This window comes from Leptopilina boulardi, unplaced genomic scaffold (assembly GCF_019393585.1).
Source record: "Leptopilina boulardi isolate dan_hultmark-lab unplaced genomic scaffold, ZJU_Lbou_2.1 LbouV2_183, whole genome shotgun sequence".
NCBI lineage: Eukaryota > Metazoa > Arthropoda > Insecta > Hymenoptera > Figitidae > Leptopilina > Leptopilina boulardi.
This window is the reverse complement of record NW_026137733.1, coordinates 224,956-297,044: the sequence shown is the minus strand read 5'-3', so window position 1 is coordinate 297,044 and position 72,089 is coordinate 224,956. Positions and strand designations below refer to the sequence as shown.

The 72,089-nt window shown below is 27.9% G+C and overlaps 1 protein-coding gene across 1 annotated transcript; it reads left to right on the top strand.

Annotated features, from left to right (window-relative positions):
• Positions 1 to 45,548: 45,548 nt before the first annotated feature.
• LOC127277841 (ATP-dependent DNA helicase pif1-like) lies at positions 45,549 to 68,679 on the top strand. Its single transcript, XM_051299232.1, has 5 exons — positions 45,549 to 45,646; positions 45,729 to 45,886; positions 51,928 to 52,152; positions 65,116 to 65,220; positions 67,973 to 68,679. Exons 1-5 carry the CDS (start codon positions 45,549 to 45,551, stop codon positions 68,677 to 68,679), a joined length of 1,293 nt encoding a protein of 430 aa, XP_051155189.1.
• Positions 68,680 to 72,089: the final 3,410 nt, after the last annotated feature.

The window sequence follows — 72,089 nt, the reverse complement described above, 5'->3', positions numbered from 1 at the left end:
TAATTTCTTCTTTAGGTACTACAACTTGTCCATGACAAATAGTAATTTTAATGTTACTGTTTTCAAAAATAGAATTGATTATTTGTATTAACTTTCCTCTAGGTAATTCATCGGTAAAGTCTCCATGCCTAGATATTCTTATTTCTTCTGTTTTTTCGTGGTAAAGAAGACTTTTTAAATTACGTATTCCTGCAATGATATCTTCTTTTATTAAAGGATCAAAATGATTTTCTTTTATTATTCAGGTGTAAATTTTGTATTTTCCTCGTGGCGTTACAAATATTTGTCCTTTAATAGGATTTTTAGATTTCATTACTTCGGGATCTATTATTCCTATATCTATTAAAAGTCTACTTATAGGTGAAATGAATTCGCAATCTGCTGACAAGAAATGAATATAATTACTTCGATTATATGTTAGGTTTTCTCTGCTGCTCGTTATATTAGAATTTCTTGTTTTTATTTTGGAATAATTTATAGGTATTTCTGGAGGAATACTTGATAATGATGTGTTAATTTTCGATTTATTAAATGTTTTCTTTGTATCTTCCTTTTCTTCTACTTCTATAATTTCCTCCTCAGAATCTGTTTCTTTATTTGAATTATAATAAGGTGTAGATACTGCCGTAGGGTTGTTGAATTGCATGGGTGTGTTTATTTCCTGTAAATATGGTTTGAAAGTTACTTTTCTTTTTTTAAACTTTCTTTTTCTTCGTTTCAGTGGCGTTTGAAAGTACATCTCTTCTATTATATCTTCATTATTAATTGAATCTTCATATTCTGAGTCATAAATTTCTAATTCTTCTTGATTCATGTCGTCCTTTTCTGAGTCAGAATTTTGGAGTACTTCTTGTTTATTGTCCTGGCATATGGATTCACCTTTAGCATAATCCCAATAGAAATCTAATTTTTCTGAAAATTCAGCATGATCTCCTGTAATATATTCATTAGCTGCTTTGTGTATAGCTTCATCATCATCTCCATCGGAATTAGTTCGCCAATTTCTGGGTGATAAGGAGGTATTTGATAACCAATCTTTATGCTGTGCTAAAGAATCATTAAATCGTGATATCGATTGTTCTAAATTTTTTGCAATTTTGGTTTTAGTTAATTGTAATACATTTCTTTCTTCTTCTTCAGAACTTTCTTCAGTTATATTTATTGGTGGGTCTATGTTAGTTATGAGCTCCGTTTCTTGCTGTAGAATCAAATCATTTTTAATAGGTAATTCTGGAGGTGCACTTTTTGCTCCAGGGGGAAGTTTTAATGCAGCTGGTGGAAGTTTTAAACTAGGAAGTGTACTTCTACTAGCCTTTTGAATAGGGGGATTAATGTTTTCAAAATCCACGTCCTCGGAATTCTCACTTTCCGTTGGTTTTTCTATTATTTTTGTTCTGGTTTGTGTTGCCCTTCTTGTTGATACTCTTGTGGCAATTGTGCTTAGGTCTAAAGTTTTTGGAGGTTTTAATATCGATTTTGGCTTAAATGTTTTTAATTCCTTTTCACTTTTACTTCCTGTAGCAACAGATGTTGGAGGTGGTTTTATTTTTGAATTTTGTCCAGCTTTGCTTCTTGTGACAATAGATGTTGGAGGTGGTTTTATTTTTGGTTTTGGATTTATTGTTTGTTTGTTCATTAATATTTTGAATTGTGTATGTTCGGTTTCAAGTGGTTTTTCTTCTTTTGTGTAGACATTTCTAGATAAGGCATCTGCGTTAGTGTTTAATTTAGCTGATTTATGTTTAAATTCGTATAAATAGTCTCGCAATTTTAATCTCCACCTTATTAATCTTTGTCCTGGGTCTTTAATGGTGTCTATCCATCTTAAAGGTTCATGATCGCTGACCAAAGTGAATTTCTTTCCATATATATACGGTCTAAAATAATGCACAGCATATAGAACTGCTAGACATTCCTTTTCTGTTGTCGAGTAATTTATTTTAGGTGCAGTTAATACTCGAGAGAGATAGGCAATAGATAGATCAAATCCATTTTTTTCTTGACTTAATACAGCTCCTATAGCGAAATCTGAAGCGTCTGTTGTCAATGTGAAAGGCTTATCGTAATCAGGATATTGTAAAATGGGTGCCTTACACAATGCTGCTCTTAATTCTTTAAAGCTGTTATCTTGTTCTTTGTTCCATTCGAATTTTACATCCTTTTTTAATAAATTAGAAAGAGGTTTTGCCTTTCCTGAAAAGTCTTTTATGAATCTCCTGTAGTATCCTGCTAATCCTAAAAATTGTTTCACATTTCTTGGTGTTTTTGGTATTGGAAAATTTGCTACAGCTTCAATTGTTTTTGGATTAGGTTTTACTCCTTCATTACTGATTATGTGTCCTAAATAAGCAACTTCTTTGAATAAAAACTCACATTTTTCTGGTTGTAAAGATAAATTTGCATCCTTTAATCTTTGCAATAATCTTCGAATCTTCTTACCATGTTCTTCCAAGTCTTTAGCAAAAATCACAATATCATCTAAGTAAACAAATAGTTCTACACCCTGTAAACCTAATAATACTTGGTCCATTAGTCTCTGGAATGTTGCTGGTGAATTCTTTAGTCCCATGGGCATTCTGATATATTCGTAATGTCCATGCGTTGTGGAAAATGCCGTTTTCGACCTATCTTTTGGATCTAACTCAATTTGATGAAATCCGCTAGCTAAATCAAAAACTGAAAAGTATTGGGCATTGCCCAAATTTTCGACTATTGAAATAATGCTGGGTAGCGGATAAAAGTCCGCCACAGTCTTCTCATTTAGAGCTCTGAAGTCTATTACTATCCGCCATTTTTTTCCAGTTCCATCTATTTTCTTCGGTACTATTAACAATGGTGAGTTATATGGAGAGTTTGAAGGTCCTATAGCACCTTCTGTTATCATTCTATCGATTACTTTATCAATTTCTTCTTTCTGCGATGGTGAAAATCTATATTGTTTAGTGTGTATTGGTATTTCATCATTAGTGTGTATTTTGTGTTGCACTAAATGTGTAGGTGTTAACTGTTCACCAGGAAGATGAAAACTTTCTGGAAACTCATTTATGATTTCTATTACGTGTTGTTTTTCTTCGTCATTTAGGTGTTCTAGCCTTAAATTTTCAATTACAGCTGAAGCTGTAATAGTTGTAATTGTTACTATTGCTTCACCTATTAATAATCCATCTGTAGTTTTTACTAATGGCAGGTATCCTTGTTTTAAATTAGTATTTAAAACCTTAACAGGTATTATCTGTTTAGTTCTGGCTTTGATTATTAAATTTGGGGTTTTCATGATTTTATTATTAATTAAATTTTCTCTTGCTAGGGATGATTCTGTATCGGTAAATAATATTGCTTTTATAGGATTAGAAGCTGTTACAAGTGTATTGTGCCAGAAGGATATTTCTACCTTTTCTTGTCGAAGATATTCCCTTCCTAATATACCATCTGATTCTATAGGAAAATCGGAAGGTACTACTTGAAAAGTAATTAATTTGGAATCTATTTCTATTTTTACGGTTCCTAAAGTAGATGTCTTTATAGGAGTTATTCCAGTTATTTGTATTGCTTCATCTTGTTTGACTTCTAAATCTGGTTGTAGTACACATAATTTAATTAAATTTACATCTGCTCCAGTATCTACTAATAAAAGTGCTGTTGTTTCCAAGAAACTAGGGGAATTTATGGTGATTACTGGGGATTCTCGATTATTTTTGGCATGCAAGATTGTTCCATTTTTCTCAAAATTCTCACGCTTGTAGGACGCTCCTTTTGTTCCACACTCGTCGTCGCGTCCGTTCGTCGAGGGATGTTGGAGTTTAAATGATCCTTTTCAGAAAGTTTAGGAGATTGTGCACAAGGGGGCGTTCTATTCTCTTCGTATGGTTTACGTTGTGCATTTGTGGTGATGAAGAATGAGGGAAATAAGGATAAGGATTATAAGGAACATATGCATTTGGAGGATAATGATTTGGGTGTTGAAAGTATGGTTGTTGATGACTGGTAGATGGTTGGTATGGATTTTTCAATATACCAAAAGGAATAGGAGATTGAGCATGATGTCTCAATGCTTCATTTGCATGAGCAAATCGTACTCTAGGACTAGGGCTTCGTTCTCTGGAACCATAATCACTTGATTGAGAATTTCGTGAATAATGATATGCATTATATTCCGCTTTATGATACTGATGTCGGGTTTCAAATTCCAAAGCAAATTTTAATGCTTCTTCAATGGTTGTAGGATTTCTAGCTTCTATAATACTAGGCATACCATCTGGTAAACCTCGGGTGAATGCTTCTAATGCACATTCAACTAAGGGTTCCATCATAGTATTTGATCTTTGGACACCATATTTATCTTGAAGAGCAGCCTTAGCTCCTGCCATCAAAAGCAATATTTTGTCATAAAACTCACTAACGTTATCATTTCGGCCCATACGAATTGTAGATATTTCTTGTAGATACCATGTATATGACTTGCGATGAGCAAATCTTTGTTTTAAATGTTGGACTATTTCGTCTATGGTATTAAAATTCTTACCTTGTATACTATCTGTAGCTACACCTTTTAATCTGACAAGAATTGCCTTTAAGTATTGTTTTTCACAATTAATAGGAATATTAGACTCACTATTTATTATATCTTCTATAAAATCTCTTATAGGAATATTTTTACCATCATAAAAAGGAATATTCATTATGCCCTGTTGCAACGCAAAACACTCAGCCATTGATGTAATCATGGCATCGTTTAAAGTCCTATCAATATTACCGGATAAATTACTTGTTTGTGGTCTATCTGTAGCCATGATTTTAAGTTTACTAAAAACGGGAGGAATAATTAAAATATTTCGTTAATTATATCAAATGAAAATGGTAACCCTAAAATTCCAGCAATATTAGCATTACTCTCGCTATTAATAGTTTGGAATTCTAAAACTGTGTAATTGATGCAAACTTTTGCTTCTCCGTTAGTGTTGACTGTACTATCTCTTAGGGAATATTTAATTATGCGATTTATTCCTAAAAAGGGAATTAATTCACTTTCTTTAATTAAATTGATTGGTAAAGATGAATCAAGTATGAATAAACACTCTTGATCCTTAAAGAAATATGATTCCAAAAGAATTTTTGGATATAATTGATTATATTTTTCAATAAAATGAAAGTATGAGTTCATAGGGGAATACGGATAATGGTGGCTTGGAACCGTATAGCCGTATTGCTACTAGGGAGTTTAGTGTTATCGCAATATTGTTTGTCTGGCACAGCTCGTCTTGTACTACTTACGAACCAACGCAATTGGCGCTAGACAGTAGTGCGAGAGTATAAAATCAAACTTTCGCGCCTGTTTACAACTGCGACCTCTTATGCTAGTATATTCGCCTGATATCTTTTCTCAAGAGGGCTTTATTTAAACCTAAATTTCTCCTAAATTTTGGGAATCTAAAATTTTTGTTTTTTTGTTCTATTGATTAGTTGTATTAAAGAGAATGATTCTATGAAATTTGAATTTTTGTTATTATCAATGTCGAAAATTATATTGACTAATATTGTATATTATATATAGTTTTATGTAAAGTTATAACCGAAATTCACTAGGATCTGTGTTAAGAAAAGATAATCCAAGAACACCTGTCAATTCGGTTTGTTGATTGTTAATGTAGGTGTGATATTGATATTACAAATAAATCAAAAAATTGAGACTTCTTTTCAATTGTTTGTGTAAATCAAGGGCTTAGACAGAATTCGCCGAATATGGCGTAAAACGTCGAGTACAAAGTCAAAATTCGCCGGACGGCGTAAAATTGACCCTGCTAAGACCTTAAAATTCCAAACAATGATATTATCAAAATTTATTGATATGAAAACCTCGCCGAACGGTGTAGATCTCCAATTTTCAAAGCTATAGTTCGCCGAACGGCGTAAAGATAGCTTACTCAATAATATTTTGAATGATTTTATGAATTTTATTTATTTTATGATGTGTTTATAAGGGTGATATAATTGATTTTGAATAAATTTGAACCCTTAAAAATTTTGAAATTTGTTCTAAATAAGGATGCCGAATTATTTGAGAATTTTTATAAAATTGTTTTTGCAACAAAAGTGACAATCCCACCGCTGCCACCAAATCAGCTGTTACGTTCCGAACTAGGCGTGGTTTTTAAATAAAAATGAATTTTATTCACTTGAAGGTAATAAGGCTGATTAATCAGGTTGGTAAAGTCTGATATTTAATTTTATGTAGGATCGTGATCACTTGTCAAAACTACGGGTTTTGCGCTACAATAACAAGTCAAATATTCCCTTTTATAACATTTATTGATTAAATAATAATTATATAGTAATAATGATACAAGTTTACAATTCTTTTACTTACTTTTAGCAATGAAGTCGGATAAATCGATGATTATAGCTTAGTCGTTATAATTGGTTTTGATTTGATTTGAAATAGTTCGTTTTGGTCGCACTTGTGTAACTTTAACGACTTAGTTTGTTTTATAACTATTTAAAGAATTGCAATATTCTTTATTGTTATTTCTCGTCACTCGCACCTTTGACAGGAATGAATTTTATAGCAGGTGTAAGAGAAGCAACATATACTAAATTGACAAATTTAGAAAAAGAGATAATGCAGGATTTCTTTAGTATTTATAGTTATAAATACGAGTTATTTCTATTAAATTATTGATTCTAAGTGTTAATTTGCTTCTCTTGCACCTATTGGCTATCAAGAAAGAACTATGTTCTAAGTGAAAAGTCAAATTAACTGGCACCTATAGGCTATCAGGAAAGAATACAATAATTATGGCGAAATTAAACTGAAGGGTCGCTCTACGATGTTAGAGATTGCACCGGAACTTTTGACAAGCTTTATGGAAAAAGCTCTTGTTTATATACTAGTCGATTATGCTAATTAGTGGGAGAAATGTCATATTATTGAGGAGGGGTGATCTATAAATAGAATTACTTTCCTTATATGGTAATGGTCTACATCGCATGTATGACATTGAATCTTCTTCTTTCTGAATTCTCTCTTTTATATGCTGATAATGGGTTTTTGAAGATCATATTACACTTGGATCTTCACAACCTTCGCATTCTTCACGCGTATAAACAAACAAGCTCGAACTTGCTACACATTTTGCTTACATATATCCTATTTTTAGCTTTTCAACTTTCTGAACTTATATGGTGAAAACGAATGTCATATCTCTTTTGAGATCAATTTCGTTTCCACACTCTATCCTATCAATATATACATAAATAAATACATTAAAATAAGACATATAGTTTAAGTATTATAAAATTATCATAGAATTATATAAAATGTCTTATTTTAATGATAATTTTAAGGAAAATTAGGGAAAATTGTTACCGGGATGTAAGACAATTTTACATCAACAGTTTTTTAAGCATTTAAAAGTTTTTCGAATAATCTCATGACTTCTTAAGTCATTATTAATAAAAAATACTGCCAATATAAAGAATAAGCGTTCCTAGTGTAAAATTATAGGAAGATTCTAGGTAGCGTTTGAGAAAATATTCCTGGTTGATTATAGAAGTATGTGTTTGGTATATTCCACAGGAGTATTTCTGGAATATTCCATAAGAATATTCATGCCAGGTTCTAAAAAAAATTTTCAATGTCCCAAAGGAATATTCCTGGAATATTCCTGAGGTAAGACATTTTCACGTTCCATTCACATTCCAGGAATATTCGAGAGAAATATTCCAAATGTTCTAATGGAATATTCCTGTAATGTGAATGGAATATTCCGTGCTATTTGGGTAGGATTTATGGAAATTTTTTTAATTTTCCCGCCAACTATCGCTCATTGTTTAAAATTTTGGGGGGGTCCGAAGGTTGTAATATTTATTTTCATATAAATTGTTTAAAAAGAAACAACTTTTTCATATAAAATTTTTGAAAATAACCTGGTCTTTTGTATAAACAATTACGGCGCACTCACCCCTATTGGCTGCCTGCCTGCGTAGGCAGGCAGCCGATCGCTCACGCCTCGGTTTTTCCGGCTGCCTGCTGTTACGAGCCAAGTTGTATATTTAATTGCGCAAGCGCAATTTCACTCGTTATTTGTGGATTCAGCTTTAGTGTTGATCATTAAGATGAACCGGGACAGTTTAAATAATAACACAATTAATTTCCGTTAAACGGAGAGAAAATCCTCTTGAAGACGAACAATAATAATTATATAACGAATTAGTTAATTATAATTAACTAATTCGTTATATAATTATTATTGTTATCGAAACAATTAATAATTATTAATTGTTTCGATTACCAGATTAAAACCCAAGTTTTTATTAATTATAAAAGAGACAATTTACAAGGTTGACTTGGAGCGAACTCGACAAGTCGAAGGCAAGATAAGATCTGTCGTTATAGTACAAGTCTAGCGAAGATGCGCTCAGCTCTGAGTCCTTTGCAGCTTCTTTGCGCATGCTCCTTAGCTTTTCCTAGTCTATGCTGTATCTAGCATCACTGCACTGCACTACGCTTTTACCTACTATACACTTATTATTCTACTTATTATAAAGTATCATACTCGTACATAGTATTTACAATAATATACACACGCGTAATTGGTATCATACATGTACAGTAATTAGTCTTTATTATATAATAATTAATTAACAATATTATAAGTTGTTATTACTTGATAATAAATAAGAGTGTCTATTGCAATTATTAATTTATTAATAATTGTAATAATTATTTATTATCTTATTATTATGTAATTAGCATATACACGCATACTTATATAGTTTTACAATAATTCACATGCATACATATGATTACGTATTTTCATAGAGAAGATGAGGATTTTAATTTTATAATTTTAATATAAAATCTAATTGTAACATAAAGTATTTCCTTACAATTAATTTATCTTTTGTTTGACCAGTACGTGACTTTCCTCGACTCAGCGAGTCTACGTCTGTATCTGGTCAACATGTGTTGGTGTCCTGTAGAGAAAGGATCCACAACTTTTTCAAGTGGATTTTTTATGATCTTTAAGGGTTTATATTTCATAGCTGGGATTAAAGGAAAGTTGGAATCATATTTCCTTTTTCTATTTTACTTAATTTATGGCTTTCCGAGAAGTGTTTATATTGTTGGATTTGAAAATAAGATTTGAAAATAAGATTTGAAAATAAGATTTGAAAATAAGATTTGAAAATACTTAAAGCGTGACGGTATTATTTTACAATTGGTTCTGCCTTTTTTATAATTTCCTCAAGAGCTAAATTTATTCGAGAATAAATTTAAAAGTATATGAATTAAATTAGTTATTTATTTAATATTTGGATATTTATATTTTTGCGCGTAGATATCTCGTTGTATCGAGATATCGAAAGTTTATTCGAGCGAGATTATAGTCGCTCGTTACACTGCCGAGCGGAAAATAGGCGGGAAATTTAAATCTAATAAAAATTGTTTTAAATAAATTAATTAATTTAAAAATGGATAAATAATGCGACAGTATTATTATTTTAAAATGAAATTACTTAATATTATGGGATAAAGTGTGTGACGTTGTAAAATTTACAATTTTACAATTCACAAAAATTTCCCAACAATAAATAATTTAGAAATCCCTTAATCCAATAACACAGCCCCACAAAAAAAAAAGTGTCATGTACTTTTGACCGGAATACCCTAACCCTATGTATTTTGACGCGCTGAACACGAATCCGAAGTCCGTTTTGCTCCATCACGTCAGGATTTTTTTCTAACCTCAAAAAACATGTCGGATTTTGTGAAGTAGGCGATTTTTTTAAAAATTGATGTATTAACTTCAAACTTGGTATCTGGGGGTTTTTTGTGTCGCTGATTACGAATCTGAAGTTAGATTTTCAAAATCCAAAATGGCGGATCCAATATGGCGGACGAATTTTGAAAAAATTTTAAGATTTACTTCAAACTTGGTATCTAGGGGTTTTTTGGGTCGCTGATTACGAATCTGATGTCAGATTTCCGAAATTCGACATGTTTGATTCAATATTAAGGAATTATTTTTAAAAAATTGTCAGATTATTATGAAATTTGGTATCTACAGGTTTTCTAAGTTGCTGACAAGTAACACTAGGGAAGTGCCATACGACGATTTTTCTGAAACTTGGCAGTTTTGTAGTTTTTTAAAAACAATTTGACATGTATGTTTTGTTTTTCCCCAAAAGCTGATTTATGGGGGGAACTACCCCTTGAATTTTTTTTTGGTAGGGGGACATTATTTTACAAAATTTTTTAAAAATTAATGTGCAATAGTGTATCTGGGGGTTTTTTGAGTCGCTGATTACGAATATGATGTCAGTTTTCAAAAATTGATAATGGCGTATCTAATATGTCCGATAGAAGTCCATGTTGGATATGCCATTTTGAATTTTTGAAATCTGACATCATATTCGTAATCAGCGACCCAAAATACCCCCAAATACCAAGTTTGAAGTAAATCTTAAAATTTTTTCAAAATTCGTCCGCCATATTGGATCCGCCATTTTGAATTTTGAAAATCTAACTTCAGATTCGTAATCAGCGACACAAAAAACCCCTAGATACCAAGTTTGAAGTTAATACATCAATTTTTAAAAAAATCGCCTACTTCTCAAAATCCGACATGTTTTTTGAGGTTAGAAAAAAATCCTGACGTGATGGAGCAAAACGGACTTCGGATTCGTGTTCAGCGCGTCAAAATACATAGGGTTAGGGTATTCCGGTCAAAAGTACATGACACTTTTTTTTTTTGTGGGGCTGTGTAATTAGAAATTATTGCTGTCATTATTGCTCAATGATTTCACTAATAATTTGAGATATGGAAAATTATTATTTTTTTAAATTTAAGATTAATTATTGTTGTCCCATTTTTCTATTTCATGTAAAATTATTGCGAGTCAACAATATGAAGAATTCTGGATTTTGAAAATTATTGAAGATTTATTCCTTTGAATTTTATTGTCATCTAAATTTGGATATTTTGCTGTTCACTCGACCTGTATATTTTGGATTTTTATTCTTTTGACGTACCCTTGAATTTGGATTATTTTGAGATGCCACTTAATTTTATTGTATTTGCTACTCTGAAAATTATTGACTGACTTCGTTTCCTGGAGAAATACTCAAGATTTTCCGATTCTTGGAAGGCTTTATCAGACAAAAGAGAACTTCTGTTCGAAACTTCTATTGCTTCATTATAGATGAGCCCTATAATTTCCACGTTCCTGTATTAAGGCCAAATCCAAGTCGTGTCAGCTGTTCCATTGAAACTTCAGAGGAACAGCTGACTTGACTTGGACCTGGCCTTAATGTCAGTTTGTGATTGAAAGGTATTCAGCTGTCCTATTCGTGTAAGTGGCACTTAGTCTTTTGGAATTGCAACATTTAATATTCATCACGGTCAACTTTATATGGAGAAGGACTTGATAATTTATCATCTGATGTCTATTTTTAATTCAAGAATTCATTCAAGAATTAATCATTTTTATTGAAGAATAATCCAAAATGTCAACTTTATTCAAGAAATTATTATTTATTTATCAAGAATCAATTTTATGAACATTTGAATTTCCTTTCCGTTTCTTCTGGCCAATCAGCGTCGAGAGAACTAAAAAAAAAAAAGATTTCCGGACTATTTCTCAACCAATCGGAAATTAGGTCACGCGTCTCGCGTATCTAGTGTTATTACGTGACTTTCATTTTTTTTGGGTTGGCAGCGAATTTCCTTGGAGATAAATAAACAACGCCATTTTTATTCATTCTTTCTGGTGATATCATTGATTAAAGGCGTATATTTTTTTATCTCGGTTAATTATTTGCTATAAAAATCGATTAAAAAACCAAAATATCATTAAATTGAGTTCTCAAAACTAATATTAATTTGAAGAATCTGGAATCTCGAAAGAAAAATATTGGATTTAAAGCTTTTCCTTGGGAATTCGAATGCCAAAAATTTTGATTTCGACTGATTTTATTACATCGATTATTTTCTGGTAAAATTTATTTCTATTTTTACGAAGGATATCTCAATTTAATTTCTGATTTTCTTGGTTTCTAGCACTGAATAATATTTCTTTTGATTTAACTTAAATATTTTTCAAAATTTAATTGACCTCATTCTTATACTTAATCTTTTGCCTTGATTTTAATTTGTCTAAATTCTAATTATTTTGTTGAGATATCATTCGCCCCTTTATTTTGTGGTTGTCAAAATTGTATTAATTCCTACTTTTCCTTCATTTCCATACATCTCGAATAGGAAAGAATCCTTATTCTTTTTATTAAGAATAAGTATAGAAATGATTATAAATCAAAAATAATATTTCTGATTTAATTGAATATGTCAAAATTGTAATTCTCTATTGTTTTGACAGCTTACCTAAAAATATCCGTTAATTTCAAAAATTGTTTAGAATCCTCTTTCAACTAATTTAACCTCAAAAATCTATAATCATTTGAAATATATAGAGTCTTTTAAATATTAATTTGTGATTAACCTAAAACAATTAAAATAAAATCGTTATTTTTGTTTAGTTTAATTCTGAATTTTACTGAATCTATTTTTTTTTAAATCTTTCCAAATAAATATTTATTTTTGGGAGAAGCAACAACGAACTTCCCCCTCTGCCATTTTCCATAGTTTGGGTCTGCAGCTAGCTAAGCAACGCCGGAAGATTTATTTGACACCTCGAGTTTTTCCCTTTTTTTTTGCTTTTCATAATTCGTGATTTTTGTGTAGTTGAAATAAACACAAAAATTAATTGGTATTTAGCCTGACGGCCTCGTATATCAATAATTAGTTTATTTCAACTAGATTTATTATTTTGACATTTGCTTATATTATTTAACTTTGTCAAGAATGATTTTGAGTCAATTCCCCTTTTGAGTCTATTTGTTTTTCGTGTCCCAAGAAAGGACTGGCGCCCAATAAAAATTAACTCATCTTCCGTAGGTAACCTTTATTTATTTGCTTATTTACTTAAGTTAATTTTTGAGTCCCCAATAAAAATCAAGGTTACAAGTGAAATGTAAAATAATAATTGTGTAGTTGGGTATTCTAACCACTAATAGTGCTCTCGACCACGTGTTGCTGGTCAACGGTCAACGAACCACGTGTTCCGCTGCAGGAGGTAATTTATAATATATTTTTGTTATTGTTAGAAACAATTTGAACTTTTTTTTAGTAATTTACTGTTGTTTCCTTTTTTAAAAATTTATTTCATTTTGCTTCCTCGTGGAGGAAGCTTTGTAGTCCTTTCGTTTATAAAACTTTTCAAAGTGTCGGAAACAAATTTTTTTCTTTATAGAAACATGTTATATGAGATCCTGATTAATTGTCCGGATGTATGTATGTGTGTGTGGATCCCTGTTTTGTTTAGAAGATAACTTTAACAGGTTTTAATGGATTTAGACAAAATTTGGTATGCTTATTTATCAAATTAATATCTCAAATCTGACCAAAGGATTTTAAAAAATACCCCCAAAAAAAAATTTTATCGTCTTTTTTTCCAAAAAATTTTTTTTAATCGAAAAAATTTTTAAATAGAAAAATTTAAGGTTATATATAATAAAATCGTATTCCTTACGTCAAGACGAATCGATCGATATATATAAAGTATACATTTGAGATAAGTTTAAAAAATTAATGAAAGTTAAAAAATAAAAAATTCACATTTTGGCTAAAAAATTTGGTGATTTTTTAAATTGAAGTTTATATATGAAATAATTGTATTCCTTACGTCAAGACAAATCGATCGATATATATAAAGTATACATTTGAGGTAAATTTAAAGAATTAATGAAAGTTAAAAAATCAAAATTTCACATTTTGGCAATAAAATTTTGCTTTCTCCACGAGGAAGCAAATTTTTTTGCTGATCGTAAAGAGGAAGAAAAATGTTCATGTAATGAACATCTGAATTTACAACATGTTTGATTTTTTTTAAGATTAAGATATAAGCAGGATATACAATACAACGGGGTAAGTTTAATAATTCAAAAAGAATGTAAAAATTAAATAAAAATTTAATACACACAAAAAAAGCCAGTGTAATTTTACTTTGTCGGACGTTGGAAAAAATTTGACCACTCGTTGGACGCAGTAAAAAAAATGCCATAAAGTTAGAAATTTATAAACCGAAAAGCTAAATGTCAACATAACCTAAAAGTTGTATTTTATATTTTATAAATTTTTCGCTTATTTTGTTTCTTTAAGTTAAATAAATATACTTTTCTTTTAAAAAAAAACCTTTTTATGATATTAAAATACAAAATTAACACTCAATTGCTAGTAATTAAGTGATATATAAACAAATTATAAGTATTGGAAAAACTTATAAAGTCACTTTTTTCCAACGTCCAACGTAGTAAAATTAGTGGCATTTTGCTGTGTAGAAATAAGTTTATTTATATTTATTAATAAGGTTCATGATTTCCAGGTTCTGTCAGCTCTGTTTTGCGGCGAATGCCAGGGTCCACTCACCATCGAGGAGATACAGGATCACAACTGTTTCCTTGGAACGGAAGAGGGAGAAATTTTTTTAGTGGGAAACGTTGTCCATTTAAATGTATCACCTACCGTAAGATATATTTTTTTTTAATATTATCAATTACAATACACTTTTTAGTTTTAAATACAATTTTAAACCAATTTTTGACATCGTGATGTCAAAATATCGGTTAAAATTTTTTTTTTAATACAACAATAAACATAATTGAATTTAGAAAATAATCGAAATTTAATTATGTTAAGTCTAATAATAATCAGACGGAAAAGAAAGCAAATATTATCATCGAGTTGGATGACAGTGAAGTTGCTACTCAAAGCAATAACAATTTAATCCAACTAATTGAACTTGTAAGAAACGAACGATGTTTATGGGACCTTAGAGTACCCATAAGAGCGAGATCACCTGGCACTGTTGCTGCAGCATGTGTCAAAATTGCAGATTTTTTTAAAGGAATGTAACATGATTTTCTTTAATTAATGTTTAAAAATAATTTTTAATATTAACAATAAACTCCATATTTCTTCAGTTAACTAAACTTTTCAAAAATCTCATGCAAAAATTTATACAATTAAAATTTACTATATTTTTGTAAATCAAACGTTAAAATCTTGTTTTTTAAAACTGTTTGTATTCTTTAATTTCCTTTTTTTTAATTTAAAAAACTACTTTTTACAACAATTTTAAGCCTGTTGTGGTTGTAGAAAAACAATTTTTTAAATATTTTTTGAATTTCTTAAAATTTTCGAAATTTTGAATTGAAACCTATTTTTTATAATATAATAATTTATTAAGATTCTGTCTTTCGGCCCAGAAGTGGTCTTGTCATTTTTTGAAAAGGAAAGTTGTTAATTTATCAAAATGGAATTTTTTGCATCGGATTATGTAACTTTTTTTTTATTTTAGTTGATCCAGTCAGAAAATAAAAAAATAAAAAATACGACGATTCCCGTCGTAATTAGTACATTTATCCTATTAAGAAGAATTCTTTACAAATTGTATTATTTTAAAAAACTTAAAGTAAATTCTTAATAAACGATATGATTTAAATCATTTTTTAATTCAAAATTCCCTAAAATTAAAATTACTGTATCAAATTTTGATAATAATTTTTATCATTTTAAATTTAATACACTTTCTATTAAAAATCTCTGAAAGTTTAATTATTTTTAAAATTTGTTTAAAATTCTTCGAAAAATGATTTTGTTTTAATAACATTTTAATTAAATTGTTCGAAAATTTCACTGGTTAACACATTTTCCGAAATTCTAAGGTTGAATAATTTGAATAAGTCAGACTTCTTTAAATATACCTTTTAATTATTCTTTAATAACTTTCTTAAAACTGAATTGATATCCCACGTGGACAGACTTCTAGGAAATTCCCAGGATTACTTTTCTAGGAATCTTTCCACGTGGAATGATAAAAATTTATATAATTTGAATTATTTCTTCATTTGAACCTAATTTATTACTATTGTTTTTAGAAAAGAAACGTAAAGTGCAGAAGCAAGACCCAATTGATGAGGCGATACTCAAGTTGGCATCGGAAAGTAACACCCCTATTCAAAAAAAGGAGCTTACTCCTATGGAGCAGTGGGGCCTCTGGCTGCGGAAGGAGATTGACGAGTTCACAAAAAAAAACACACGACTAGAAATTCAAAGTTATATTACAAATTACATAGCCCAAAAGAGGCGCGAAGCAGACGGTTAAGAAGGTCTCCATATAAGTTCTTTTAATTAGTTTAATTCTTTCTTTTTCATTATTACTAAAATTTAATTACTTATAATATAGTTTCTTTTGAAGACCATGCAATTTTCTATTTTAATATTATATTATTTATTAATATAAATATTTTTTTCTATTCTGTTTTAATTAATGTCAAAGACTGATTAAAAATATAAGAATGTATAATGTATTCCACGCCAAAGTGAAAGTCCATCTGCAATTGCATTTCCAATTTTTTTTCATTTAGTACTAATTGAGACTAGCTTTCATGAAGTTTTTCAAATTTTTTTAGCTAGCCGTTTTCAAGTTATGGAATTTGGAAAATTGGAGAATTTTCGAGACTTTTAATTTTGGAATGCTCATAACTTTCTTAAAAATGCATCAATTTTAAAAGTTTTTTTTCCAAAATGTGAGTTTTTAAACGTAAGTTTTCAAAAAAAAAAAATTGATTTTTTTTCAAATATTACTATTAAATTATGAAGTTTTAAGGTCATGTTATTAAGTGGTCACGTGACTTACATTGAAAAAATCAATAATCGTATTTCGTAAGATATCTCATAAATTTGAAAGAATTTTTTAATAATATTTTAGGTGATGAATGAGGACATATTAATTTACCTTTTTCTGGTATTTATTATATATATATATAAGAAATTTTTTTTTTTATTATTGTTGCTTAAACTTTTAAAAGTGACATTTTTCTTGAACAAAAAGGAATTTTGTAAAAATATTTTGGGACATGAAAAAGGTAATAAAAATACATCATGTTCTGATTTTTATTGTTTATTACGTTTAAAAAAATTTTAATTAATATTTATTATTGAAGATGCGGTGGTAAAATGGCGATGGTAACTTATCGATATTTGAGATGTTTAGTTTTCGTAAGATATATCCTGAACGATAAAAGGTTTAGGAAAAATATTTTAGGGTATGATAGAGAACAATTTAATACATCGTTTCCTGGTTTGTCCTTATTATTTTATTAAAAAAAAAATTTATAATAATTTCCATAAAATCATCATATTGAGGAAGATTAGAGCAGCGCCTCTTGCGTGATATTGAACAAGCAAACTTCTGTATTGTGAAAACAAATGGAAAGTTTGACAGGAAACAATGATTGAAAATTATGTTTCGTGAATTATGAATACTAGTCATATTTTACTATTTTATTACGTTTGTAAACGTTGTGCTTTTCCATTGTTTTTAAAAGTTGTGTTATTAAAAACATTTTTGTGGATTTTTTGAATATAGAAAATGAATTTATTTATCTACTATCGCGTCGTTCTTCTCACTCGTTGAATATTATCGAACATTTTCGATGTGGGTAGTGATATTTATTGTGAAAAATATTTGAATTAAGATTTAATTTATTAATTAGTCTATTTACTTTCTTAAAAATATCATTAGATTGTTTAAAATGTTAAAATAGAGAGATAAGCAGAGATTCATAACCTAAAAATTCGTCATTCCTCTGCTTACTCATAATAAAAACAATTTAATAAATATAAATTGACCGCCTTTTTTTAACATAATAATCCTATATGAACATTATAGCAGGGCTTTCTCATTTTATGGAAAATTATTTGCTAATAAAATAAAATTAAAAAAATGTTGAAATTGTCCATTCTCAAATCCTTCATTGTCGCTTTGTTTACAAACTGTCAAAATTATGAAAAATAATTTTTGACAATTCTTATAAGAGACTTTTTTATTACTGCAAGTATTTTAAAATCTAAAAAGGTTTTAGAAAATTATATTTTAGATTTTTTAAAAATAGGTTATATGGGCTTATTTTTATATAGAATGCATATATAATTGAAGTTTTAAACAAATTTTCAGATGTGTTATTAACTTATACTTATATTTTTTTGTCATTTTTTTAAAAATTCGAAAATACGTTTTTTAACCAAAAATTTGTTTACACTGTCAATATAATTATTTTTGTAAAAAAAAATGATTTCTCGCATTAAAACGAATAATTTAACCTATATAAAGTCTATATTTTGCTTAAAATCTATAAATTATGTCAGTTTTTAATTTTTGAAAAAAAATTTTTCTTTTTTTTAAATAACTTTTTTTTTATGAAAATTTGTCATACATTTTGTCAGAATTGTATTCCAAGCATCACAAAAAATCGATTGATGTATATGAAATTAATATGTTACCAATATTTATAAAATTGTTCAGTATTTTTATTTTTAACAATAAATTGAAATTTTGAATTTTTTTCAAACTAATAATATATGTGTTTATCATAATGAGGAAGCTAAATTATCATGACTTGAACAAATTTTTAACTTGTTAATCGTTTACAACTGACAAAAAAGGGGTATGTAAGGATAATAGGCATTCGGAAAAATAATTAATAATTTTATTATATCAGTATTATATTTTATTTAAATACTTTTTTAAGTTATGAACTTTTTTAATAACTATGAATATAATATAACAAAATATACGTTATTGATTTAAATAGTACATTTGAAAAGAAGTTTGATTATTTTAACCTGAAATAATGCTAAATTTCTACTTTCGAGTTACAGTAACCAGAAAAAGTATTGAGGATTTATTAACATTTTTTCTGGTTAGAGTAATCAAATTTTTTTTCAAATGTAATTGCAAAGGTACTTACACACCTTGGCTGCATGCTCAGGGAGCAGTTAGCATAAGAGTCTAACTCTCTTTCTTACACTCACTGTTGCCACGATGCTAAAGTACGCAACGTTTATGATAAACGATTTTTAAAGAAATAATTTTTCAGAATGAAAAATTTTATAAATTTTTACCTAAAAAATATTTCTGGTAGTGTTTATAAATCAACGAATTATAAAAAATATTTATTTAAATAAAATATTTTATAATATTCGGTGGTTAATAAAAATTAATTTCTAAACGTTGATCATAAAGGTTGCGTAATTTATCATCGTACTGATACCCACGCAGGCAGTCAAAGTGTGCAAGAGCCTTAAAAATAAACTTTACATTATTAAAAATGAAAATAAAATAATTTTTTTTATGTGTCTAAAATTAAGTATAATATTTATTTCTCTTTCCTCGTTCTCTCTCACTTTCTCTGTCACGTTCTCGTTCCTTTTCTCTCTTCCTTTCTTTCTCTCTTTCTCTTTCGCGATCTGTTTCAAGGTCCCTTAAATCCAGTTTAAGTTTTTTTATTTCCCTTTCCATCTCATTCATCCTATTTTCCAATTTCCGTATCACCTGAAATAAATGTATTAAATATTATTTTTAAAATTTTTACAATTATTATTATTATTATTCCTATTATTATTACTAATATATTTATTATAAAAATTAAGTGATTTTAGCCTATTAACATCATCTCAAAATAAAATTTTTTTTTTAAAACAAATAAAACTATATAAGAGGCATTCTTTGTCAACGCGGACACCCCTCTCGCCCAAATTCTTTTCATTTTAAATTCATGTTTAATGGCTTAAATTTTAGTTAAAGGAATATACTTTTGAAATCTGAGTGGCATATATCCAAAAACAAAATATAGGATCCAATATAAAGGTTATTCTTTAAATTTACCAATAAAAAGTTACTCTAATTCATTTTGAACAATCCAGAAAGTAATGTTTGAGGCCTTTTTAGCCCTTTGTATTTGGAAATATGCCACTCAGATTTCAAAAATATATTCCTTTAACTAAATTTTAAGCCATTAAACATGAATTTAAAATGAAAAGAATTTGGGCGAGAGGGGGGTGTCCGCGTTGACAAAGAGTGCCTCATAAATAAAAATTATTTTATTTAATTTTAAAAGATTCAGTTGTACGATTTTCAGAAAAATTATTTTGCCCAAAAATGTGTTATTAAATATTAATTCTGTTCGTTGAATTTAATTAAAAATATTTTTTCAAAAGTATTTTAATAAACAAATAAAAATTTTTTTTTCATATTTTTTAAATATACAATTATTTAACAAAAACATAAAATCATAATTGAATCGTGAATTTCGAAAAGGGCTCAACTCTGAAAACCGCAAGAGTCTCAGAATATTTTTTTTGAAAATTTTACACCTAGATCTTTCGAATTTGGGTGAAATAAATTTTCAATAAATATTTAGTTTTGTAAAATCTACTTTATAGTTTGAGGTTATGATAATGGGTTGAACCTCCATAATTTTAAAAAATCATGATAAAATTTTTTTTTGACATTAAGAAGTACATAAAATATTCCCTGAAAAATCCACTTCCAATTTTTATATTACGGAATTCTTAAAACGCCGAATTTTTATTTGTCTGAAATTGCTAATGGCCGAACAAACAACAGAAAGATTTAGGTGCGATTTTTAAAATCAACCAATCAAATAATCGTGATTATTGGATTTTAAAAATCGCGCCAAATTTTTTCTGTCGATTGTTTTTTTTGGACATTTGCAATTTCGGACAATTAAAAATTCAGCGCTTAAGAATTCTACCAAATAAAAATTCGGTGCCTAAAAATTCTTTAAAAAAGAAATTCTGACAAATGTTAATTCGAAAAATGAATATTCGTGTAAAAATAGTTATATTTAATAAAATTGTAGAAAATTCTAACTTAAAAATTTTTATGGAATAATCATGCACCTCAACTTTCCCTCTCATGAGCAACTTACGTTGTTAAAATTCCTGTTGGGGTTCGAGACTGGAGATGACTGCTGAAGAGGTTGCTGCTGTTGCTGACCTTGTTGCAGACGCAATTGCTGTAGTTGCTGCTGTACTAAATTTGTTGATTCGTAATTTTGAAATGGTTGAAAGTGATTTTGAAGCGAAGGTGGTTGAAGCAAAGGTAGTTGATATTGAGGTTGTTGAAGCGAAGATGGTTGAAATAGAGGTGCTTGAAACTGAGATGGTTGAAGGTATTGCGGTTGGTGCTGAGATAGTTGGTGCTGAGGTGGTTGGTGCTGAGGTGGTTGGAGTTGAAGTGGTTGGAGTTGAAGTGGTTGGAGTTGAAGTGGTTGGAGTTGAAGTGGTTGGAGTTGAAGTGGTTGGAGTTGAAGTGGTTGGTGTTGAAGTGGTTGGTGCTGAGGTGGTTGGTGCTGAGGCGGCTGGTGCTGAGGTGGTTGGTGCTGAGGTAGTTGGTGCTGAAGTGGTTGGTGCTGTTGTTGTTCCTGATGAGGCAGAATTAGTGGTGGTTGTGGTGGCTGCCCTTCTTGTATCAAATTCATTTTGTTTTCCAAATCCTAAGTAACAATGTAAAAATGAGGATTTGTGGCAAAAAATAGAATATTCTGTTCGTAAAAAATTTTTTAAAATTATTTTTAATAGTTTTTTTTTTAATTGACCAGAAACTAGGGCTATTATGGTACAAGCTAATATTTAATTTGTAAAATATTAATTTCGACATAATAAAATTTGACTATATGTAATTGAAATATGACATTTTGTCAACAGAGTAACTGTATTGTTATTAATAAATTCAGTTTTAGAAATCAGAACAAAATTTACAAAGAAAGAAAAAATTGTTGACCATTGAAAAATTCTCAAATTTTTTATTAAGTGTTTTAAGAGAAAAGTGCCTAAAACTTTTATTTTTATTGATAAATAATACTATTATAATAATAAATAAGTAAAATACTCATCTACTTCGATTTTATATATTATTAAGTTATCTTTGTCAGAAAATTAGAAAATAAATTATAATTTTAAAAAGGGTTCAACATAACCTCAAAATGGAATATATTAATTTTACATGGTTTTCAAGTTAATTTAAAGAACAATTATGGGCTTTATTAAAGTATTTATTTAGCCTAATGTTGTCAATCTAAAATTAAAAAAAATAATTTCTAACCTAAAAAAATCACTAAATATAATTTAAAAATTTGCATACAGATTAATTCAAAAAAAAATTTAGTTTATTTTATAAACAAAATAGAAGTTTTGTACCATAATAGCTTTATTATAGGTCATGTGATTGTTATGATTTAACATGTGAATATTCTCCGCAAGTTTTCTCGCAAAATACTAGAGAAATTGTGCTAAAATATTGTAGAGAACTGAAAAATAGTGTAAGGATACGTAGTCATGTGCAAAAGTTTATTAATATTTTTTTAAAAAATTTATTTTCATAAATTGAATATTCGCAGAAAATTCACTATGTCGATAATATAATTTTGATCAATTACCCAAAGAAGGAATTTGTTAAGAATAATTTTTTTCTGAGAAAATATTAATATAATCTAGCACATGACAACGAATAATTACAATAACACAGCCACACAAAAAAAAGTTTTGATCTGGGGGTCTGACTATGCCTACGTTATGTTTTTTGGGTCGCTGAATCCGAATCCGAGGTCCGTTTTACCCTATAGACCTAAGCAGAATAGCTTCGCGAAAGACGCCCCCGAACGTGACACATGAGTTAAAAAAAGAACAGAGATATATTCGTATCCTTTTCTATCTCATGCATCTCGTTCGCCAACAAGTTTCGCGAACCTATTGTGCGTTGATCTTATCAGATCAGGATTTTGAGATAACCTGAAAAAAACAATATTACGGACACTTTTTCGAAAAATTCATCGGATTTGCCTGAAACTCGTTACTCGGGGGTTTTCAAAATCGCTGATTACGAATTTGAAGTCAGTTTTCAAAAATGCAAGATAGCAACGTAACAAATTCCTTAAGTGTATTTACCATGACGGCCCTGGATGCAGATACACGAAAGATAATCAGCGACCCGTAAAACCCTGAGTAACGAGTTTCAGTCGATTCTGATGAATTTTTCGAAATAGCCTCCGCCATCTCGAATTTTTGAAAACTGACTTCAAATTCGTAATCAGCGACTTCGAAAACCCCCGAGTAACAAATTTCATGCGATTCCGATGAATTTTTCAAAATAGTGTCCGCCATATTGGTTTTTTGAGGTTATCTCAAAATCCTGATCTGATGGAGTAAAACGGACCTCGGATTCGGCGACCCAAAAAACATAAAGTAGGCATAGTCAGACCCCCAGATCAAAACTTTTTTTTGTGTGGCTGTGTAATTTTCAGTTCTTCACAAAATGTTAGATCAATCGATCAAATATTTTGCTAGAAAACCTGTGAAAAATATTTACATGCGAAATCACAACAACCACAGAAGTTGATATTTTAATTTCTTAAAATCAACAATAAATATTCAATCATTAGTTTATTAAAAAATTTAATAAAGATTTTATTAGATATAGGGTAAATGCACTAATGCGATTCGAGTCAAAACACCTTTGAAATAAAAAATTCGACATTTCTATTTTATTTAACCTTATAAAAATCGATTATTCAAACCAATATGAGAAATTAAAACTAATACCGTAATTTTCTATTACGGCGCGTTTGTATCACTTTCGGTGTATCAATTATAGTGACCAAAATTACGTCTATTTTAAAGATATTTTGCCTACCGTAATTGAAGCCAATGGAAATCTTAAAAATGTTTCAATTGCGGCGCGGAAAAAAAATTTGATCTCAAATAATTATATTAATAATTGTTTAAATGTGCATCTTTATCAGTAATTTTATCAAAAAAAGATTAAAATAATTTTTTTAAATCATTTTGCAATAGTAATAATAGTTATTTTTTATGAACGCGCCGTAAATGGTGCACTTACGCTAATTATTTTTTAGACGAATTTTCGCTTTTAAAAGTAGCCTTTAAAACAATTTTTTAAAAGGAATTTTTACATAAATAAATTTTTAGGAACCGAACTATTATTTAATAGAATTTTTATTTCAAATATATTATTTTTACCCATCTTTTTATTCAAAATAATTTTTATTTATCCGAAATTTAGTTTATTATAATTCTCATTTAACAAAATTTTAATTGATTTGAATTTTAAAATGTTGAAAATATTCCGATAATTTTATTAAATAACAATTCGTACAAATAAAAATTTGAACTAATTAATATTTAGTGAATTGGAAATTCTAACATTTAAAAATTTGAAGCACATTAAATTCTATTAAATGAAAATTTTCTTAAATTAAAAGTTTGGTAAAAAGAAAGTGAAATTAAAATTCTGTAAAAAATAAAATTTAGTACCTAAAGATTTTGTAAAGTAAAAATATGTTTTAAAATTTTCCTTAAAATTGTAATTCGAAAAATAAAAATTTTGTCAGAAAAATAATTATAACTAATAAAATATCTAACTGCGTATTACTCACTTGTTTATTTTGTTTTTTTTGGTTTGTTTTCTTCACAGAAGATGTGGTCGGCTTTGTTTTTCTCTGCACTTTCCCCATTCGAAAATTGAATTTTTGGATTCTGCTAAAAACAAAAATATATTAATGCTACAAAATAATAAAATTTTTTCATGAAATTTACGTTTCTTTATTCAAAACATTAAATAAAAAATACTATTTGAAAAGTTTTTCGAAATTTAAAAATTTATATTTCGCTTTTGATTAATATTTATTTTTTTTAATTACATAATTTGTTTAAACCATTAGAAATAAATTTGGTAATTAACCTTCGGTTAAAAGTTACAAGAATTTTTATTTGTATATCAATAAAAAACAAAAATTTGTGAAATCACGCACAAAAATGTTTATAACAATACCTTTAGAAATCTTCTAATTTGGCAAAACTGTTTGTTGTATTTTCTATTTTATGTTTTAAATAAAAAAACCTAAACTTCATGAATAAATTTTGACTTTTCAAAAGATATTAGCGCACAGTTCACTAACTTACTGTTACTAACACTGAGTCGGTATGAAAACTATACAAAATTTTTGATAAAAAATTGTTAAATTGAAGAAAATGTAAATTTTGTTATTTTAATTATTTCTAATTTTTTTAACTGCTTTTTTACATTGAAAACATTTTCTTTATTCATTACTTTAAACATTGCACATTTTTATTTTTTTTAGTTTATTATTTTTTACATAAAATTATTTTTATTAATTTGTTGCTACTAACTACAAAAAGTTTTTTAATTTGTTATTTTGTATGTTATATTTTTTTTTAAATATTAAATTATGTTATTAAAATAAGAAGTTTAAAAAAGAATTTATGTACAAAATAACAAATTAAATGGGAGGCTCTTTATAGAAAAAATTTTAAGTTTGAAATATTCCTTTAAATTAGCATATACCATTTTTTCATAATAAAAAAAGACAAAACATCATATATAAATATATATATATTATATATAAAAGGTTGACAACAAAATAAAAATAGACCCGTTATTACATAACCTTTATTATTCGAAAATCATTATAATTATTAGATTAAATATTTACATACAATTTCAATTATGAGAATGAAAAAATTTTATTTTAAATAACTAATTTTCATTTATTACAGTTTATTTAATAAAATTCACATATCAAATATCAAAATGAATTTTTTTTGGCATATCGACTTCAGTAATTTATTATAAAAAACTACATATTTTTGAAATCGTTGTGACAAAAAATTTCTATTTTGACAACTAATAATAACTATTATACAATCTATTTATTATGATGAAACGGTTGTCAATGTAAACAAACAGCAAGTCAGGAACCTTGTGTACGAAGTTTCTGTTAATTACAATTCTTTTAATTTAATAATATTCGAAAATTTAATTATTTTCAGAAATGTAATTAAAATAACTTATTTATTTTATAATTTTGGACAAATTTTTCGATAATTAAATTTTCAGTTCAAAATTAAAAAAAAAAGAAACAGTCATAACATATAATTGCAAGTCTATCAGTATGGATTTATTTGTATTAAATCCATATAATTGGGTTATTTATTTAAAAAGTTAACTAAAACTTTGCTTTAATTATAGTAAAACATAAATTCTTCGAAATATCAATAATTTGCAAAAATGTTTAATTCAAATTTCTCTCTCTCTCCAAGCCTTTTTCTTTTTGCGCTTGGTGAACCGTTTCTCCATAGAAAAATATTTTCACTATCACAGCTAGCAAAAAAAATTAAAATTACAATAAAATACTTTTAGAAATACACAAAAAATGCTTAATAGATTTTATAATAATTATAGTTTGCTGCCAAAATGAAATTTTTTTGTCTTTTCGATTTAAAAAGTATTGTTGACATAGATGTAACAAAAAATATTCATTTTGATAGCCTACAATAACTATTAAACAATCTATGTAGCAAATTTTATGTTTTATTAGAAGTATTTTATTGTACTTTGTTTTTTATTTCTCTATAGAGATACGGTTTTCCAAGTGCAAGCAAGAAAGACTAGGAGAGAGAGATATAGGTATATATACTTTGAAACGGTTGTCAATGTTAACAAGCAGCCAGCCGGGAACTTTGTGTACTTCGAATATTGAAGTAATTAAAAAAATTTTAACATTAATTCGTTGAACTTTCAATTATATGTAAAAAAATATCTTCTACAATTTAAATTTATAAAAACATTCCATTTCAAATTTTCAAAAATTCAATTTAAAATTCAAATTTAAATTCAATAAAAAGTTTTTTTATAGTGTTTTAAACTATAAATATTATTTTATAAAATATCAATAATTCAAGATTTTGTTATAAATTTCAATGTGATTTAAATATTTTTGAGGTAAAAAAAATTCTAGGATAATTCATCTAATAATTAATAGTTTCGTTCTACAATGCTGCACAGGGAACCAGCTGAGCATAGGTACGGTCTTCCTAGCGCGTGCAAGCGTCTAAAGAGAGAAAGAAAGTGAAAGAAAGAAAACGGATTACCATGTAAACAAGTAGCCGGCCGGCTTATATGCGTATTTCGCTGGATAAAAAAATCTATCCATTTGAACCTGCAGAAGCTTGCAAACAATCAACGGCTGATCGCGATTTGTTTTATATATATAACTATTATATATATATATATATATATATATATATATATATATATATATATATATATATATATATATATATATGTATATGTGGGACGTTCCATGTCAACCGGATCAGTGCTCTGTACATAATTGTATGGGATCAATTGAAACGTTTAGGGTCTTAAAATGTTCATCTCGTAGTACTTTAACATTTACAATATGGCCGTTTTAAAAATTCAAAATGGCGGCCGAATTATGACACATTATATGGCTGAAATGTAGAAAAATGTATAATTAAAACATTATTTAAGAAGCAAAAAATGTTCGAATTGGCATTAAATTAATCACCAACAGTGCTAGGGGTTTACAGAATCAAAAAATGCTGACACTTTTCAAAATTTTCAATAATACAAACTTGCAGATCCAAAATGGAGGAATAGTTTTAAAAATATGACTCAATTTACTCGAAACTTAGGACTCGGGGGTTTTTGGGGTCGCTGATTACAAATCTGAACTCAGTTTTTAAAAATACAAAATGGCGGATCCAATATGGCAGGCTGTTTTATAAAAAAATAACCCAATTCACTCGAAACTTGTTTTACACTCCCGAGTCACAAGTTTCGAGTGAATTGGGTAATTTTTTTAAAACAGCCCATCCATATTGGATCCGCCATTTTGTATTTTTAAAATTGAGTTCAGATTTGTAATCAGCGACCCCAAAAACCACCGAGTCACAAGTTTCGAGTGAATTGGATAATTTTTTTTAAAACAGTTCGCCATATTGGATGCGCTATTTTGTATTTTTGAAATCTTAGTTTAGATTTGTAGTCAACGACCCCAAAAACCCCCGAGTGACAATTTTCAAGTGAATTTAATTAATTTTATAAAAGTTAGTCGCCATATTAGATCTGCCATTTTGAATTTGAAAACTATCATCGGATTCGTAATCAGCGACCCCAAAAACCCCCGAGTCACAAGTTTCGAGTGAATTGGGTAATTTTTTTTAAAACAGCCCGCCATATTGGTTCCGCCATTTTGTATTTTTGACAACTGAGTTCAGATTTGTAATCAGCGACCCCAAAAACCCCCGAGTCCTAAGTTTCGAGTAAATTGAGTCATATTTTTAAAACTATTCCTCCATTTTGGATCTGCAATTTTGTATTATTGAAAATTTTGAAAAATGTCAGCATTTTTTAATTCTGTAAACCCCTAGCACTGTTGGTGATCAATTTAATGCCAATTCGAACATTTTTTGCTTCTTAAATAATGTTTTAATTATACATTTTCTACATTTCAGCCATATAATGTGTCATAATTCGGCCGACATTTTGAATTTTTAAAACGGCCATATTGTAAATGTTAAAATACTACGAGATGAACATTTTAAGACCTTAAACGTTTCAATTGATCCCATACAATTATGTACAGAGCACTGATCCGGTTGACATGGAACGTCCCATATATATTACTTTTAACCTTATAGTAGTCAATTAGGGATTCAAACTATCAGATAGAAGAAAACGGTTCATAACCAATATCGCTAATATCTGAAACTTCGCGTTTTGACCGTATATTCTTACGTTTATGCGATGATGTGTTTATGCATTAAAAAACTCTAAAGGTGAAAAAAAGACTTAGATTATGAATAAAAAGGGCTTAGAAGATCTATTTTCAAAAGAGCAGTAATTTTATGTGATAGTGAAATGATACAAAAATTGAAATTTTTAAAAATGGTAGAAGTGTAAATCGATTAAGAAGACTAACCAGGTTTAAGCTCGTTATTTTCCACTACAGAAGCATTCAAATTTTCTATTTTCTGCTGATCAGTAGGAACATTTAATTGTGTAAGATCTTTATCAATAGGTTTTTTATCTAAACGTTATAAATATATTACAATTTTGAATCTGTTTTAATTTGTTAATTGGAATTATTAAAATATCTGAAGTATCTAGTAAATAATCATAAAAATGTTGTTTCACAGTAACGTAATATGTGATTATGACGTACTTGTGATAAGTTTCAAAGTGAAATTTTTACGTATCTATCACAGTGAAACCTCGATTAACAAAACCGAAAATCATTTCATTATTTTAAGCTACTATTTCACTGCATTTTACTGCACAACACAGCAAGCAAAATATGTTTTCATCTTTAAAAGATTTTAATATTATGTTTTAAAAATATATTATTATTAACTAATATATTTATATTAAAAATATATTAAACTAAATATATATATTTCAACTGTTCAATGTTTTCACTTAAATTTTAAGAAACACTTAAAACTTTTATCATCCGAACTTTCGTTTATCCGAACCCGGCCTTGACTAGGTTATTTAGGATAATCGAGGTTCTACTGTACCCAACTGTGGCACAATTTATAACATGATTGTTAACTGGAATAATAAAAAAATTGGAAATTTGCTGAAATTTCTATTCGGTAAATCTAAAGTCTTATAAAATTGACATATGACTAAAACTAAATTCTAAACTATGTAGATTTCTTTAGAATTTTTAAATAAATAACAATAATGTAAACTGGTCGCCAAAAATGATTTTTTGGGCTGTTTTTATGTGTAAAAATCAATTCCTTGCTTCGGTTAATACATTTACAAAAAGGAGACACGTAACAAAGTGTACATTTGTAATTTTCTAGGCTACTGAATACGAATCTGAAATTAGATTTAAAAAATGAAAAATGGTAGAAATAAATAAAGTCTAATAATTATATTAATATAATAAATTATAAAGTTAAATACTATGTTGTGGTTTTTGAAAGTAATTATAGTTATTTATTTACAGTTATTTTAGTGCGTAATGCATATCTTTTAACCGCTTCGCAGTACTGTAGAAATTAATTTTTCGTGTCAGAAATGAAGAGAAATCATATTTGTAAAAATTGTATTACCGAAGTTGCAAATTTTTCTATTTCATTTTTTGTTTTTTTATTGAAAAATAAAATAATTATTATTTGAGTCAATTAAATCGTGTTTGTTTTAAGTACAGAAATTATTAATTCAAATACAATTTATTTAATTCAAATGAAAATTATTTGGTTCAAGTAAATATTTATTTGAGAATAGTCAAGTAATCGAGTATTTAAATCAAATAATTTTTTTTCAGTTTATATATATTAACCCCTTGATTGTCGATGGCCCATATATGTCCAAAAAAAGTTGTGCCACCTTTGTGATTTTGGACATATATGTCCACATTAGAAAAAAAATACTAAACATAATTAGAATTGAGTGTCAATGTGTATTAAGGTTTTCGGGGTCGCTGAATCTGAATTTGTGGTCAGAATTAAAAAATTCAATATGGTGGACCCATTATGGCGTCCAAAAAATTTAAAAATTGACTTGATTTTCATAAAAATGGTTCCTTTAAGGTTTTTGGGGTCGCTAAATCTAAATTTGAGGTCAAATTTAAAAAAATCAAAATGGAGAACCCAATATGGCGACCCAAAACGGTCCAAAAAAAAAGTTTGCAAAAAAATTTTATATCATCATATTAAAGGTTTTTGAGGTCAAAATGGCGGACCCAATATGGCCACCTAATATGGCGGAAAAAATTAAAAAATGATTTGATTCGTTCAAAATTCGGTACTTGGGGTTTTTTGGGTCGCTGAATCTAAATCTGACCTCAAATTTGGATTCAGAGAACCCAAAAATCCCCGAATACCGAATTTTGAACGAATCAAACAAATTTTAAATTTTTCCGCCATATTGGGTCCGCCATTTTGAATTTTTAAAATCTGACCTCAAATTCGGATTCAGCGACCCCAAAAACCTTTAATATGATGATATAAAAATTTTTTGGAAACTTTTTTTTGGATCGTTTTGGGACCACAAACGATTTTTCTACTCGACAGCGAAGGGGTTAATAATCATATAATTCTCTATGACCTTTTTTAAAACCGCAATCAAAATTTTTATTTGTTTAAGCAGGTATTTCTCATTTTTTCGTATCTGATTTTGAATCTTTATAAGTCAGTGACCTCTAAACCCATCGAGTAACTAATTTCATAACAATCTAATTGACTCAGTTTTTTACTTTTACTAAGTGTATTTATCGATCCAGTGAGTCATGTGGAAATTCTATAAGACGTTAAGTTTAATAAATAGAAGTTTTTGTTAATTGTTTGGAAATTTTGTTATTTTTGGGATTTTTTATTCCACTTTTTTAAACTCATGATGAAATGTAAAGTTTTATTAGTTACATTCTGATTCAATGTAATAAAAATTGAGCGAGTAGATCTTTTAAGGGCAAGTAAAGTTCTTTTAATTAATTTTTTTTAGATACTCATGGTTTTAAAATTAATTTTTCTATTGGTTAATATTTCATGTAACTCAACTGTTTCTGACGTTTTGAAATTTGAGACAAAAAGTATTTTATCTTAAGACATTCAGTTCAATTAAAATTTACCATTTTGTGTTTCATTCTTCTACAGTTACATATTAATAAAACATCAAATGATTTAATTTTAAAAATTGTTAAGTTTAAGGAAAAACCAAATTGAACAATTAGTCATAAATTATTTCAAGACGTCAAGAATTAAAATCATTATCAAGAATTACTTTAGAGGATTTAGTGTGCTGGTAAAACGAAAAATATAGTAAAAATTTGTTTGTTTGATAAACTAGTCAACAGTTACTGTGAAAAGTAATTAATTAATGTAAAAAGAAGGTAGGAACATGACGAACTTGGACCCTCTGTTTCGTGTTTCTCGGTGAATTGATTGTCGAGCTTGTCCGGTTTTGAAGCTAAAATTTGTAAATATATATAATTTTAAATTTGGTCAATTATTGTTGTTGAAATGTTGTTAAATGATAGAAAATATAAATAAAAAAAATTAAAGAAGTTTTCTTTTGTTGTTTTTAAGAAAGAAAAGATATATCTTTTATTGTTGTTTTGTGTAAGCTAGTTACTAGTTAAAATCAAGGTAGTATACTGTCCATCACACTTATATATTAAATTTGGATATGTTTAGAATCTATGAAAATTTTAGGCCATTTAAACCTTTATGACGTCACGAATAATTTTCAGTTTTAAATATTTTTAAGTTAATGTTGTTCGAAATAATTATTTATAATAATATATATAAAATAATAATGTATTTATTTACTGTGATTATTTCATTACTTTTATAATATATATATATATATATATATATATATTAGGGTGGTCCTTAAAAAACAAATTTTCGAATTTTAAAGTTCGTAACCCCTCATTTTGTTAAGCATGGAAAAATAAGAGACACGTATTTTTTTTTTTTTAAATTAATATTTAATGGTGCCTCATCGCACTTGAATTTTTACATGCATTTTGCATGGGGAAAAAACGTTTTTTCGTAGATTTGCTATGAAATGATGAAAAATGAATATTTTTTTATCGGACCACTTTGTTTTTCTTCATTTATGTTCAAAGAATAAGATCCAATAATTTATTTATGAATTTTTAATAACAAATATTTTTTAAACAGCCCCTAAAAACCCTCAAATATGCAAAATCAGGGAAAAATCGTTAAAAAATGTTTATTAATATTTTTTATAGTCTTTTTTGCAAGATTTTTTATTTACAAATTGAACAAATACTATTAATCGTATTTTTCAATAATTTGCAATTTGTTTAAACAATATATTGTTGTTACTGTAAAATTGTTGTTAAAAATATCTGGAAAATGATGTTTTTTTTAATTTTATAACTTTTATTGACATGAACTGCAATAAATAACAGTTTCTTTAAAAAAATGTCAACAAAAATTGTATAAACAAATTATTTTTGTTATTTTAAAACTAGTGTTTAAATGTATCTACAAAGTTGCTCTTCCCCCTTAATTTTGCAAGTAGTTCTGCTGTTTACAATTGCAATAGTATCTTAAATTTAAAACTTCATTTTCGACAATTGTTTAAACAATTTAATTTTTTAATCAATTTAATACTTTTAGATTTTCTAAAATACATACAGTGCGAATTATTAACTGCGGCCCAGTCTAATTCTGACAGTATAGTTTTATTTATAATCTTGCAAGTCGATGAGCTACGACAAGTTTAGACGGGTTTGTTCAGGTAGCACATCGACTTGCAACATTATAAATAAAACTATACTGTCAGAATTAGGCTGGGCGGCAGTTAATAATTCGCACTGTATGTATTTTAGAAAATATAAAAGTATTTAATTGATTAAAAAATTAAATTGTTTAAACAATTGTCGAAAATGAAGTTTTAAATTTAAGATACTATTGCAATTGTAAACAGCAGAACTACTTGCAAAATTAAGGGGGAAGAGCAACTTTGTAGATACATTTAAACACTAGTTTTAAAATAACAAAAATAATTTGTTTATACAATTTTTGTTGACATTTTTTTAAAGAAACTGTTATTTATTGCAGTTCATGTCAATAAAAGTTATAAAATTAAAAAAAACATCATTTTCCAGATATTTTTAACAACAATTTTACAGTAACAACAATATATTGTTTAAACAAATTGCAAATTATTGAAAAATACGATTAATAGTATTTGTTCAATTTGTGAATAAAAAATCTTGCAAAAAAGACTATAAAAAATATTAATAAACATTTTTTAACGATTTTTCCCTGATTTTGCATTTTTTGAGGGTTTTTAGGGGCTGTTTAAAAAATATTTGTTATTAAAAATTCATAAATAAATTATTGGATCTTATTCTTTGAACATAAATGAAGAAAAACAAAGTGGTCCGATAAAAAAAATATTCATTTTTCATTATTTCATAGCAAATCTACGAAAAAACGTTTTTTCCCCATGCAAAATGCATGTAAAAATTCAAGTGCGATGAGGCACCATTAAATATTAATTTAAAAAAAAAAAATACGTGTCTCTTATTTTTCCATGCTTAACAAAATGAGGGGTTACGAACTTTAAAATTCGAAAATTTGTTTTTTAAGGACCACCCTTATATATATATATATATATATATATATATATATATATATATGGGACGTTCCACGTCAACAAGGACAGGCTTCTGCCCAAAAATGGTTTTGACGGATTTCAATGTTCTAGGGCTTAAAAAATTCGTAAATTTCTATACTTTCGAATGCCGAGTGGCGTTTTTCAAAATTTTAAATGGCGGCTCCATTATGGCGCATAAATGGCAGTAAGTTTGAAAATTTAAAAATAAATTTGTGAATTAAACGTCTTAAAGAATTCCATTCAATCTAAAACACCTCATACAACAGTTTTTGGGGTCGCTGAATGCAAATATAATGTTAGTTTTCCAAAATTCAAAATGGCGGTAAAAATTTTTAAAATTGATCAAAATGGCTTAAAACTTATTTCTCAGGGGTTTTTTTGGGTCGCTTATTATGAATTTAAAGTTATTTTTAATAAATAAGCAAAAATAAAATAAATTTTAAAATGGTGGATCCAAAATGGCGGACAAATTTTTTTAAAAACGCTCGAAATTAATTGAAACTCTATTCTAGAGGGTTTTCTTGGCCGCTAATTACGAATTTAAAGTTATTTTTAATAAATAAGCAAAAATAAAATAAATTCCAAAATGGCGAATCCAAAATGGCGGACAAATTTTTAAAAACGCTCGAAATTAATTGAAATTCTATTCTAAGGGGTTTTCATGGCCGCTGATTACGAATTTAATGTTATTTTTAATAAATAAGCAAACATAAAATAAATTCCAAAATGGCGGACAAAGATTTTAAAAACGACTAAAAATGATTGAATCTCTATTCTAGGTGGTTTTTCTTGCCGAACGTAAAAATGAAAACAAAGAGGGCCGTACATAGTATTTTATGCATGTACATCTTTCTTTGGAACTTGAAATTTTTAAAAATTTATAATTGTCGAATAGTATTATTAATAATAGAATATAATGAAATTAATTAATAATAAATTATTGATAAACAAAAAAAATACAAATTTATTTTTCCGGTTATGTATATGAAGTACATCGGGCACAAAGATCCTTTTAGGTATACGTTACTGACAGACACTGCAGAACCTCACTATGCTCTCTACTTTTCCTAGTTTGCAACCGAAGGAAACAGTCTTATCGAACCGGAGCTTGTCGATCTGGCTTCAATTGTAATTTAATGATTTCACATATTAATAATAAAATAATGGTAATTAAATTTTTTTAATAATATTGCCAGTCACAAAGCAAACCTATTGATCCAGTTTTATTCCACAATTAGTCGCTTCTTATATGACCATATATGGACATGTTCTAGAAATCATGTGACTCGGGCGGACCAATCAGCGCGTTGCTGGGTCCTACCACGCCGCGTATCCCCACCACTGTAAAAACTATCCTAGCTCGTTCACATTATTTTGGCTTTAATTTAAACTACAATCAGTCTTTTTCAGGACTACCAGTTTGCATAATTCCAAAATCTTCAATTTAAACTACAATCAGTCCTTTTCGGGAATACCAGTTTGCATAATTCTAAATCAGTGGCCAGATACTTCCCATTGAATAGAGTTTTAATTAATCTCAAGCGTTTTTTAAATTTTTGTCCGCCATTTTGGAATTTATTTTATGTTTGCTTATTTATTAAAAATAACTTTAAATTCGTAATCAGCGGCCAGGAAAACTACCTAGGAAAGAGTTTCAATCATTTTCGAGCGTTTTTAAAAAAATTTGTCCGCCATTTTGGATCTGCCATTTTGGAATTTATTTTATTTTTGCTTATTTAATAAAAATAACATTAAATTCGTAATCAGCGGCCATGAAAACCCCTTAGAATAGAATTTCAATTAATTTCGAGCGTTTTTAAAAATTTGTCCGCCATTTTGGATTCGCCATTTTGGAATTTATTTTATTTTTGCTTATTTATTAAAAATAACTTTAAATTCGTAATTAGCGGCCAAGAAAACCCTCTAGAATAGAGTTTCAATTAATTTCGAGCGTTTTTAAAAAAATTTGTCCGCCATTTTGGATCCACCATTTTAAAATTTATTTTATTTTTGCTTATTTATTAAAAATAACTTTAAATTCATAATAAGCGACCCAAAAAAACCCCTGAGAAATAAGTTTTAAGCCATTTTGATCAATTTTAAAAATTTTTACCGCCATTTTGAATTTTGGAAAACTAACATTATATTTGCATTCAGCGACCCCAAAAACTGTTGTATGAGGTGTTTTAGATTGAATGGAATTCTTTAAGACGTTTAATTCACAAATTTATTTTTAAATTTTCAAACTTACTGCCATTTATGCGCCATAATGGAGCCGCCATTTAAAATTTTGAAAAACGCCACTCGGCATTCGAAAGTATAGAAATTTACGAATTTTTTAAGCCCTAGAACATTGAAATCCGTCAAAACCATTTTTGGGCAGAAGCCTGTCCTTGTTGACGTGGAACGTCCCATATATATATATATATGTGTGTGTGTGTGTGTGAGTGTATTACATTTAAGTTTTCAATTTAGTTCTTATTGTTTAACGCTATGAGCGCTGTTCTGTAGTAAATATGTAGTTATTATTTCACTCGCAGTCGAGATGACTTGCTAAGTGTATATATGGTCTGATTGTTAGAACACCAGCCAGCAGAGATTTGCCGCCTAACGGCGTGTAGGTTTCTTGCGTACTTTCAAAATAAAGGTTCTTTCAACTGAACTTTTCTACTTTTCTTTCACCCTACTACCGTAGGCCGACTAATCAATTTCTATTTTCAGGCCCCAACCCTCTTTCACACTCTCACTAACGTAAATGGTACGGGGAGTCTCTCTCTACGGGCGTTTACGTTACGTGCAGGGTCTCTGGCCCACCTATCCGATACGGGGAGTCACTCTTTACGAGTCGGATTACGGTACGGGCCCAGAGAACACATAAACCCGCCTAACGATACGGGGAGTCACTCTTAGCGAGTCGTTAGGCTACGGGTAGATCCTGCACTCTCACTAACGTAAATCGTACTTGGAGTCACTCTCTACGGGCGTTTACGTTACGTGCAGAGCCTCTGTCGTACCTATACCGATACCGGGAGTCACTCTCAGCGAGTCGGTTAAGGTACGGACACGAAGAGCACGCAAACCCGCCTAACGATACGGGGAGTCACTCTTAGCGAGTCGTTAGGCTACGGGTAACCCTCCAGCAATATTCGCCAGACAATCCGTAAATACGGAAAACTACGCTTCTTATCGTCGTCATCACGTGACGTGACCACCAGGTGCCGCCTCACTAATGTAAACGTACGGGGAGTCACTCTTATCGAGCGTTTACGTTACGTGAAGAGCCGCAAAGCGTTTACGGCCCACCTACACCGATACCGGGAGTCACTCTCAGCGAGTCGGTTATGGTACGGATGCCGGAACCACCAGGTGACGTCATCTCACTCGCTCTTGTTTCACTCCATGCGACAGAGAGAGAGCACTTCATGTGACGTCAATCTCTCTCTTACTCGAATACAACACAAACTCTTTCGCGCCTGCACAAACGTAATTTTGGTAATTTGTCTTACGTTTTTACCCTCCTTTGAGCCTTTTACCCTTGTGACTGGTATCAACTCGATCCGACACGAGGGTTTCAAATAGTAATTTTAATGGTACCTTATTAAGGGGGGACCCTCAATTAGACGTTTATAAAATGCATCATTTTTGGGATTTTTTTTCTCTTGTAAAATAACTTCACACATTTTGTAATTTATAGAGTACTTTATTGTATGTCTTGACAGTGTAAAATAATTATTGAAGACTGAAAAAAACATTTTTACTATTTAAATTTACACCGTGGCTATGGCACCTGATTTTGTTTGTGTACATTCTAGCGCTCTGAATTATTTTGTGAAACAAAAAAAACAATTTTTTTTAACTTCAGAATAATACCTTCGATGTGACATTTCGATTTTTTTAAAAAATGTCGAAATTGATTTTTCTTACCGAGTTTTACGTTAAAAGTGATTTTTCATGCATGAAAAATTGACTTTGAAATTCCAAAAAAATATGAAAAATTTTTTTTCTCAAAAAACACTTAATGTCACATTGAAGACAATTTAATTAGCTTTAAAATGAGCTTTGGTAAAGCCCGTTTGGTTCAATACAGCGTTCTCAATCGTGTACACAAAATCGAAAGATGGTGTTTCGAGAAATACGCGTTTAAAGTTTTGAATACATAAAAATTGGATGTAAATAACCTGGCGCGTCCTGCTAAAAATTTTGTAAATCCCTCAATAATACAGATATCGATTTGAAATTTTGAAGGTATATTCTTGAATAGTTGTAGAATCGATTAAAATTATTTCCAAAAAATCGATTTTTTTGACCCGATAAATGAGGTTCCCCCCTTAAATAATCGAAATTTAAGTTTAAAATATAACTCAATCCGGTTCGATGGTTTCAAAAAGTAATTGTTACGTATAAATTTCGTAACTTCTTATTAATAAATTATTAACATTATTAATAATTCATTAATACAATACTTGAAAAAGAGGACACATTATGCAACACAAACAAATAACACTTTATAAACATTATAAGAAATGCCTTTAGAATCTCTTAGAGATGTCCAAATAACTATATATTAAATATTAACTTTCAATTAATAACCTAAATTTTAAAGAAGACCTATTTAAAATTCATGATAAAATTGAGAAACTAAGTGAACTAATTTAATTCAAGAAACAAAGGATGTCGCAATAAACATTGCTGCATCCAAGGTATGTCCATTCAAACTGAACTGGAACACTACCTCAATATTGCAAGGTTGCAATAAAAAAACATTGACAAGAATAAATTTGTTAAATAAAATATTCTTTTCCCCACCAAAAGTCAACTTAATAAAATCAGTTGACACACGAAGATCGAGGTCTTCCAAGTGTGGTCTCCGAGTGAGACAGGTGAAACAACCCCTTAGACCAGGGTTGTTTAGTCTTGGGTCGGGAGTTGTGAGTAGAGGAGATTGAGCTCAGTGTGGAGCTTGGAGTTTTTGAGAGTTTTGAGCTGGAGTTTGAGTCTCTGAGTTGAGAGACTTTTAGAAACAAACCTTTGGTTCGAGGTTGTTTCTGTTTTGAGTTTATTACTGAGTTTTAATTCGAGTTGTGATTTTTGAAGTGAGATTATTTAAAGAGTATTAGAGTTTTGAGTATTTTAAAGAGATAAAGATTTATTTATTTTAAAGAGTATTTTAAAGAGATATTGAATAATTGTGGTTTTGAAAAAGAGAATTTAATTTTGAATTTGATTTAAAGGATACACGAATGAGTTATTGAGAATCACTTAGTTTTGAAATTGAGAGTGAAAATTAAATAGTAAATGAGAAAATAAAGTTTATAGCATATACTGAGTTTTGAGATTGTTTTAATAATTGTTTAAAGAAAAAGAGAATATAATATAACTAAAATAAATTGAAGAATTAATTTAATACTTAAATTGAGATACGTCGATTGTTTTGAAGGATATCAATCTGAGGAAATTCCAGAGGTAAATATACGTAAGAGTTCAGAGACTCTTAGCATAACACACACACAACATTATTACACATACATTCATTCACACGTAAATTGTATTAAAATACAGAATACTGTAATATTGTACTATTTGAGTTGTTACACAATATATATTTATATACAATTAATTAAATATTTGTTTGATCTTTTATTTCAAATATTCCTAACCAATTGTTCTGATTAATATGGGATCTCAACCAACTCACTGAATAATAGTGAGGTAAGGAAGGGATCCACTACCTAATACAATATAATTTGTCCGAAGGGCAACGTATGTTAAAGTACCAAGATCTTTTAGAGTTTTAGAAAATATCAATCTTTAATCGATATTGAATAACTTTCTAATTTTCAAAATTCATCTTTAACAGTAATTTTAATGGTTATAAAGAATTTCAATAGGTACTAAGTTGAATGAAGTTAATTAATATTTACAAATAAACACAATCTTCTCAAACAGTTTTAAAAACTAAAAAGTTTGGTCATTAATATATGAAAAATAAATAGAAGCACTTACCGTGAGTCATTCGAGGAAATAAATTTTGTCGATTTGTAGTGTTCCAAATATTAAGCATTAAAATATTTTGTCAAATAAAAGATGTAAAAAAACTAAAATTTAAGTCATCAATCCATGCATTTCATAATATGCAAAAGAAACATCTTTTACTCAATTGAAACTTCAATCTAAAATTAAAGTTATGTTTTTTTCCGATACGAAGTTTTCAAAAATTTTAGCAAGTACTAATTCGATAGTTTCAAATAGTAATTTTAATGGAACCTAATTAAATAAGCGAAATTTAAGTTTAAAATATCACTCGTTCCGCTTCGAGGGTTTCAAAAAGTAATTTTAATGGTACCTAATTATGTAAACGAAATTTAAGTTTAAACTATGACTCGATCCTATTGGAGGGATATAAAAAGTAATTTTAAAAGTACATAATTAAATAAACGAAATTTAAGTTTAAAATTTCACTCGATCCGACACGAGTGTTTCAAATAGTAATTTTAATGGTACCTAATAAAATCATCTAAATTTAAGTTTAAAATATCACTCGATCCGATTCGAGGGTTTCAAAAAGTGATTTTAATGGTACCTATTTAAATAAACGAAATTTAAGTATAAAATATCACTCGATCCGACACGAGGGTTTCAAATAGTAATTTTAATGGTATTTAATAAAGTCATTTAAATTTAAGTGTAAAATATCACTCGATCCGTTTCGAGGGTTTCAAAAAGTGATTTCAGTGGTACCTAATTAAGTAAACGAAATTTAAGTTTAAACTATCACTCTATCCGACACGAGGGTTTCAAAAAGTAATTTTAATGGTACTTAATTAAGTAAACGAAATTTAAGTTTTAAATGTCACTCGATCCGACACGAGGGTTTCAAGTAGTAATTTTAATGGTTCATAATTAAATAATCGAAATTTAAGTTTAAAATATCTCTCGATCTGATTCGAGGGTTTCAAAAAGTGATTTTACTGGTATCTAATTATGTAAACGAAATTTAAGTTGAAACTATCACTCGATCCTATTGGAGGGATTCAAAAAGTAATTTTAAAGGTACATAATTAAATAAACGAAATTTAAGTTTAAAATGTCACTCGATCCGACACGAGGGTTTCTTAATAGTAATTTTAATAGTACATAATTAAATAATCGAAATTTAAGTTTAAATTATCACTCGATCCGATTCGAGGGTTTCTTAATAGTAATTTTAGTAGTACATAATTAAATAAGCGAAATTTAAGTTTAAAATATCACTCATTCCGCTTCGAGGGTTTCAGAAACTAATTTTAAATATACCTAATTTAATAATTGGAATTTATGTTTAAAATATCACTCGATCCGATTGGAGGGTTTCAAAAAGTAATTTTAATGGTACCTAATTAAGTAAACGAAATTTAAATTTAACTGTTTTAGACTACACTAAAAAAAAATTCCAGTCAGAATTACAAGAATTCTGGTTATTCCAACTAGAATTCTGGTTAGGGTATATTTAACATTTTGATTCTGGTTTGGTTAACCAGAATTCTAGTTAATGCAACTAGAATTGTGGTTAACTTAACGAGAAAGTAATGTTAAATATAGCCTAACCAGAATTTCTTTTGCAGTGTATCAATGAAAATTAATAACTATTTGTTAACAATTAAAATATTTACTGACAGCATGCTTCAGGTACGCAAAAAATAACACTTCCCTGGACGAGAAACAAGAAGCAACTTTGGAGTCAAAAACAACTTTTTGACGAGTATTATTTTCATATGTGAAGGTACATGCGCACGAGTGGCTGCCTGCCTACGCAGGCAGGCAGCCGATCGTTCACACATCGTTTTTTCGGCTGCCTGCAGCCGGAAAATTGGCGGAAGATTTAAATGTGAGTAATATTGTATTTTTATTTTTTAATGTCAATTATTGATAAAAATGAGTAAAAATAAGAGCAAAAGTATCGCAAAATTAATATTTTAAAATCAAATGATTAATGGTTAATTAATATAGTGAAAAAATTAATTGTGTTTTAGTATATGTATAATAAGGTATTCTAACCTACAAAAGTGTTCGTCAGATGCAAGTTGCCTTTTGCAGTGTTCGCCACGTGCTCAACAAGATTTTTTTCAAACAAATTGAAACAAATGTGTTTCTAGTGACTTGTGCTTATTGTTTTGTAGTAAGTATTTATTGATTTTATTCTAACCTACAAAAGTGTTGCTGAAAATGGTTTTGACAAAATAGTTATTGTAAGTAATAAAAATTTTAGTAAAAGCACTTTATAAAAAATAAAATTTCATGTCAATTCCCATTGTACATTTTTGTAATGTGGATCCAAAGATATTTTTGTTATTGTAAAGAATGAAGTGACCTGTCAATTTTTTTCATTAAGTAAATAAGAAAACCTATAATGTATCACAATTATTTTGCCACTTTCCCCTAGCTATATATTTTTCGAAATTGGCGAAATAATTTATTCCATTGTTACGTATGAATTTCGTAACTTCTTATTAATAAATTATTAACATTATTAATAATTCATTAATACAATACTTAAAAAAAGGGACACAATATGCAACTCAAACAAATAACACTTTATAAAAGTTATAAGAAATGCCTTTAGAATCTCTTAGCGATGTCCAAATAATTATATATTAAATATTAACTTTCAATTAATAACCTGAATTGTAAAGAAGACCTATTTAAAATTCATGATAAAATTGAGAAACTAAGTGAACTAAATTAATTCAAGAAACAAAGGATGGCGCATAAAGATTGCTGCATCCAAAGTATGTCAGTACAAAATGAACTGGAATACTACCCCAATATTGCAAGGTTGCAATAAAAACATTGACATCAATAAATTTGTTAAATAAAATATACTTTTCCCCACCAAAAGTCAACTTAATAAAATCAGTTGACACACGAAGATCGAGGTCTTCCAAGTGTGGTCTCCGAGTGAGACAGGTGGAACAACCCCTTAGACCAGGGTTGTTTAAGTCAGTAAAGAGTGAGCTCAGAGTGGAGCTTGGAGTTTTTGAGAGTTTTGAGTTGGAGTTTGAGTCTCTGAGTTGAGAGACTTTTGAAACAAACCTCTAGTTCGAGATTGTTTCTGTTTTGAGTTTATTATTGAGTTTTATCTGAGTTTTGATTTTTGAGTTGAGATTATTTAAAGTATTTATTTTTGAGTTGAGATTTTTGACAAGTAGAGTATTTAATATTGAATTGTGATTTGATTTAAGAATATTGAGTTTTACAAAGAATTGATAATTGAAGTAGTTCAATAAAGAGAATCTGATTTTTTGAGTTTGATTTAAAGAGTATATAAATGAGTTTCTTTTGAGATCACTTAGTTTTGAGATTAAGATTGAAAATAAATAGTAATTGAGTTTATGTTTTCTATTGAGTTTTGTTTACCATTAATTGATTGAGATAAAGAGAATATTAAATAATTGTAATAAATTGGAGAATCGAAATAACGTTTGAATTGAGACACGCGGAATTCCAAAGGTAAATATACGTAAGAGTTCAGAGACTCTTGACACAATACACACACAACATTATTACACATACATACATTCACACGTAAATTGTATTAGAATACAGAATACTATAATATTGTATTATTTGAGCTATTACACAATATATATTTATATACAATTAATTAAATATTTGTTTGATCTTTTATTTAAATTATTCCTAACCAATTGTTCTGATTAATATGGATTCTCAACCAACTCACTGAATAATAGTGAGGTAAGGAAGGGATCCACTACCTTTTACAATATAATTTGTCCGAAGGGCAACGTGTGTTAAAGTACCAAAGTCTTTTAGAGTTTTAGAAAATATCAATCTTTGATTGATATTGAATAGTTTTCTAATATTCAAAATTCATCTTTAACATCCATTTATTTCTTAAGGAAACTTTAAATAAATTTGTAAATATTTTGTTATTCACTTTTATGAAAGCTGATAATATTTTAACATTTTGTGATTTTTTTCAGCTAAGGCATAGATCACAATTTTATATAACTTTCATAAATAATAAATTTATATGCAGTTCTTAAAAAAAAGGTAAAGGAGAGATGGCAGACTTTCAGTATGAGGGAGTAAGTTCAACTACAATCATATGAAGAAGTTAATACGAATTGTTTGTTCATAACAATATCTCTGTAAATTTCAGATTTTGTCTACAGTATATTGCGGATTGTGTACGGCCGCTTTTCAAATTGACAACATTGGACAGCATGAATGCTTTTTAGGAGCCCAAGACCTAGAACTCGAACTCCGGGGCAATGTTGTACATTTTGAAGGAAATTTGAACGTAAGATTTTGAAAATACCTATTTATTAATTCCTGCTTTAACATTTACTACATTGTTAATAATAAACATGATAAGATTCATAATAATAAGTAAATTCTTATTCTACATATAAATTTTTTTTTAATAATTTAATACCGTTTAATAATTTGAGTTTCTAATGTCATAAAATAATGAACCAAATCAACCAAGAAGTAGCGAATTGGGGCCTACTGTAATCGACTTGGATTCAAGTGGAGTTGCTACAACATCGGACAATAACCTCATCCAGCTGGCTGATTTAGTAAGAGAGAAACCTTCTTTATGGGATGCTAGGTTACCCTTAAGAGACAGAAGTCAACCAATAATGGCAGATGATTGGAAAAAAATTGCCAAGTACTTTAAAGGTAATTTTGTCAAAAGTAATAGAAAAAGATTAAATTTCTACAAATCCTGTAAAAATATAGTCCCGGCTGTTTATAAATTTAGAGAATATTAATACTTTATTAGGATTATCACAAAAATTTGATTTTGTTTTTCCAGACAGAATTTTATTTTTTCCCTGATCTTGATTTTCAGTTTAGTTAAAAAAAATAATAATTTTGATGTAAAAAGGCGAATTAAAATGTTTAGAGTACTCACCTGCTTTAAAAAAATTTATGGTTTTCAAGGTTCAAGATAAATTTTTTAAAGAATTAATATTTCCATTAAAATTGATTAGATACACAGAAATAAATGCTTGCATGTTATATTGTATTTATTGGTGAATATATTCAATTGTGACACTGTAAAATTCAATTATTTTCAAAATTTTCAATTAAAATTCTTTAAAAACTCGATTACTTTCAACAATTTTAATAAAACTCTTTAAGATATTCAATTCATTTCAAAACAATTTTAGGAAATTCGAATCATTTAAAAATTGTTCAATTTATTATTTTCGAAAATTTTATTATCTTAAAAAATTAAATTAAAATTTTGAAGAATTCTAAATTTTTTAAATACCTATTTAAATAAAATTCTTCAAAACTTCACTTATTTTTAGATGCAATGTGATATTTTTGGTAATGCTCTTAATCCTAAAAAATGGATGAATATCTTTAATTGTGGCTTTTCGTAAAATTCAATTAATTAACAATTTTTAAAATAAAATTTTTTCAAAAATTCGATTATTTTCAAAAAATTAGAAATTTTCAGAAACTACTTGACTATTTCTCTAATTTTATGAAAAAAAAGGTACTGTGATACTTGATCTCAATTTTTTATGCAGGTTGGAGTATGGAAATGACGAGGAAAAGATTTCAAAATTTAAAAACGTCATATTATAGGAAAAAAAATGCCAGCAAGTGGTTCTGAGGGAGTTATTCAAAAACCCTGGTCTCTGCAGCCGCATTTGTCCTTTTTAGATGACTCCAAAGCTGAGGATACTAGATTGTGCGTATTGTAAAATTGTGCAAAAATATAAAATTTTATGTGATTATATGTAAAAATGATATATTTTATTTTAATAATGCAGTACTACGTCCAATGTACCTCCGCTGCCTCGAAGAAGGCAAGTACAAGATGTAGTTGAAGATTCTTCACAAGAATTCTTCTCTTGTGATGAAGATGGAGAAGCATCATCAAGCAAGGAGAATAAAGAAAATTTTGGTTTTACTGTCAAAAGGAATCCAGGTAATTCTGTACATTTTATTTATTCCTTAATTTATCACCTACTTCACCTATTTTCCAAATGTAACACATTTCTTTATTTAAGCTTAAATTATAAAAAATTGCAGTTTAACTATAAATTTTCTTCATTCAAATGTTCAACGATATAAATTTCAATTAATTCTACTTTTCATCTGCTTCAAATGTAGTTGATTTAAATATTTAAATTTATCAATTATTCTTTTCATAGGTCTTAAATTTTATTGTTAAAAATCCTAATATAAACCATTTCTTCATTTAATTTATTAGTATTTTAAACGGTATAAATTTGCAATTTATTTAATTTTTATGAACCACAAATTTAATCGTCTTAAAGTACAATTTGTCTACTTTTTAAATGATTCATTTATCAATTAATACTAACTTCAATTAACTATAATAATCTTGGTATTCATTCATTCATTCATTCCGTCCGGACCCCTGCTGGGTTTTCGGTGACAGAGAAAAGAACAAGTTATGGAGAGAAAAAGGTATATCTTTATTTTGCAAATGAGGGTTAGCTTGACCTGCAATCTGTTAAGAAGGATTAATTAATAACTCTGAGGACCCAGGTAATTATTTCTTTCTCCCTTTATCACGTGAAAAAGCTATAAAGAAAGTGTAAAACTGAATAGGTAACGCATACCTTTCTTTCTTACACCAAGAAATATATCATAAGTACTTCTTTGTTTAACATTGCGTTTCTCTATCTAGACGATTGAAAATGGCATAAGAACATCATCGTCTAAAATCTTAATCTTCTTCCATTTTTGTTTTAAAAATAAAAAAAAATCGGACAAGTGCGAGTTACACTCGCATTAAAACCGAGGGTTCCGTACCCCTAATCCTTAAATTTGAGGGGTTTAAAGTGTGAAGGCCGATGGAAAAATTCAAATTTTGTTTAATTTTGAGCATGGAAATACATTTCATAAGTTTTTAAAATTTTTTTAATTTTTTTTATCATTTAATATTTTCAATTTTATGATTTTTTTAGATTTCACCAAGTAATAAAAATATCAACAAATAAAAAATGTCAAAATATAAAAAAAATAGCAAATGATAAAAAAAAGAAAATGGCAAAAATGGCAAATTATAAAGAATGGCAAAACACTACAAAAAAATATAGCAAGCACAATTGGAGTTCTCGCTATATTTTTTTGTAATCTACACGCAAAAATACGTAAAAGTGTATAAATTTGAAACTCTTTAGATAAAATATTCTTTGTTTTTTGGGGAAAAATCATGATTTTTATCGAAAATTATCAGTTTTTCCTTGAAAACACTATGATAATTAACTCCAATCGTTCTCGCTATATTTTTTTTGTAATCTACACGTAAAAATACGTAAAAAAGTATAAATTTGGATCCCTTAGGATAAAATTTTCTTCTTTTTTTATTGGAAAAATCCATGATTTTTTCTAAAAAAATGAGTTTTCCTTAAAAACAATATGAACATCAACTCCAATTGTGCTCGCTATATTTTTCATGTAATCTACACGCAAAAATACGTAAATATACCAAATATGAACTGCCTTTGTCAAATATTGTGTGCGCTAGGAGGATTAATCGCTTTTCTTCAAAATTTTTGATTTTTCCTTGACAACGCTATGTAAATTAATCCGAATCATGTTCGCTATATTTTTCCTGTAATTTTCACGTAAAAATACATAAGTGTACCAAATTTGAGCTCTCTATGTAAAATGATGTGGCAACCAGGGGGGGGGTACATAGTCATTTTTTGGGATTTTTCGTAAAAAATCATGGTTTTTCCTTGACAACGCTATGATAATGAATTCCTATGAGATTCGCTATATTTTTCTTGTAATCTACACGCCAAAATACATATGTATACCAAATTTCAGCCCTCTAGATAAATTTGTGTGGCCGCTAGGGGGGGGGGTACATGCCTTGCTTCACTAGTCTCATTAATAGGGTTCCCCCTTCGGGTACGAAACCCTAAAAAAATATTCATTTATATGTATATATGTATGTAGAAGAGAGTGACAAACAGTGGGACACTTTTTTTCAAAGAGATATTAATATGTCAATTTTATATATTTTTGGACACTTTTTGGTACTACCATAAAATTTCAAGTTTTTGGAACTTGATACATTTTTCTTGTTTTTAAGGTTTGTGTTAAACAGTGGGACACCTATTATTAATTATTAAATAATGAATAATTGTTTCAATAATAATATTCTGCTTCATACTTTGTAAATATATATGTTTTGCATTAAATAACGTTAACAAATGTTTCAAAACACTCATAATTTAATAATATTTTAAATTTTTATAATTTTTTATTACATTTCATTATGTACTCCGAGTTAATCTTCATTAACAAAGGTTCTATTGGCCAAGGGTTGGTACATCTTTATTTTTGTATATGATACACGGAGAGAAAAAGCATGCGTTTTTAGTATGAAAGTGATTCATACTAGGATAGTATGAACCGTTCCTACGCTTAATGTAAGAATTCATGCGTTTCTAGTATGAGAGTATTGCATAGTTTAACTGTATGCCGTACATAGTCCAGTTGTATGAGCTTCATACTCTCTCGGTGTGATAGCTATACAACTGACGATTAAGCCACGCCTTCTTTCAGCTTGCTCATTTCCTATCGAGAGAGTATCTTGTGAATTTGTTCCTGATCCCCGCATAATTTATTATTATAAATTATTGTTATAATAATAATAATTATTATTATTATAAATTATTGTTATAATAATAATTATTATTATTATAAATTTGTGAAAATATATTATTTGCTGAAGTGACAAATTAAAAAAATAAAGAAGTGTTTCCTGCTACATTTTTTTTAATGTAAGTATACAGAAATAATAAAAAAAAAATTTTTTAATTAAAAATTATTAAAAAATTATAAATTATTTTTTAAATTAAAAATTAAAAAAAATAAAAATATAAAATTACGGAAAAACTAAACTTTGACTGGGTGGATTACAACTAATCTGACGCTTGCCGGGTTAAAAAATTAAAAAAAAGTTTATTTATTTAAAAAAAATTTTGTTTAATTAAATAACATTTCTTCAATATTTATTTTGTTCTTTAACATTAAACAAATTATATCAAATATAAATTTAAGAATCTATTTATCAAATAATTCTTTTACATTTATTAATAATTTTTATAATTTCATAAATTTTAATAACAATACATAACATATTCATCTTAACTTCATCTTTGAAATATAATAAAAAATTATTTAAATAAATCAAAACTGAGCAAAGAATTGAAAGCGGGCAGGTGATTCAGAAATATGCAAACTGAAAGTGGGCGTGGCTTAATAGTCTGTTCTATGAGTATCATACCGAGAGAGTATGAAGCTCATACAATCGTAGTATGTTTGTATTACATACGTTTGGCGTATGGACTTCTTACTGCGAAACTATGAATGTCATACAGTATTCGCATGAGAAAGTTTCATACATTAAACGTATGCCTCTTCATACTAAAAACGCATGGTTTTTCTCTCCGTGTAAATGTGAAAAAAGAAATTATTACCTGGGTCCTCAGAGTTAATCCTCATTAACAAAGGTTCTATTGTCCAATGGTTGCTTCTTTTGTGGTATTTGTTCCGGGGTTTTAATACAGGTATAAATACGTATATATGTTATTTATAATGAACTACTGATTACTCATATAAGAGTGTCCTTTTTGCACTTATTGGCTGATCAGTAGTTACTGATTCATAGTTACTCATAGTACTCTCATTCTTTTGGATATTTGGTAGTTTTATTGGATAAAAGGCAAAATTAATTATATTGGATTAAAGTAAAAATTGGTTATATTGAATTAAAGGAAAAATTAGTTATATTTAGTAAAAGGTAAAATTAGTTGTATTGAATTAAAGAAAAAATTGGTTATATTTAATAAAAGACAAAATTGGTTATATTAGAGAAAGTGAGCAAAACGGTTAAAGATATTTAGATTTTCATGAATCAAAAATAAAATTAAACAAAGTATAATATGGCCAACATAAAAGAGTATGTTATTTTAAGTGATAAAGATTTAAAAATTATTGAAAATAGAAATAAATTGTTAAATTACATGCATATGTACAAATTTGAAGATTTATTAAGAAAAGATTCCAATTCTTTTTTTAATATGCAAAGTGCTTTGTATGTACAAATGCTTGATTTTATTGTCCCAATTAGAGACGGTGATAAACATATTTAAATACTTTTTAGCGGTAATAACAATTATGGTCACTGAATTTATGTCTATTACTATAGAGTAAGGCTTTATATTTTTGATAGCCTTAATAAGGGGTGTTTAAAATATTTAATTATATTGTTCCCTTTTAAACCAACAGTAGTTTTTGAAGCTGTTGATCAACAACCTTTTGGTAGTGTTGAGTGTGGAGTACATGCAATAGCATTTGCAACATCTATATTATTTAACGTAATGCCAAACCATGTAAATTATGAAACTGATAATAACAAAATGAGAAACCATTTTAAGTCAATGTTTGAAAATAATTGCTTAAATCATTTTCTGACAGTAAGAACGTCTCACAATAGGAATTCGATAATAGAGAATGATTAGAACCGTCTTTTCATAAATTGAACTCAGGAACATAAAAATTATATTTTAAACTATTGTTCTGTTTTTAATACTTTTCCCAGTAATAATATTAACAGAGTTCTATTAACACAAGAGTTAAAAATTAAACATTCTTTAAATGACACTAGTGAAAAGAAAATAATTCGTACAACTTATAATACTCTGAACAAAATTTTACCACATGAATATTTAACAATGAAAACTTTTCTGAGTAAAGAAAATGATAAAAAGATAAATTGAGCAATTAAAGAGAAGGGAAGAAAAAGGAAGGCAAGGCGCGAAGTTACATATGAGCAGTAAATAATAAGACAGGAGAATGAGAGATTGAGAAAACGTAATCGTAATAAAACAGAAATAAAAAAGAAAGAGCGCAAAAAAAATTTGACATGCAAAAAAAAGAAATTATCTATAAAAACTGAAGATGGAAAGAAAATACGCAAGGATAAAAATTTGGCATGTAGGAAAAGAAAAATATCAATGGAAACTCAAGATGAAAAGAAAGTGCGTCAAGAAAATAATTTGTCATGTAAGAAGAAAAAATTTTCTACGGCAACGGAAGATGAAAAGAATGTGTGAAGAAAAGAATTTGACATATAAAAACGATAATCGGAATAAAAAAGTGCAGGAGTTGCAATAATGTCTTTTGAAGATTTAGATTAAAGTAAAGTACCACAGAATTATTTAGGTTTAATAAATGTAGAATGTAAGTTTTGTAACGCGTTACATTTTTTGTGTGAAAGACCGTAACATAGATACATCACGGAGGAATGTCCCCGTGAAAAGGACATTATGATATCGCCTGAATGTCACAAAAATATTCCCGGTTGATATCAGCTTGACATTCAAGGAATATTCCGTGCTACTTGGGTGGTAGATCCAATATAAAGAAATTTTTTTTTACATTTCTAATATTAAATTTTGAAAAAAAATGAATAAAAAATATGGTTAATGCACACTAGCAACGTAGTCGGCCGCTTGCGGACGACAAAGTTGCTAGTTATTTATAATCGTTATTGATAATTAGTGTAAATTTAAAATTACTTGTAGCATAATTGAATTCATTTCAATGTATTATAAATTAAAAAATTAATGTATGCAAACTTCATTGTGTCTAAATTTTTATTTATCAAGTTGCAACTAATCCAAATTTCAGTTATTCCTAATTTTTATTGGTAAAAATGGTGGAAATTCAAATAAAGTTAATGAAATTTTTAATTAATTTTAATTTTCATTAATTAAAAATTGAATCAATTTTGAAACTCAATCCACAAGAGCCTCATAAATCTTCCAATTTCAATTGATTTAAACTTGAAATCATACTAATTATAATAGATGCAACAGTTGTTTTATGTACATTTATCAATTTCTTTTTTGTGGAATTTTTTGTCCCCTACTTTCGAAAATGTTTTAATCTTTACACCTACTTTGTTATTATTTTTAGCTAAGAAACAAAAACAAGATGAACCTGATTGGCTGGAGGAAGCGATCCTGGAGCTGTCCACTGCTAAAATTACCCCTAAAGCCTGGAAAGAACGAAAGTTGCTTACTTCTGAGGAACTTCGGGTTATGTGGTTGGCTAAAGAAGTCAGCAACTTTCCTAATAAAAAAGACAGGATTGAAATTCAAAAACACATAACAACTTTCATTTTAGATAAGCGTTTAGAAGGCAACTTTGAAGAGGACATTTAATTTAACTTTTCCGACTTGTGATGTTATTTAGTGCACAGTTCTTGAACCTTTGTATGTTTTTAAATTTTATATACAATATTGAGGTGTGTCATATTTTGTGTATAACGTATTTAACGTATTATTTATAATTTTTTTCTTGTAAGTACATTTTTACAAAACAAATGTTAAATATTTATTAATAATATTAAATATAAATGAAGGGTAGAATGACAAAAGGGGTCAAGCGCCAATTTATCGAAAATGAGGTTTTTGCATAAAAAAATCAAGAAAATTCATTTACACATTTCTGTAGAAGGATTTCCTTTTTTATTGCGTATTTAAATCAGTTTTTAATAAAAATTAAATTAATAAAATAGCCTCAAATTTACTTTATTGCAACCTGATTGAAAAACAAAAGAAAGTGATGAGTCAATAATAATATCAAAATAAAAAAAAATATTATTTTTTTAGGTTTTATTTTAATATTTTATTTTAATAATATTTTAATTAATAAAATTAATAATAATAATAATAATGTATTTTCAATTTTAAACAATTTTAAAATTATTTTGTTATTAATTTTTAAATATTTTTATGGTTATACTAACAAGTAACACTACCCAAGTGCCAATCGCCGATTGACTTGAGTCTTTGCGCATTTTTTAGAGGAGCTAAAAATATTTGATACGTACATTTTTATATCGGCAATGAAGATGTTTTAAGGGTGGAAAACAGGGGTTGAAAAGTCATATTTTGAGTGGCAAAATATACATATCATGATCATTAAAGAAAGTTTAATTAAAATCATTATTTCATTATTTAAAAAATGTTTGACACTTCTTTCTTGATTTCCTAAAAGATACTGCTCGGTAGAAATTACCGTTATAAACCTTTTTGAATGGGGTGAGTGAAACCTTTAACCCTTTAAGAACCAAATATACAAAATTTTTGCATGATTTCACAACCAATTTTTCAAAGTGATTTGAATCGCTTGAAACTTGTTACTCGGGGGTTTTCGGGGTCGCTGATTACGAATTCGATGTCAGTTTTTCAAAATTCAAAATGGCGGATCCAATATGGCGGAAGACATTTTGAAAATCAACTGCAATTTGATTGAAACTTGTTACTCGGGGGTTTTCGGGGTCGCTGATTACGAATTCGATGTCAGTTTTTCAAAATTCAAAAATGGCGGATCCAATATGGCGGAAGACATTTTGAAAATCAACTGCAATTTGATTGAAACTTGTTACTCGGGGGTTTTCGGGGTCGCTGATTACGAATTCGATTAAAAATTGGAAAATTGAAAATGTCGGATTTAATATGGTGGGCGAAAAATTGGGAAAGGGGTGATTAAAATTTCGTAACGAAACTCATGTAGAATAGATAAAAAATAAATTATCTGTGAATTTTTAAGGTTCCTAATTAGGATTCTAAAACCAATTTTCAAAAAAAACTGACATCGAATTCGTAATCAGCAACCCCGAAAACCCCCGAGTAACAAGTTTCAATCAAATTGCAGTTGATTTTCAAAATGTCTTCCGCCATTTTGAATTTTGAGAAACTGACATCGAATTCGTAATCAGCGACCCCGAAAACCCCCGAGTAACAAGTTTCAAGCGATTCAAATCACTTTGAAAAATTGGTTGTGAAATCATGCAAAAATTTTGTATATTTGGTTATTAAAGGGTTAAAGGTTTTACTCACCCCATTCAAAAAGGTTTATAACGGTAATTTCTACCGAGCAGTATCTTTTAGGAAATCAAGAAAGAAGTGTCAAACATTTTTTAAATAATGAAATAATGATTTTAATTAAACTTTCTTTAATGATCATGATATTTATATTTTGCCACTCAAAATATGACTTTTCAACCCCTGTTTTCAACCCTTACAACATCTTCATTGCCGATATAAAAATGTACGTATCAAATATTTTTAGCTCCTCTAAAAAATGCGCAAAGACTCAAGTCAATCGGCGATTGGCACTTGGGTAGTGTTACTTGTAAGTGAACAATTGAATTTAAAGATGAAAGTATTGCTCAATTCCAAAGCAAGCAATTAATTCGTAATTTTCTTGAAAACAAACAATTTTTTAAAGGAATTTTTTTTTCTATTCATTTCGTCGATTCCATAGAAAGAAACTAATTTTCCAGTTTTTCTTTAAACTGTATATTTTTTTTATAATTAATGCTTAAAGAAAATGTGCGCAGTTGATATAACCTCAAGGAACCACAGTTTTTTTTAATTTTATCGTTAATATGTAGGTTTATTTCAACAAATTGTTGTTTATTTATTAAAACATACTAATATATCGAAACGGGTTTCTCAGTTTTTTTTAAATGACCTGCAAAATTTTTAAAAATGTTTTTTTTACTTCCTGTAAAAACAGTGAATTGGCGCTTGACACCTTTTGTCATTCTACCCTTCAAATATAATAAATATAATTTATTTATATTTATTCATATTTATTTATATTTATTTATATTTCATTATAAATAAAATAGAAATATAAATAATGTTAAATATTTATTAATATTTTAACAATTTGTTTAAACGAAAGACTATATATTTTGAAAAGTAAGCAACAACTCTGATACAGAAGTTGTGAAATGTGATATAGCGTAATTTTATATTTTGCAATATTACAGTTTAAAATATTTTTGTTAATTTTTCTTTTTAAGATATAGTTGTAATAAAAGCCAGTGTTTGTAAATTTTGTACCCATATATATTTATAAACTGTTTAATATGTTAAACAAGATGGGGGTCCCTTTTTATAAAAGAAGTTTATGTTCATTTCATGAACATTTTGCTTCCTCATTGCGCAAAGCAAAAGATTTGCTTCCTCTTGGAGGAAGCAATAAATTAATAATTTATATACATATTATTTTTAAAATATGATAAATGATTTCAAAAATTATATCTTTTTCCACCTTTTCCACTCTTTCAACCGTTTTATTGCTGTTATCAACTGATTCCGGTATAATCGCTTTTTCCGTTACAGCAGATTCCGGTTCAATCTTTTTAGTTTGAATTTGTTGAATTTGTTTATAAAAGAAATTTGTTATAAATTCAAACACTGAAAAATTCAATTATTTATTGTAGATAATAATAATGTAATAATAAATGTAATGTTTTATTTTATTTACCCATGTTTTATTTTCAACAAAAATCCTTTTGAAAAATCTTGACCCTAATTTTTTAATAAACAAGAAGTAATACAATTTAATTTTGAAAAAAATATATAGAAGATAAAAAAAAACAATCGGTTTGTCAACGTATAATCATTTAACCTTTTCTGCACATTGTAAATGGCAAATATGCTTTATTTATAAAAATTAAAAAATAGTAATAAAAAATAAAATAATAATAATATTATAAAATCAAATTATATTACTATTAAAAAATTCGGCTCAGGATTTTTCAACAGGATTTTTCTTGAAAATAAAACATGGGTAAATAAAATAAAACATTACATTTGAAGCAATATTAAATTTCTGTTTATAATTTTTATTTTTTTATTTCTGAATATTTAATTTTTGAATAAAGGTTTTTTATTATTATCTACAATAAATAATTGAATTTTTCAGTGTTTGAATTTATAACAAATTTTTTATATAAACAAATTCAACAAATTCAAACTAAAACGATTGAACCGGAATCTGCTGTAACGGAAAAAGCGAATATACCAGAATCAGTCGATAACAGCAATAAAACGGTTGAAAGAGTGGAAAAGGTGGAAAAAGAGGAAAAAGATGTAGAGAAAGGAAAAAATGCCGAACGAAATTTAAGAAGGAGAATGAAGGAAAAAGAAAATAAGAGGTATAAATAAAATAAATAAATAACAATAAATATAAAAAAAATAAATATTTGATAACTGGAAAAATTTTCAAAATTATTTAATATTGGTTTTTAAAAAAATAAATTTTTACAATAAATTTTGTCTTTTAAATTGTTTAATTAAAAATTTTGTAATTTTTTATTTTCAGAGATTTGGAAATATTGAAAAAAAAAATTGGCAAGGTCAGGGAAATCGGTACATGTCACGGAGATACACACCATACCCACCACAAACACTCTATCAAGCACGCAAATCATACCCACGACAAACATTCTATCAACCACGCACATCATACCCACGACAAAAATTCTATCAAACACGCACACCATACCAATCACAATCATTCTATCAACCACCCACTCCATACCCATCAAATACGCACTGTGCACCATACCCATCAAATACACACTGTGCAAGACACACATGTGCACCACAAACATGTGGAACGCACACAGCATGCTCATCACAAACAGCATGCTCATCACACACACAATTCTCACCTCATGTGCAATGTTCAGAACATACAACATGCACTCAACAAACACCATTTATGCAACAATCGTGCTCACGTCGCTTTTAAATTGATTTTTTTTTAATTGAAAAACATTTAATTATGTTTTAGTTAGATTATAATTTTTAATTTATTCTTGTTTCACCGCATATTTTAAGTCTCGAATCCCATGTTGTTTCGTATTTTGAATTTTATTTCTCTTGATATCCATTCTCTTCTTGACTCGTAGAACAAAAGTAATTAAGAGCATTTGAACCTTCGTGACGTCACAAATCATGGCGCATGACACGCAAACTTCTCAGGTATGTGAAAAAGACAATTTTGAATATTTTTTAAAAAAACCTTTTGGAAAATGTTCAGAATAACATAGACTCTGTCTGTTATGTGCGGAAAATTCAAAATTTTGCGTTTAAAACGTTTTTTAAACAATGTTAAGGTCACAAATTATGGCGCATGACACGCAAACTTCTCAGGTATGTGAAAAGCACAATTTTGAATATTTTTTAAAAAAACCTTTTGGAAAATATTCAGAATAACACAGACTCTGTCTGTTATGTGCGAAAAATTCAAAATTTTGCGTTTAAAACGTTTTTTAAACAATGCCTACATATAAGCAATTCGTGTATTTTTCCTTACTTGTGACAACCAACTTAAACATTGTTTAAAAAACGTTTTATACGCAAAATTTTGAATTTTTCGCATATAACAGACATAGTCTATGTTTCTCTGAACATTTTCCAAAAGGTTTTTTAAAAAAATATTCAAAATTGTGTTTTTCACATACCTGAGAAGTTTGCGTGTCATGCGCCATGATTTGTGACCTTAACATTGTTTAAAAAACGTTTTAAACGCAAAATTTTGAATTTTCTGCACATAACAGACAGAGTCTATGTTATTCTGAACATTTTCCAAAAGGTTTTTTTAAAAAATATTCAAAATTGTGCTTTTCACATACCTGAGAAGTTTGCGTGTCATGCGCCATGATTTGTGACGTCACGAAGGTTCAAATGCTCTTAAATTATAATTTATTGAAAAATTTTACAATAAATTGTTTTATTAAATTAAAAAAATGTATTTATATTTTCAATTTACAATAAATTGTTTTATTAAATTAAAAAAAAACTTATTTATATTTTCAAAAAATGTTCTTTTTAATTATTATTTTTTTTCTCCCAATCCAAAAATGCTGCCAAGATTTCCTCGTCGGAGTCTGTCATTTCTATAAAAAAATTAATTATATTAAAATATTAATTAAATTAAAATTTCAATAATATTATTTTTAAATAATTATTTTATTAAAATTAAAAAAACATATTTTTTTCATAAATTATAAATAGGTTAATTAGGAAACCTAAAAAAACATAGTTTTTAAATTTTTAAACTAACCTTCACTAAAAGTGAAATTAGGCTTTCCAGTGGAAACCTCTTCCGGTTCTGAAACGAAAAAACGAAATTTTTTAAAAATTGATTAAAATTTTATATATTATTTATATTTTTGAAAAATAAAATTAATAAAAATCATTTTTTGTATTTTGTAACCTTTTCTAAGTTTTTGAAAAAATTTTTTTAAGTCTAATAAATAATAAAAATTGTAATATTAATAAACAGTAAATATTTAGAAAAATTAATAAAGTTAATATTAAATTTCACCTTTTTTAACCTTCTTTTTTGCTGGTTCATTTGAATTGTCTTGTTTCCTTTCTGTAAAAGAATTAAACAAATTATTATTATAGTCATTGTTATTATTATTGAATTCCTATTATTACTATTATTGTTATTCATATTATTATTATTATATTAGTACTTACTTCTGTTATTCTTCTCCATTTTAAGTAGATTTTTTAATTATTGGTTAATAATGTATTTTGACAGAAAAGCAGGCAGAAATATTCAGTCTTCACTTTTAATTTTAAGTCAACTTCAAGTTGCACTCGACATTTAAAGAAATGTTCCATTTTTTTTTTAAATATTATGACCTTTAATTTATACAATTTAAATAAATCGCTGTAAAGAAAAAAAATATATAAATATATATAAAATATATATATATAAATATATAAATAAATATATTTTCGTTGCAATAAAATGAAATGATAATTGTTAACCAAAAAATGTAATTCTTAACAACAAATCGAATTGAGAATTAACAAAAATTTATATATAAAGCAAAAATAAATTGAAAAGTTATTATCAAATAATCATATTTATTTATTTTTTACATAATTATTTGTATTTAAACAATTGTTGAGTCTTTCGTCATTATTTTGCATTGGTTTTCATAGGTTATTGGCTTTCATTGGTTATTAAAAAAAATTTATATTTTATTATTTTATTAATATTAATACTTTTTTACTTACTTACTAAAATACTTACTTATTTTTATCGTCTTCGATTTAAATTATATTTTTCATAAATCAAACCAAATAAACTTTAACACCATTTAAAAAAAATCGAAAACATTTCGATTAGTTTTCGTTTTTTTATAATAGTAAACTTCATGTGTTACTCATTTTAAACAAAAACACAGAGCTGTCAATAACGTCAATTTGAAAATACGATTTTATGATTTGAATAAAAATAAAAGAAAAGACAAACTTTATCAACTATTAAATGAATGCCATAAAAATATACAAAGAACATTCATAAAAAAAATTGCGATGAATTAATATTTTTAAAAATCAAAATTACTACGAAACAAAGAATTAAAAAAAAAGATTTAGAAAAAAGTTAATGAAAACATTCAAAAGGTATTTTAAATTTATATTTCTTATCAATTATTCCTAAAATTCATTTTATAATTATAAGAATTTATTCTTGAACCTTATTTTTATGTCAATCAATTTTTGAACTGTTTTGAAAAGATGTTTATTAATCAAATGTCTATTTACTTTTAATAATTAGCAATTATTGTTTACATTATAATTATTACTATTTCTACTTTTATTATTTATGAAATTTATTATTATTGTATATAAATGTTAAATCAATTTTTTTATTTCGAGGTTAATAATTTTTACACCTTTGTTTAATTCAATAATTTCACGATTATTCGCGGATTTTGTACTTTCACATTTTTATTTTAAAATTCTGCGACGGGTAAACGATCGCAAAGCATTTTCCCTTTTTTTCTCGATTATTCACGAATTATGGACTGTACCATTTTTATTCGGAAATTCTGCGACGGGTAAACGCTCGCAAAGCATTTTCCTGTCTTTTGGCGATTATTCACGGATTTTTGACTGTATTTTATTTGACTGCCTTTTCCCGGCTTTTCGCGATTTTTCGGGTATTTTTGACTATACCATTTTTATTTGAAAATTCTGCGACGGGTAAACGCTCGCAAAGCATTTTCCCGTCTTTTGGCGATTATTCACGGATTTTTGACTGTATTTTATTTGACTGCCTTTTCCCGGCTTTTCGCGATTTTTCGGGTATTTTTGACTATACCATTTTTATTTGAAAATTCTGCGACGGTTAAACGATCGCAAAGCATTTTCCCGTCTTTTGGCGATTATTCACGGATTTTTGACTGTATTTTATTTGACTGCCTTTTCCCGGCTTTTCGCGATTTTTCGGGTATTTTTGACTATACCATTTTTATTTGAAAATTCTGCGACGGGTAAACGCTCGCAAAGCATTTTCCCGTCTTTTTGCGATTACCATTTTTTTTCGTAAATTCTGCGACGGGTAAACGCTTGCACAGCATTTTCCCGTCTTTTCGCGATTATTCGCGGATTTTGGGTTGTACCATTTTTATTCGAAAATTCTGCGACGGGTAAACGCTCGCAAAGCATTTTCCTGTCTTTTGGCGATTATTCACGGATTTTTGACTGTATTTTATTTGACTGCCTTTTCCCGGCTTTTCGCGATTTTTCGGGTATATTTGACTATACCATTTTTATTTGAAAATTCTGCGACGGGTAAACGCTCGCAAAGCATTTTCCCGTCTTTTTGCGATTACCATTTTTTTTCGTAAATTCTGCGACGGGTAAACGCTTGCACAGCATTTTCCCGTCTTTTCGCGATTATTCGCGGATTTTGGGTTGTACCATTTTTTTTCGAAAATTACCAGACTTTATTATTATTAGTCAGACACATCTTCATAAATGATTGGGAAAAGTGTCCTACACGAAAAATATATTTTTTACGTGGAGATTTAAAAAACATATTGAGATTGGTTGGAGTTGATCTTTATAGAATTTCAGAGATAACACAAGCGCTTATATACTTAACCCGCGGTTTTTGTGAGAGTGTAACTCTTAATTGTTTTTTCTTGTTGAATCATAATGCGAAATAAATATTATGGTTTACGTTCACGCAGTGAGCCGCGTCGGAACCCTTAATTTATGGATTGGCTTGCTTTTGCCCCCCCCCCTACCCTCCCCTCCTCCTGACAAATACCTTAAGTGACAAAATCGGACAAACTACGAGACGGGTAAACGCTCGCACAGCATTTTCCCGTCTTTTAGCGATTATTCCCTAAAAAACGAATGAAGCTTAGGATGGGCGGTTTGTTGCATTGAAAAAAGGGGTGTACTTCCGAAAGAGAGTTCCCTCCAAATCTTTTAATACTTCGTACCCTTACGTAATTTTTGACGCTGATCACGAAAATCATAGTAAAAATTAGCGACTAGCTCATTTTCATGGTAAAAACCATAAAAAATAAATTTCATGGTTTTTGGCATTTATAATAGTAGATATAAAAAATATAAAAAAATACTTTAGATAAAATTTGCACACCTCAATGAAATACATCTTTTATGTTCTATGCATTTTTTAAAAAAAATTAATAGTTTATGAGAAAAATGCAAAAATGTACGAAATCCCCATGAAAATAGCCATAAAATACATATTTTAAAAACAACTTGTATTTTTAACAAAAAAAGAAAGAAGTTGTAGGATGGAGTTGGGTCGGACCGAAAGTATTTTTTATTAATGCTCAAGTGGCTCCAACATTATAGCGAGGCCGCGTTACTTTTCAATTTACTGAAACTAACAGAGATAGGCAAACCAGTTTTAAAATTCCCGAATATTTCCCGTTTTTTTCCCGCTTCAAGATACTAAATTATTTTATTTTTTAAAAAAATTTTATTAAAATTACCATTTTAGGTATTTCATTTCCCGACTACTTTCCGGTTTTCCCGTTTTTTTTTCATTTCCTGACTATATCCCTGTTTTTCCCGCCTTTTTTTCGTTACCCGGCTATTTTTTTCCCGGTTTTCCCGGTTAGTAGACACCCTGTAACCTTTTTCCTTTTTTGTTAAAAATACAATTTGTTTTTAAAATATGTATTTTATGGCAATTTTCATGAGGATTTAATAATTGGAGGGAAATCTCTTTCGGAAGTGCTTTCTATAAGAAACAACCAAAACGTGAAAATCGATTTTTTAGAATCAGAGGTCGCTTTTAACTGTCCAAATCACATATATTATTTTATCTATATTAATAAAATCATACTTCTTTCTTTACATTGCTTAAAACTTCAAAATTTTTACATAATTTGACGATTTGAACATTAAGAATTACAAAAATGACAATAAAAAATTTTTATGTATGTATGTATGTCTGTCACAAAACTTTGTATGCCAATCACTCATAAACGGCTCTACCGATTTGAGTGAAACTTGGCAATGTGATAGGTATTGGCCCAAGTTAGGTTTATAAATTTACAGATTTGGAAAATATTAATTAGAACGGGAAATATACAATTTTTTTGAAAATTTCAAAATATCTAATTTTCAAGTTATTCATTTTTTACCAGCTGAATCTGAGATGTATCTATAAAACAGTTTTCGGGATCAAAAAATCGAAAAAAGAATAATTGCAGCGAATCGCTCTTAAACTTAATTTACAGGAATTTGTAGTGAAAAAAGTAAAATTATTATTATTAAAATAATTATTATTAAACTACAAAAAAAAAGAAATGTCAAATTAAAAATATTCTAAGGTCAGAAAACTATAAATTAAAAAATTGTAATTAATTGCACTTAATATTGTTACGGGGGTTATTTCAGGTTTCCCTGTTTAAGATTTTTTGGTCAAATATTATAGGAATAGGGTGGTCAACCAATTTGTGACAATCTATAAAAAAGGGGCGCCAATAATACATGCAATAATTGTGACAGGGGACGGGTGGGTCTAATTTCCTGAAAAACCTGTGACATTTAATTAAGTTATTTTTTATTTATTTAGCTTTGTAACAAGCATGTAAATAAATAGAATTGAAATTAAATTATAGTTTTCAGCAATGTAAAGACAAAATTTTTAATTGCTTTGTAGATTACAAAAACCCGTCGAAGACGGGTATTACAGCTAGTATAATATAAAATTGTAATTAATTTTTTATTTTAGATAAGTGGAATAAATTATAGATGAATTTAATACGTGATTGAATTACCATTCATATGATTCCAATTATCAAGCAAACCAATTTATATCGACATACAAACAGTGATAGTAATTAAACAAAAATGAGGTCATTTAATTCCTTATTAAATTATTTATAACTGTTATATGTTTTTTTTAAGAAATCAAAATTTTTTTTAAAAATGGTTTTCTTAAAAAAAAGAAGTATAGATCATCGTGGACGAATCAAAAAACAAATTATGAGAAACATGAGAAATAATACAATCCTTACTCATGAAGCAAAATGTCTAAGCAAAGAAAAGAATTATTTTTTAAAATTGTTAAAAAATAAAGATTATAAGAGATCGCAAAGAAAAAATATTACTTATAAATCCAAAGAATCACTAGAAAATATGACACGTAATAAAATGTTACGCATTAAAAAAGACTATCACGGTAAAGAATTATTAAAAAATAAAAATCGTAATAAAATGTTACGCATTAAAAAAGACTATCACGGTAAAGAATTATTAAAAAATAAAAATCGTAATAAAATGTTACGCATTAAAAAAGACTATCACGATAAAGAATTATTGAAAAATAGAAATCGTATCAAAGTGTTTCGTAGTGAAAAAGAGTACCACGAAATTGAAAAAATCGAAAATATTAATCGTAATAAAGTTTTACGCAGTGAAAAAGAGTACCGCGAAAGGGAAAAAATCAAAAATATGAATCGTAATAAACTTTTACGCAGTGAAAAAGAGTACCGCGAAAGGGAAAAAATCGAAAATATTAATCGTAATAAAGTTTTACGTATTAAAAAAGATTACCGCGAAAGTGAAAAACTCGAAAATATTAAACGTAATAAAGTTTTACGCAGTGAAAAAGAGTACCGCGAAATGGAAGGAATCGAAAATATTAAACGTAATAAAATTTTACGCGAAAGTATAATTTACAAAAATAAAGAAAATGTTACAAATATTGAAAGAAACAAATTTTTAAGAAATAATAAAATTTATAAAAAGAAAGAATTGCTAAAGAACAATGATAGGATTAAATGTTTACGTAAAAATGAAATATTTTCAAAACGAGAATCAATTTCAAATTTACAACGAAATAAACTTTTAAGAAAAAATGAACTTTATAAGAAAATTGAATTAAATAAAAATATTGAACGAAACAAAGTTTTAAGAAAAGACGAAAATTATAAAGACCAAGAATATTCTAAAAATTACATACGGATTAAAAACCTAAGATGTAATAATGATTATTCAGAAAAAGAAAAAATTAAAAATAAAATCAAAGTAAATAATTTGAGAAAAGATATTTCTTTTTCAAAAGCAGAAAAGATAAAAAATAATAATTATAAAAAATTAAATGATTTTTATAATGATGAAACAGTGAAAGACAGAGAAAAGAAAAGAAAAAAGGATCAACGGTTAAATGAACTTCTTTATTTCCGAGAACGTTACATGACAATTATCAAAGACAATTTAAATGTTGATAAGGATGACTTTTACGAGAAAAAATTGATTTATGATTTTATAATGGAAAGAAAAAATGGTCCAAACGAATCATGTGTTTGTTGTGATAATTTATTTTTTTCTAGATCTTTAGTCCCATGGAAGAAAGACAATATTGAAACTCTGTTAATTGATAAATGCTCTAAAAATGAATTAAACATCTTTTTTTCGTCGATTATAAACAATAATTCAAATTTAATTTGTAAAACTTGTAAAAATTACATTATGAAATGTAAAGTTCCCAAAATGGCGGCAAATTATAATCTTAAATTTCATAACGTTCCGGAAATTTTAAGAAATTTATCACCTGTTGAAGAACGCCTAGTTTCACCAATATTACCATTCGGTCAAATAAAGCCATTATTACCATATTCATTAAATCCTCAGTTATCTTTAAAGGGCAGCGTTGTGAACATTAAAGTTGAAATTAATGAAATGATCAATGTTTTGCCAAGAAAATTTAACGAACTTTCGACTGTACAAATAAAGCTTAAAAGGCACGAAGACCATACTTCACATTATATGTTTGAGACCATAAAACCATCCAAAATATGTGAAGCTTTAAATTATTTAATAACTACTCCTTTATATCTAGAAAATGATATAAAAGTTGATAAAAATTTCTTCAAATCTTACGATAAATCTATTGAAAAAAAAATTGATTTCATTGTTTCTCCTCGAGATGAATTTTTTTCAAAAATTAATAAAAATGAAAATAAAATTAATAATATCAATGAAATTAAAGATGATTCTGAAAATGATAATATTTTTGAGGATAATGATGAAGTCTTGATTATTGACAGAAATAAATTAATTAGTAATGATATAATTAATATTGCTCCTGGTCAAGGTAAATTTCCTATTCCATGGCATGTTATGAAAAATATTCAAGAACTGTCTTTTCCATCAATATATGGTGGTTTTCCAATGGATCCTGAAGGAAAATTGACATATTCTGAACGCGTGAAATCAGAATGCCGACGTACCGATCGACGGGCGTGTAATCCTACTAATATTTTATTTATGGCAGATAAAAAGATTGAATTTTCAGTCATTTCCAATCTTAACATTTGCTTAAGAAAACATAAACTGAAAAATTCTATTACCGCAAAGCAAGCTACAGATTCAGATTTTCTGAATGCTGTAATTAAACATGATGGTGGATTTCGATTTTTAAAACATGTAAGAGGATCTCCTGCTTATTGGGAAAACAAAAAAAAATTATTTTCTTTAATTAACTTACGTGGGATACCCACGTTCTTTATTACTTTTTCCGCAAATGAAAAAGAATGCCCAGAATTACTCAAAATGTTATATAACTTGAAATATAATAAATCTATTAGTGCCACCAATGCCCTACTTTTAGATTTGGATACTAAAACTAAATTAATTCGTGACGATCCAATAACATGTGTACGATATATAGAAAATAAATTCAACGAAATTAGAAAATTTATGGAAAATAAATATTTCAATTTCAATTTCAATTTCATTTATTAACGGGACATGCCCTTTCGTACAAAAGTACTCCTAAATTCTAATAGTTACGTAAGTAACAATACAAAATAGAAAATATTAACTAAATCTAGGTAGGCGCTATAATGGTTAAAGTTCAGTATAAGTTTATACAGTAAAGAGTAACATAAATCAAATTACATTATTATCAAAGGAGAAGATTAAATTTTGATAAATTGAATCTGCTTTACCATTATATCAATTAATTTCAAAAATAATTGTTATTGTTCAATAATACTGATTTTCTTTAAATCACAATGTCTACATTTAGTTCTGTATGTATTTTCTTAAATCACTTTCATTGATAGAAATAAAATAAGTTTCTCTAGAAACGGACACAACCTTGGGCACCAAGTGGGGAAATCACTACAGATTGGTAGTGTTAAGATTGGAAATGACTGAAAATTCAATCTTTTTATCTGCCATAAATAAAATATTAGTAGGATTACACGCCCGTCGATCGGTACGTCGGCATTCTGATTTCACGCGTTCAGAATATGTCAATTTTGAAATATGGCCCATTTTGCGATAATTTTGTAACTGATTACTTTGAACGAAGAGAATTTCAATCTAGAGGATCTGTCCATACTCACAATCTCATTTATTGCAATAATGCACCGATTTTTAATTTAAACGATAATGATTCTCATCTTGAATGTACGAAATTTATTGATAAATTCATAACATGCCAATATGATCCAAAAAACTCGTTGATAACATTTCAAAGACATTCACATAAGCAAACATGCTACAAGGGATTCAAAAATTTAAAAAAATGTAGGTTTGACTTTCCTAAGTTCGTTATGAGAGAAACTGTTATTCTTGAACCATTGAAAGAAACGGAAAAGAAAGATTTAAAGTCTAAAAGAAATAATTTAAAAAAAATTAAAGATTTAATGGCATTATATTTTGATAAAATAACAACTATATCTTTTGAAGAAATTTTAGAGATCTTAAAAATTTCAGAAACAGAATATATGAATGCTATTAGATCTTCTTTAAAAAGTCCTAAAGTTTTTTTAAGACGTCGAAGTGAAGATGTCTCAATTAATGGTTACAATTTAACACTTCTTGTTTTAATGGAATCTAATATGGATATCCAATTTGTACTCGATCCTTTTTCATGTGCTTCATATATGATAAATTATGTCACAAAAATTGATGAAGGTCTCTCGAAATTATTACGTGAAGCAGCATTGGATGTTAAAAATGGAAATCTTGATATAAAACAAAAATTAAGGAAATTTGCTAATATATTTATCAACGGTCATGTATTATCTTCTCAAGAAGCTTCGTATCACGTCTTGTCATTACCTTTATCTAAATGTAGCAGATCTGAAATTTATATCAATACTGTCCCTATTAACGATCGAGTAAGAATGTTAAAAAGAAAAAAGGACTTAGAAATATTAAATGATGATTCGACAGATGTTTATTACTCAAATATTTTTGAAAATTATTCAAAAAGAGATGAAAAATTAAAGGATGTTTGCTTAGCTGAGTATGCAACTAGTTTTCAATCTCCCAAAAATTTTCAAAACGAATTAAGTGATAACGATTTTTCTGAAGAAGATAATATTAAAAAAAGAAAAAAAAGTAAAATTTTACGATACAGAAAATATAAATTAATTCAAGATAAAAATAATTACTTTCGCGAACAAATTTTGTTATTTTTACCATGGAGAAACGAAACTTTGGAAGTAGAAAACATAAATGTAGAAGAGGTTTACAATCATAACCTCGAAGTTATTCAAAACAACCGTAGAAACTTTCAAATTTTGGAGATGATGAAATAGAAAAAGCTTTAGAAAATGCAGAAGCAGAAAAAATATTTGATTCTGACAATGATGATGATTCTAATTTGGGAAATAATTTAGATGAAAATAACTTTAAAGTAGATATTTTTGATCAATTTAATCATGGAAAAGATTTTGATAATAATTTTAAAGATGGTAGTATAAACAAAAACAATAACAGAATAACAGTCCCTTTAATCAAAAATGAAGAAAATATTAACGAAATGCTTGATGAATTAAATTGTAAACAAAAAATTATTACCATGCATATTTTAAATTCTTTTAAAACAGACAAACTTCCACTAAGAATTTTTATAAGTGGTTCAACTGGAGTTGGAAAATCAAAAACTATTGATGCTATTTATCAATCGGTATCAAATTATCTTACTAAAAATAAAGTTTTAAATCCTGATAGTGCCAAAGTCTTATTATGTGCACCTTCTGGTAAAGCTGCATTTTTAATAAATGGAGTAACACTTCATACTGCTTTTGCTCTGCCAATAACTCAATTTGGTGGAAAAGTTCAAGAATTGTCATCAAATGTTGCAAATACTTTACGTGAAAAAATGAACGATGTAGAACTTTTAATAATAGATGAAGTTTCTATGGTTGGAAGCACAACTTTAAATCGAGTTGATGTAAGATTGAGGCAAATTAAAGGTATTAATGATAGTTTTGGGGGTATTTCGGTAATTTTGGTTGGAGACTTGCATCAATTACCACCCGTTATGGACAGACCAATTTATTCAACACCAAACACTTCTGATCTATGCATACTAGCAAATAATCCACTTTGGGAAGAGTTCAAAATTTTTGAGCTAACTGAAATTATGAGACAAAAGGAAGATAGAACTTTTATTGAAAGTTTAAATAATTTAGCAAATGGAACAATTTCTACAAACGATATATCTTTATTTTCATTGCGCATTTTTAATGAATCTGACGTTCCGAAACAAGCTATTAGATTATTTGCAGAAAATAAATATGTTAATATATAAAGATGAAAAGATTAAAGAAAATGATAACATATCTCATAATGCTTATGCAACAGACCATATTCTTGGTAAAATGGACATGAAAAAGATTAAGTATTTAAAACAAATCATGAAAAATAAGAGTAGAATTGATTGTGCTGGATTTTCTTATAAATTAAATTTGAAGATTGATATAAAGTACATGATAATAACAAATATAGAAGTTAGTGATGGATTAGTTAATGGGGCATATGGAACATTAAAAAATTTAACATTTTCTAATAATGGCATGCCAACCATATTGTGGCTTGACTTTCACAAGGAAACAGTGGGATCTAAAATTCGTGTCATTTATAAAGAATTTATGTTAAAAAACAATATACCATTAAATTTGGTTCCAATTCTTAAATCTTCCGTTCCAATTAATATAAATGAAAGAATGGGTTATAAAATAATAAGGGAACAATTTCCTCTTGTTCCGGCTGAAGCAATGACTGTACATAAAAGTCAAGGTCAAACATATAATCAAGTTTGTATAGACTTTCGAAAAAATTATAGGCTTACAAGATCTATGGTTTATGTTGCATTTAGTCGAGTTTGTCACTTGAATGATCTATATATTTTAGGAGATGTAGATTTTTTAAGTAATTTAAAAAAGGATAATATTCTCAATTCAGAACTTGAAAAAATGAAAACTGAAATATCTTTAAATTTGGATTATATAAATAATATTGATGGAAATCTAAAAATTATATATCAAAATGTATGTTCTTTAAAAAAAAATATTAAGCACATATTGTGTGATGCATGGTACAAGCAAGCAGATGTACTAATATTTTCCGAAACACGTTTGAAAAAGTTGGATGAAGTAAAAATTGATAATTATGTAATTGCTTTTAGATCTGATGCTGAGACATCTAAATTACCACGAGGAATAATTTTTTTTATTAAAAAAAATTTAAAATTCAAAATTATCAAAAATGTTTGCAAAACGAATCTTATTAATGAATATCAACATCATGTAGATTTATTTAACATAGAAATTTGTAATATTAACATTATTAGTGGTTATAAATCACCAAGTACTTCGAGAAAAATGTTTTTTGAGAATTTTAATGAAATAATCAATTGCAGTGAAAATAATAAGAGAAATATTATTATTGGTGATTTCAATTTTGATTGCTTTCAGCTAAATGGATTTTTAGAAACATATTTGAACAAACTTGGATATATAAGAGGTATTGATGAGGGGATTGCGACCACCAATTTTAATACTCAAATTGACATAATATTTTTAACAAATGAGTTAAAAATTTATTCATCAGGTGTTTATGAAACGAATTTCTCAGATCACAAACCAATTTTTATTGGTATTGTTATTAAAGAACATGAAAACACTCAAAATGATTGCAATGAATTAAAACAAATTGAAACTAAGACTACCACTACTAAGACAATAAGTACATCTAGTAATACTTATAATGATTTTATAAGTAAAACACAGAATTCAGAAACAATAAATGAAAATAAAACGAAAAAAAGAATGCGTAATAAATCTATTAATGATAATAATAGTTTTATTTGTACAACCGATTGTTCCGAAACAATAAATGAAAGTAATAAATCGAAAAAAAAAGAAAATTAATTTATGTAACAATAACAGAATAAACAATGAAATTAAATTGCGAATATTAGACACCAATGCATGGTTACAAAATATTGAAATTGATATTTTGATGGATATCATATGTTCACAAACCGAATATTCCCCAATTACAGTTTTATCAATTCAAAATTCTTTTGTCATAGAATCGATTTATGACAATAGAAGAGATATTCAAATTATTGGTGGAATAAGCACATCACGTCATTGGCGGTGTATTTATTTCGATGGAATTCGATTATATATTTATGATAGTTTGTATTGCGATACACTAACATTTCATGCTTTAGATCCTTTGGAACAAGAATATATTCGTAAACGCTACCCGAACTTAACCATTAATAATATCATTGTAGCACCTCTTAAACAAAAACAGCCAGATTTTACTTCATGTGGTGTATATGCCACTGCATTTGCGGTATCCTTAATTTTAAATCAAAACCCATCTAATTTGTATTATTCCACTGATAATATCGAAATGAGAAAGACATTTCTAAGAATTATAGAAATAAATAGAATACAAGAATTTCCTCTCAAATCAACATAACCTTTTAAATTTCAATAAATGAGTCTCCCCAAACATCAATATAACAACGAAAGTTTCGTGAAACTTGACAAATTTATTCGTCAAATGCTATATATTAGACAGCCACGGTTTAGCTAACGGTAAATTCGACAGCAACTCGTGAATTTGCGAAAATTCGTGAAAAGGTATTTTATTAGACAGCCGCGGTTGAGCTAACGGTAAGTTCGACTGCGGCTCGTTAATTTGCGAAAATTCGTGAAAAGGTATTTCATTAGACAGCCACGGTTGAGCTAACGGTAAATTCGTGAAAATGTATTTCATTAAACAGCCGCGGTTGAGCTAACGGTAAGTTCGACTGCAACTCGGGATTTTGCGAAAATTCGTGAAAAGGTATTTTATTAGACAGCAACGGTTGAGCTAACGGTAAGTTCGACTGCAACTCGGGATTTTGCGAAAATTCGTGAAAAGGTATTTTATTAGACAGCCGCGGTTGAGCTAACGGTAAGTTCGACTGCGGCTCGTAATTTTGCGAAAATTCGTGAAAAGGTATTTTTTATTAGACAGCCTCGGTTGAGCTAACGGTATAGTTCGTCTATTGTAATTAATGGACCCTATTTTTCCGTACCCTATTGAATAAACCATATCTATGTTTCTTTTATTAGGTTTATGTTTTACAACATAAACCTAATAAAAGATACATAAATATTCAATTGAATAACAATATAAAGTGTTTCCTTTTCGAACTTTTGGAATGATTCATAGTAAAATCTTCATACTGAATGTATACCGTCGTGCAAAACTGAAAAACCGTAACCTGATTTTCAATTTAGATTATGTTATCCATTATGTTTCTTTATTTTACAAATTATATAGATTTAAATTATTATAATTTTTGTCCACGGTAGGTAGCAATTAATAATTCTTACCTTTCACAAATCAAATTGTTCATACTTTCAATCTATAAAATTTAAAAAATAAAGAAACTTCATGAATAAAAAATTTAAATTGAAAATGAACTTATGGTTTTTCATTTTTGTACGACAGTATATACTATTATTATTATTATTATTTGTGTCCGAAAGCTTTGGTTTAATATGCGAGTGCAATTTTTTGAACTTATATTCGATTTAATTTTTATTCATACTATGGTTTTCAGATTATAATATCAAGATGGGATCAATCACTTATTATGGTCTGCCAAATTTTTTAATTATATGTCTCAAATTAAAGCTTATTATGAAAATT

What these genes read in the sequence shown, in the direction of transcription:
- LOC127277841 (XM_051299232.1), top strand. Translation starts at nt 45,549, where the DNA reads ATGCCAGCAAGTGGTTCTGAGGGAGTTATTCAAAAACCCTGGTCTCTG. An exon ending in TTTAGATAAGCGTTTAGAAG is followed by an intron (nt 52,153 to 65,115) that starts GCAACTTTGAAG and finishes ATGAAATTAAAG; the next exon opens with ATGATTCTGAAAATGATAAT. An exon ending in TAATATTGCTCCTGGTCAAG is followed by an intron (nt 65,221 to 67,972) that starts GTAAATTTCCTA and finishes CTTTTAAAACAG; the next exon opens with ACAAACTTCCACTAAGAATT.